General features: G+C 41.7%; 6 protein-coding genes across 10 annotated transcripts in view; 5 read left to right on the forward strand and 1 right to left on the reverse strand.

The window, feature by feature from the left end:
- Positions 1-3,837, forward strand: part of LOC148097962 (leukocyte elastase inhibitor-like) — a 4,055-nt gene extending 218 nt beyond the window's left edge. Inside the window, exons 1-7 of one of the 2 annotated variants that reach the window (XM_087831211.1) lie at positions 380-446; positions 899-1,082; positions 1,670-1,807; positions 1,891-2,008; positions 2,110-2,252; positions 2,384-2,542; positions 3,385-3,837. In XM_087831211.1, the coding sequence (XP_087687337.1) occupies positions 915-1,082; positions 1,670-1,807; positions 1,891-2,008; positions 2,110-2,252; positions 2,384-2,542; positions 3,385-3,795 (1,137 nt within the window). In that variant the 5' untranslated portion in view covers positions 380-446; positions 899-914 and the 3' untranslated portion in view covers positions 3,796-3,837. Of the gene's footprint in view, positions 1-379; positions 447-898; positions 1,083-1,669; positions 1,808-1,890; positions 2,009-2,109; positions 2,253-2,383; positions 2,543-3,384 lie in introns of those variants that run through there. The other variant, XM_087831210.1, reaches the window with a different exon arrangement.
- Positions 3,838-15,225: 11,388 nt separating this feature from the next.
- On the forward strand, positions 15,226-18,672 carry LOC118453384 (leukocyte elastase inhibitor-like). The gene is made up of 7 exons (XM_087831214.1): positions 15,226-15,318; positions 16,307-16,489; positions 17,176-17,313; positions 17,397-17,514; positions 17,616-17,758; positions 17,894-18,052; positions 18,224-18,672. The coding sequence occupies exons 2-7, from the start codon at positions 16,322-16,324 to the stop codon at positions 18,632-18,634; spliced, it is 1,137 nt and encodes a 378-aa protein (XP_087687340.1). The 5' UTR covers positions 15,226-15,318; positions 16,307-16,321; the 3' UTR covers positions 18,635-18,672.
- A 6,299-nt stretch (positions 18,673-24,971) lies between these two features.
- Positions 24,972-29,076, forward strand: gfus.1 (GDP-L-fucose synthase, tandem duplicate 1). Its single transcript, XM_087831217.1, has 10 exons — positions 24,972-25,107; positions 25,554-25,699; positions 25,777-25,891; positions 25,990-26,118; positions 26,193-26,266; positions 26,719-26,852; positions 26,990-27,121; positions 27,209-27,288; positions 27,502-27,601; positions 27,701-29,076. The coding sequence occupies exons 2-10, from the start codon at positions 25,560-25,562 to the stop codon at positions 27,754-27,756; spliced, it is 960 nt and encodes a 319-aa protein (XP_087687343.1). The 5' UTR covers positions 24,972-25,107; positions 25,554-25,559; the 3' UTR covers positions 27,757-29,076.
- A 745-nt stretch (positions 29,077-29,821) lies between these two features.
- On the reverse strand, positions 29,822-36,082 carry bmb (brambleberry). Its single transcript, XM_087830620.1, has 13 exons — positions 35,974-36,082; positions 33,936-34,198; positions 33,613-33,741; positions 33,345-33,530; positions 33,034-33,256; positions 32,547-32,663; positions 32,281-32,460; positions 31,892-32,098; positions 31,664-31,805; positions 30,933-30,994; positions 30,699-30,826; positions 30,499-30,620; positions 29,822-30,127 (listed from the first exon to the last, which is right to left on the reverse strand). The coding sequence occupies exons 2-13, from the start codon at positions 34,194-34,196 to the stop codon at positions 29,998-30,000; spliced, it is 1,887 nt and encodes a 628-aa protein (XP_087686746.1). The 5' UTR covers positions 34,197-34,198; positions 35,974-36,082; the 3' UTR covers positions 29,822-29,997.
- A 351-nt stretch (positions 36,083-36,433) lies between these two features.
- pycr3 (pyrroline-5-carboxylate reductase 3) lies at positions 36,434-45,092 on the forward strand. 2 transcript variants are annotated; one of them, XM_087830621.1, is made up of 7 exons: positions 36,458-37,219; positions 39,752-39,845; positions 39,926-39,990; positions 41,796-41,975; positions 42,964-43,176; positions 44,315-44,407; positions 44,511-45,092. In XM_087830621.1, the coding sequence occupies exons 1-7, from the start codon at positions 36,773-36,775 to the stop codon at positions 44,712-44,714; spliced, it is 1,296 nt and encodes a 431-aa protein (XP_087686747.1). In that variant the 5' UTR covers positions 36,458-36,772; the 3' UTR covers positions 44,715-45,092. The 2 variants fall into 2 exon arrangements, with proteins under 2 accessions (XP_087686748.1, XP_087686747.1); XM_087830622.1 differs by lacking the exon at positions 41,796-41,975 and having other exon boundaries at positions 36,434-37,219.
- A 1,290-nt stretch (positions 45,093-46,382) lies between these two features.
- LOC102790092 (uncharacterized) lies at positions 46,383-57,347 on the forward strand. 3 transcript variants are annotated; one of them, XM_035910776.2, is made up of 11 exons: positions 46,383-46,581; positions 48,882-48,939; positions 50,459-51,726; positions 52,197-52,314; positions 53,445-53,516; positions 54,267-54,329; positions 54,671-54,767; positions 55,867-55,985; positions 56,061-56,261; positions 56,344-56,538; positions 57,213-57,347. In XM_035910776.2, exons 3-11 carry the CDS (start codon positions 50,459-50,461, stop codon positions 57,249-57,251), a joined length of 2,172 nt encoding a protein of 723 aa, XP_035766669.2. In that variant the 5' UTR covers positions 46,383-46,581; positions 48,882-48,939; the 3' UTR covers positions 57,252-57,347. The 3 variants fall into 3 exon arrangements, with proteins under 3 accessions (XP_035766669.2, XP_087686577.1, XP_087686576.1); XM_087830451.1 differs by lacking the exon at positions 54,267-54,329 and having other exon boundaries at positions 46,385-46,581; XM_087830450.1 differs by lacking the exons at positions 46,383-46,581; positions 48,882-48,939 and having other exon boundaries at positions 48,956-51,726.
- Positions 57,348-64,978: the final 7,631 nt, after the last annotated feature.

A 64,978-nucleotide genomic window follows, 5' to 3' on the forward strand; every position in this document is an offset into this window, starting at 1 on the left:
TGTACTGATGTGTGTTTTGAATAGTATAATGGTTGAATAAAGAGAACAGTAGCTCAGAAGTGCATTTCCTGCGTTATTGTTGCGTGTCGTCAGTATCCCCATGTTTAACCTTCCGCGGCCGTTGGTTTGGAGGAGCCGTAATATATGTGGTTAATAATCAGATCGGAGAGGAGACACTGTGTTCTGTGAGTTCAACTTGCAGTCAGAGATTACAGCCAGACTATAAAATGTGCTTTTTAGAACAGGCTCCATGTCTCGTAGGAACTAAATGAATAACCAATGAGCTGCACTAGAGGAGCTTCATTCTCTGAAACATTCCCGTCAGCCGTTCCCGTCAGAGTCGATCGATCTGAGTTCCGGTTTACACACGAGATCTAGTCATGCTGTTCTCTGTAAAATAAGCCATCACCAGAAGAGGATTCCACTGCCACTGGAAACAGAAAAAAGTGGGGACGACTTTTCTTACAGAATTCTGAGATTAAAGTCCCCACTTTTTTTCTTCTTGTTTTTGCCCTGATCGTCTTCCGTAGGACTGCATTTCTTTATTCCACAAACCTTATTTACACGCTTTCCTCATTCCTGTGCTCATCCTCGTTTTCTGTCTACGAGTTTCACTTATTGTTCTCTTCTCATCTTGCTTTGAGTTTCTCGCACTCAGTGAGTAAAGCGTGCTTAAGTCACAGAAATCAGCTTTGTGAAAACAGCTCAGGTTGTTAAAATAAATGCACAGCTGGCAGATGATTGGGGTCATTTTCTATATTCTCCCAGCAGTGCTGGTGTTACTTCCTGAAGTGTGTTGTGTTTTGTTTTTCCCCATCATTGCGTTAATATAAAGTCTCCTGTTGTGTTTCCGGTATGTAATGTTGTTGCAGTTTAAACGGTTGTTTGCATGTTACAGAAAAACACCATCAGCCATGTCCGCCGTCAGCAGCTCAAACACAGCCTTTGCCTTGGAGCTGTTCCGCACTCTGAGCCAGGCAAACCCTGCTGGAAACATCTTTGTCTCTCCTCTGAGCATCAGCTCAGCCCTGGCCATGGTCTACCTGGGAGCCAAAGGAGACACTGCAGCTCAGATTGCTCAGGTCAGCTCACTGTCACTTGTTACCTGCACCAGACCATCAGTTAATCAGCCAGCATGCCTGTGCAACTTCAAGCCCTCATTGCATTTTAAAAGCAGTCCGTTTGACCTGTTTCCACTAAATGTCTTGTCAGATATGGCTGGCTGTTCTTGTTCCCTTTTCTTCTTTTTTTTTGTGTGTGTGTGTGTGTGTGTGTGTGTGTGTGTGTGAGATTTATTTCTTGGAAAGAATTCACACCTTCTTGTGACACCAGTGCTGTCTTATAAACTTTCTTTTCAGTAGGTTTATGAATGGACAGAATTCAACATTTGGGGTTTTGTTAAACGTGTTTGAAAAGCTTTGTTTATGTGCCCAAAACGCTGATGTTCCCAGTCTGACGTCAGCAATTTGAGTTTATAAATGGCATCAGAGTCCATAAAACCTACAAACAGTGTAGTGAGTGAGAGCATGATGTTCAGTGAGACTGACAGTATGTTAAAGGTTATGCTGAAAGAATAAAGTTGTCCAGTTTCTACCTTTGGACCATAAATTGTTACATTAGGGTCGCTCAGTGTCACATCCTTTCAGTCTTTGTCTTCAATGCCACACAGGCCCTCTCATTCAGCTCAGGTGAAGGCGTCCATGCACACTTCCAGAAACTCAACGCTGACATCAACTCACCGTCTGCATCCTACATCCTGAAACTAGCCAACCGTCTTTATGGAGAAAACACTGCCCACTTCCTCCCAGTGAGTGTCCACATCAATGATTCTCTTCATAAAGTTCTTCATTACAAAGACTGGATTAATAAACAGATGTCTGCTCTCTGCAGGACTTCATTGAAGACACACATAAGAACTACCAGGCAGACCTGAAGACTGTGGACTTCATCGGAGCTCCAGAGGCGTGCAGAGCAGAGATCAACAGCTGGGTTGAGCAGCAGACAGAAAGTGAGAATGTGCATCTTCCACAGCCTGAACAGCAGGGAATCATTTTAGCATCCTCTGTGGATTATAATGAAATATTGTTGTGTTTCTGTATTTCCGGTCAGATAAGATAAAAGACCTTCTGAAGCCAGGAACAGTGAACAAAGATACCAGACTGGCTCTGGTCAATGCTGTCTACTTCAAGGGCAACTGGAGGAACAGATTTGATGAGGCAAACACCAAAGAGATGCCCTTTGAAATCAGACAGGTAGAAATTTAACTGAAGGATACAAAATCTGAATCAAAAGTCTGAATACAGGAAACTAAAATGTTTAAGGTAAACACCATCAGAAGCTTTATGATAACGTGATCTGGTTTCCTGGATTTCCTGTGTGTCAGAATGAGACCGTACCAGTCCAGATGATGTACCAGAAGAATAAACTTCCCTACAACTACATTGCTGACCATGATTTGCAGATCCTGGAGCTGCCCTATGTGGGTGAGGAGCTCAGCATGTTCATTCTGCTGCCTAAAGAGTCCTCAGACCCTCTGCTGAAGGTACACAGCCTAGAAACAAGTTCCTGTAAGGAAAAGCCACGAAAACCTCTTCTTGTAGCATCCCTGATTGAATGATGGTCTCTTATACTGACGCTTCACAGAATTTTTATCAGAGGTGTGGTTCACTGAAACATTTGGTGAAGACACTGTCAAAAACCCAACATATTAATACCATAAAATTAAAATATTAAGGAAACACTCATTTCTCCTGCACACTAACTATAACATGAACTTCAAATTTACACTTTATATCATGAATCTTATGCATATTTTTCACCTCTCAATCCTACATAATCAAAGGGTGTTAAGTCCTTTCACTGGAAAGTAAAATTCTCTTATGACATTGCTTCAGTTCAACTGCTTTGCTCTTACTTTACTAGCTTACAAAAACGCTGAACAACATCTTGATTGCACATAACTTATTACATTAAAGGTAACATTAATAAAACTCGTGCCACTGTCAGTCGGGTATTAATTAATACAGACAAAATACATGACCCATCTTCGTAAGGCCATATTGTAAAACCCATGTTATTAACAAACCTTCATCTTGTGTTTTGCGTTAGTTTCCTGTTTCAAAATAAAACCAAAGTAGTTCCAAAACAATTCAATTCAATAAAACTTTATTGATCCTGAAGGTTGACCCCGAAGGAAATTGGCCTATATAAATATACATGTCAATATTACCAAATTATGTCTGGCCAAATAAGGTCATTTACACAAAAGCTTCACTTCAGTTTACTTAAATTTGATCATTTAACAGACTGCTTCTGATTTCCTGTATAAAATGAATTTAAATATGAGCAAAAGAAATATGACAAAATGTATTAACTGTGTTCCAGCTGGAGAAGGAGCTAACACAGGAGAGGCTGAATGAATGGACCGACAGGAAAAACATGGAAGTTCATTCAGAAGTTCTTGTTCACTTGCCAAAGTTCAAGCTGGAGGAAGACTACGAGCTGAATGATCCTCTGGCTAAACTGGGTATGAAGGACGTGTTCTGTGCCGGAAGGGCTGACCTGTCTGGCATGAATGGTGAAGCTGGGCTCTTCCTGTCTACGGTGGCCCACAAGGCCTTTGTCGAGGTGAACGAGGAGGGCACAGAGGCTGCTGCAGCCACAGGTGCTGTGATCAACCTGGAGAGTTTTATAGCGGACACACACTTCACAGCAGATCACCCCTTCCTCTTCTTCATCAGATATAATGAGACCAAGTCCATCCTGTTCTTTGGCAGATTCTCATTTCCTGAGTAGACAGAAGCAGCAGAGGAAGATGATGTTGCAATTTAAATTAAAATAAAATAAAAAAAATCTCTGAAATAAAGTAAATGGAGTGTTGTGATGTTTTGCTAATTATAAAACTTTATTTTTCATTTAAAAAATGGGGGTCGGGTGTTGGGGTTTTGTTTAGTTTGTTTGTTTTAAATAGATGGTATTTGTACAAGCACGAGCTCTAGCAGCTTTGTAGAACATGGATACTGTGCAGCTATTATGAGTAGCCAGATTCCAAGACCAGACAAATCTCGCAGCTGCTCTCATCACATGTTTACAGACTGTTGTTAAAAGAAGAGGGAATGCTACACAGTGGCAAACACAACTCTGTGCCAACTTTGAGACATGTTGCCATCATATTTAAAAGGGCCTTTTTGCTTAAAATTCAATTTTTCTAAGTTAACACATCTCGTATGTTTTTTGTTTTACATAGAATAAAATATGGTGACCTCAATGCAGTTGTTTACACTTAGTCGCTCAAGATTTATTTATTTTTTTTGAAATTGGCATTCTAAATTAACCACAGGTTGTAACACCATTTCTCCTGATCTGTGTTTCACAACAGAGCCCCACAGACTTTACTGATATCTTATTAACTCAACTGCTTATGCTGTTCAGTATCAACGTTTCTCAAATGATACTCAGGCCTGCATGGATGCAGGTATAAATGACATCAGTTACCTGTGATGGGACCTGATCGGTCCTTAAAGACACGCTCTGAAAGGCAATGATGCATTTTCAAATGCCATCATCAACTTATCTCCTTTGCCTCATATGCTTCTAAAATCTTACAGTTCACATAATGACACACTGTTTTCAAAAATGAAATGCTACCACTGACAAGTTTAATGTTGAAACTTTGTTGTAAATTGAATGTCATATGTATAATAATTCGCTACCATAATGATGGAGGGGTTTGTGTGTCCCAAGGACCCCAGGGGCTATGTTGTGGGGGGCTTTTGCTCATTGCAAATTTATCCTAGGTGACGGCCCAGACAAAGAGCATTTCAAAAGCCCCCATCAGTAGAGGATCCAGGGAACATTTCACCCTGCCTGGGATAGGGTTACTGGGGCCCTGCCCTGGAGCCAGGTCCAGGTGGGGTGTCCGAGGGCAAGCACCTCAAGGCCAGGCCTTAGTCCAAAAAAGGGACATGGGCCTACCTGTAGGGAAGTCCCTGTTGTCTGCGGCTATATACCAAATGATAGGTCAGAGTACTGGGCCTTCTTGGACTCTGTCATCTTACTGGGAGACTTCAACGCTCATGTGGGCACGGATAGTGATAACTGGAGTCGCGCGATTGGGAGGAACGGCCTGCCAGATCTGAACTGGAGTGATGTTCAAACATGGTTAGTTATGAACAAACTGTGGTTTACACAGAAGGGTGTCCATGAGTGCACGTGGCACCAGGACACCCCAGGCTGCAAGTCAGTTTTGTAATTGTATCATCAGATCTGCGGCCGCATGTTCTGGACACTTGTGCAAACTCAGGTGTTGAGCTGTCAACTTATCACCACCAGGCTTTGAGTTGAATCAGGTGGTGGGGGAGGATGCTGGACAAACCTGGAGTGCCTAAACGTAAAGTAAGGGTGTGCTGGGAATGCCTGGCAGAGACCCCCATCTGCAAGATCTTCTGCTCCCACCTCCGGCAGAGCTCTAACAGCATTCCAAGGGAGACTGGGGTCATTCTGTCTGAATGAACCATGTTCAGCATCTCCATTGCTGAAGCTGCTTCAACCCCTGAAGCAGATGGTGGACACCGGAGGTGAAGGGAACCATCGGGCTCTAGAAGAAGTCCTATTGAGCTTAGTCAGCCTGTGGTACTTCGACGGCAGCTGATGGGTACCTTCAGGCCAAGCGGAACACAGCTCGGACAGTGGCTGAAACAGAAACTCTAGTGTGGGAGCAGTTCGGAAAGGCCATGGAAGAAGACTTTCAGTTTGCCTCGAACAGATTCTGTCAAATCGTCAGGCAACTCGGGAGGTATTACCTGCCTTGTGTAGGCAGGTAATAGGTGGAGTGCTGCTCACTTCAGCTAAGGATATTGTTGAGCAGTAGAAGGAATACTTCTAGGACCTCCTTAATCCCACTGGCACGTCTTCTGTAGAGGAAGCAGAGTCTGGGGACGAGGAGGATGACTCGTCCATCACCAGGGGTGAGGTCATCTTAATAAACATCTCCTTGGTGGCAGGCCTCCTGGGGTGGATGAGGGTTGCCCAGAGTTCCTGAAGGCTCTGGATGTTGTAGGGCTGTCTTGGTTGACACGCCTCTACGATGCTGTGTGGAGATCAGGGGCAGTACCCCTAGACTGGCAGACCGAATAAGGGAGTGGGAGATTGACGAGACACCGACAGGGTCAGCAGATCTTCCTTGACCTCCAAGTACTCACTAACATGGATGTGTAAATAAAAGAGTTTAAAACTAATTGATTGTGTTTGCTAACAGCTGCATTACTCTCACATTTACTAAATACACAAACCAAATAAAGTGTTATCAAAAAAAAAAAATGGGGTGAGATTTCCCCTATGGAGGTGCGGGAAGATCTGATCGCCTGTTGGCGATTAGTTGAGTTTTATTTTTTTATTCTTTTATTTTGACCTGAGCACTTGTGGCCATTTCCCTTGATAAGTGCATCAAAACAGGGATTATACATCTGCATCCTCTCTATATGCTATCATGTGGGATGTTTAACAGGCCTTAACATACAATGGAAAGCAGAGGAGAAGCACATGTGTAACACTAGGAGATCATAAGGAGAATAATGGTCCAGTCGGCCGCTAGGACCGTGCACCTGAGCTCCAAATGGAGATAACTGAGCCATAATTTCCTAATACCTAACCAGCCTGTGCCAGGGGTCTCTTATCCTGGACCCCTCCTGATTTTGATCTGAAATAAAGTGTGAAATGAACTTTAATAGAGAATGTGTTTCGTTGACCTTTGACCTTGCCACATATATTATAGATACTGTGTATCTTATATGGTAACATTATTGAATGGACATGATTTACTATGTTAAACCCATTGAAGCAGGGTAATCAGGTCCTGAAAACCTGACCTGGGCATAAGGCCCTGACCTTAACCTTGAGAGGGCCGAGATATTAATCCTGACCCAGGATCAGTAGCCCTAAACATGACCCGTGAGGGTGGGAGCCCTAACCTTAACCATAAGAGGCATATGATATGCAACTTAAAATTAAGGCCTCTTTATTCTAAAGCTAATTTGTGGAGATAAAAGGCATGATAACCGAAATTGGATAATAAAGCCTTTAATCTTACCCTTAATAAGGACCCTTGATATAAAGTTGGCCTCAAACCTTTTTAATAGCCCCTGCAGGAAATAGTAAGTAGCCTGAAAGGCCGATTCCTGAGGGTGTGGGCATTCTGATGGGTTATGTTGAAATGTAAGGGATAATCATGTTAGCTCTTCACTGACTGCCAGGCAGGTCCTGAGGGTGGAGATCCTTCCCTCCTTCTTCTTTTCTTTTTTTAGGATGATTTTAATAAAAGTTTTTATTAGAGGATTGGTTGTTTTTAAATGGTTTTTATTTTTGAGAATTTACATCTGTCCTTTTCTTATGTGTTGTGAAATGTGTTTTGTAGCCTGTGGGGAAATAGAATGTACATGATTAAGAAGGTGATTGTGGAACACTGTCATGTGACCCGTGGTGACCTATCCTGAGGAGGGCCCACACAGGTGGGCCTCAGAGTATCACTTAACTACTGTCTTGTCTCTCCTGGCCTCACTTGCGCTGATCCCTCTGAAGAAGCGACAGCAGTCGCAAAACGTTAGGGATGCCTCTCAGACCAGCGTGAGCAAAGATTTTAACTCCCCCAGAACAAGGTAATTAGGATTCAAACAGTTTTTTTAGCCCTAGTTTTTAGTGGGAGTGAAACACACTTTTGTTCTCCATTGAGGGCTTAATTGGATAATTGAACAAGGGAGTAAGTAACTTAAGTCTCCCACTTTTTGTTTTAACTTTTTAAGTTTAACTCAGCGGAATAAGCAAATTAGCCCTCCCAATTCATGTTTTAAAGTTTTTTATTGATATTTTAAAGTGGGAGTAAGTAAACCTAGCCCTCCCGGTTTGAAGATTATCCTCTGGGGGAGAGGAAGAAATTGAGCCCTGACTTTAGGGAAACTTAATTCTTTTAACCCTTTTTCTGGATTTTAAGAGGGGAGCTCCAGTGTTTTGTTTTGTTTTAGCCTGTAATATCCTGTGTGGCTTAGAAAGATCACAGTGTGTGGACTAACTGTTGTCACCTAAAAAACTACAATAAAATACATTGTATAAAGGAGTAACATTAATGTAATGGGGAAGGCTTTAGGACCCAGGGGACCCAAGAGAGGGTATAAAAGAGGAAGTAGCAGCAGGTGCAGCAAGAGCCTGAGAAGTTTTAATTGTCTTCTACACAAATGGTTGTTTTAAACCTCTACAGCAGAGGTTCGAGGTAGAGGCTGTTTTTCTTTTAGTGCTTTTTTTTTTTTTTTTTTTTTTTTAAATTCGTTGAAATGTATTTGATGTTTATTGTATTATGTTTCTAGTAGTGATTTTAGAAGACAAGCCAGGTGTGCAGCAAACACAGTTGTCTGCTGGAGGTATGTTAACTTAATATTGACATTTTAAAAAAAGTATTTATGCACTACAATTTAATTTATATTGTATTGCCTCCTGCAGGACAGGCTGCACATGTGAATTTGTCACTGTTCTTTCCTCCTCCTCCTTTGTTGCGTTTTTGGTTTTAGTAGGGTCACCTTTTAAAACTGTTTTTTTTTTTATGCCGGGTTTGTTTTTATTTCTACTGGGCTGGTGCAATATTAGTCAGGCAATCCCTGAGCTGGGCTCTTACCTAAGGGGAATTAGGTCTTTTAGAGGTGCTCCGTGTGGATTTGCAGTGAATAAGTTTTATTAAGAGTGATTTTAGTGTCACCGATTTTTGCCTGAACTAAAACACTTGGTGCATGCGACCGCCGAGTGAGAGCAAGCCCTCAGGTGATAGTTGCATTGCTGGCAGGTTGCACCAATAAAACTATCTTGTGGTCGTTAGTGACCTTTTCCATTTTGATGTTTTAGGCCTTTTGCAAACCCTTTGTGTTCTTTTTAAATAATAAATTTTAACATATCTGACTGATATTGACCCTCTTGTCCCGTTTATTCTGGGCTCGTTCCTGTTAGAGCTTTGGGCCTGAAAGTTTGCACAAGTAGTATAGAGGCCCTTAGCGGTTACTCGGTGGCTTTTACTCGCTACATTAAGAAGGAGGGGACTTGGTTAAAGGACACTAAAAAGGTACAGCACACTGTACAGAAACCCAGGAGCGGCAAGTGAAGATGAAACGCATCATGGTGACCCGCTCTGGCTGTTATTGGTCATCACACATATTAGAGGACTGTTCTGATGTGATTCAGTGGAGCCAAGCCACATACGGAAAGGCAGGTGAGTTCCCCGGTAAGAATTTTAATCTTGAAGTCCAGATTAATGGGGGTTGGAAGAGAAGGCTCAAAAGCTGGTCTGAGAGGGAAAGCGGGGTGGGGCCGGGGGGGACAAGGACATATTGTTTGACATTCTCTTAGCGTTTTTAAGCCAAGATAGGCGCTTAACATGTAACACACAATACAAATATGGTCAGGTGTCATTTTATTGAATTTTTCTTTCTTTTTTTTTATGGTTTAGGGAGGCGGGAGGGAAGGAAAATAACGAGGGAGGGATTAGGTCACTTTTTAAGAAGAAAGCTTAGATGGAGTGGTTTTATTGGTCTTTTTAACTTTTTTTTTTTTTTTTTTTTTTTTAAATCTGGCCTGGCTCAACAGAGGCGTCTACTCCACATGGGAAGATATACGGCAAGATTAAAGATAATTACAGCCTAAACAAGCATTACATTGGGGAGATGAGAAATGTCCCGAATAGGGACAAGACTGTCCACATGGGAGTAATACTTAATGTGACTGCACAGATCCCCTTTATTCTAATATATCAATGATATAGAGATGAACTTACCAGACAAACCTAGCCGTGGCTGTGAAACCAGGTATCTCCTCATGCTATTGCTTTGGGAGTTGTCTCGTTGTTGCCCCTCTAGTGCACCTGTTGTTAATTTCATTAACACCAAAGCAGCTGAACTAAACTCATTAACATTGCTCTGTAATTTGCCTCAGCTGATAAGAATCTTTCCCTTCAAGTGTCTGTATGCAGTCGCCCGTCTTTGACTGTGTGTGTACGCTCTTAGTGTTGGTGCACATCAGGACAAACATTATCACCTCTGTATGTGATCCTGGAGCACTCAGCTACAATGTAACATTTATATTTGTTACTCCCCCTGACACTCGTGCTCTCTCTCCCCATCTCCCTCTCTCTGTCTCCCCATTTTTGCAGGCTGGACTGAAGAGATCATCCCTCAAAATTTTCCTCCCCAAACGGGTCCCCATCCAAAAGGTGATATAGCAATATCATATATGAATTTTTCATTTTTTTCACATCAGATCTTTTAAACAACTTCAGACCTAACCATAGGTATAAAGTTCATTATTTTTTTTTTAAATATTTTTTAGGTTTTTATGGCTTTATTGTCATAAAAAACCCTGGTGTTTTTTTTTGTTTGTTTTTTTTTGGGTGGGTGAAAACCCATAATATGCAATATTTTCCAAAATTAATTGGAAAGAAGGTTTTTTTTGTTTTGTTTTGGGGTTTTTTTGTTTGGTTTTTTTTTTTTTTGGCATGAGGTTATTACAGCCTTGGATGGTAAATAATTCATAACACCATTGATTTGGATGCATTATTATTTTTGGAACAATAACACTTTATTGCAAAAAACAAACTGAACTGACCTGAACAAACTCAACAACAAACTGAACAAAGATGTAATTTACGTTTTATAGCATGAACCACAAGATGGATAGATTTTGCAGACAGGACATAACTTGTATATATCTAACATATGCAGCAGTTACGATAATAATGTGCTGTTTGCACGATGAGCACTGCTTCCGCTTTTTGGAACGCTGCTCTTTCTCAGCAAAAGCCTCCCTTAAATTGACTGCGCGCTTCTGTTGTGCGTGCGCGTGTCTGTGCATTTCGTGGCGTTTGTGCAGAAATGACTAGTAAGACCAGGCTGCAAACTATTCTCACAGACTTCAAATGTGCAATTAAATCCAATAACATGGAAAAGGATCTCTCTCTTCCTCCGGCTCTGTTGACGTGCCACTGGGAGAGTAACGACTAGGGATGGGTATCGTTTAGGTTTTATCCGACACAGTACCAAACCAGTACTTTTGAAACTGTGCTCAAACCGGTGCTTAAAGAATGAAGAACACACACTTTGTCCAAAAACCTCTCATGTTTAGGTGTTTTCCACAGGGTGAAGAGAGTATCTGCCATCAAACAAGAAGGCAGCCACATGTAACTACGACAGTGTTTGCTAGTTCACCTTACATGCATTCATTTAATAACGTGGTTAGCCTACTCAACGTAAATTACACACGAACAACATTAAGCTACTCACGCAGAGAAGAACAGCTGCTGCTGCCATCATCATCCATCATTTCTGCTACATAGGCAGGGCTAGGGGCCAGGACTCTCCTCTTCGGGTTCTTGGGGGATGTTGCTAACTCCGGTTCCGATAACAGGCACCACACCCGCAGTAGATGTGCTCGATGTAAGGTCTCGCAGCAAGCTATCAAATACGGCGCATTTCTTGCTTTTAACAAAATGTTATATGTCGCCAGGTGTTTTATCAGATTCGAGGAGTTACCTCCTTTGCACAGTATCACCTTAAAGCACTTGTTGCAGGCTGCTGAGTTTGCATCTTTTGCTGTGAAGTACAGCCAGGCTTTGACCGCTTCGCCTTGGCATTTTTAATCTGTAGCTCTGCTCTAAAAGAACATACGTACCTGGACCCACCTACCGCCTACTCTCACACCCTCTTGGCAGGGGCTCTGCCTCTGCCTGCCACCTTGGCTTTAGGGGGCATCTAACACACACACAACCACGGTGGTCGTTAGTGCTGCTTCATCCTGATGGAAGCGGAGCTCCAAAATAAAACTAAGCTAAACATTGTTGTAAACACAAGAAATGGAAACTTGTACTTTTCGGGTCACATTAGAACCATGTTTTTATCTGTATCAAAGTTAGCTAACCACATCCCGAGTTCCCCATCACCTGCTAATGTGTGCAGCCTATACAAGACATTTCCCTAACACGAACCACCTGTTAGCATGTGGGTTCAAACCATCAGAAAGAGAAACAGTAAAGTGATGGCGTCGTGCGAATCCTGCACCTTGAGTTGTTCTTTCGAGGCTCGTTAGCTCTCATGCTAACTGCGTGACACAACAGGAGGAAGATGGCAGAGGTTAGTGTTCAACGGAGACGTAAACAGTTACGAACTTTGGGAGGCAAAGTTTCTCGACCACATGCGGATCATTGGTCCAAAGGACACTATATTATCAACCACTAACCCAGATGGAGAGAAGAATGCTGAATGCTACGCTGAACTGATTCAGTTTCTCGATGTTAAAAGCCTTTCACTGGTAATGAGAGATGCGACTGACGACGGAAGAAAAGCTTTAAAAATACTACGTGACCACTACGATAGTAAAGGCAAGCCCAGAATCATCGCACTGTACACAGAGCTGACATCTTTACAGAAGAAACCAGATGAGACAGTGACAGATTATATTATCCGAGCTGAAAAAGCAGTGACCTCCCTAAGAAATGCAAAAGAAGTCATCAGTGATGGACTTATTATCGCTATGATTCTAAAGGGGCTTCCTGAAGCTTACAAGCCATTTGCTATTCAAACAACAAAAGGACACGGATTGGTGATGCGGACGCTGTACTGTCTGTTGTGGTGAAGAGAGAGCTGAGTGTAAAAGCAAAGCTCTCAATTTACCGGTTGATCTAGGTCCCTACCGTCACCTATGGTCACAAGCTGTGGGTAGTGACCGAAAGAACGAGATCTCAGATACAAGCGGCAGAAATGAGCTTCCGCCGAAGGGTGACTGGCCTCTCCCTTAGAGATAGGGTGAGAAGTTTGGCCATCCGGGAGGGCCTCAGAGTAGAGTCGCTGTTCCTTCACATCAAAAGAAGCCAGTTGAGATGGACAAGGATGCCTCCTGGGCGCCTCCAGGGTGAGGTGTTCCAGGAGTGTCCTGGTGGGACATGCCTGGCATGTCACCCAGGTATGTCCCACCAGGAGGAGGCCCCGGGCAGACCCAAGACACGCTGGAGAGATTAGATTTAGATTAGATTAGATTAGATTTCCTGGCTGGCCTTGGTGTTCCCCCGGACAAGCGGGAGGAGGTGGCTGGGGAGAGGAAGGTCTGGGTTTCTCTGCTTGGGCTGCTGCCCCCGCAACCCAACGATGGATGGATGGATGCTTGCATGCTTGCTTTTTTGCCATTGAAAACAACGGACTCAAATTAATTACCTAACCTCAATCCAGGAATAAAATATTTACTCAAACTCAGACATGATAAAATATGGACATGGACACAGTGGTTTGAAACGAGAACCCGGTGCAGTGCAAGGTTCTTAAACCTGCATTCTTTATAATGGCCAGCAATCAGCATTTCCTATGGTTGCAAAGAGTTCCACTGCTACAGAAGTCTGTGGGGCCAAAAAGATTACGGTTCCACGGTTACAGTTCCCCTTCTACACTGTATGCAGCTGTGTGTGCCGCTGTTCTTTCATGGAAGGGGGAATGTTTGGTTGTTTTACAGTTATTATATGCTTCTAGTCATTTTTTTTTTTTTACATATGACATTTTCATCTCTTAATAATTAAAGTTGAAAGCTTTTTACCATCACTTCAACATGCTTCCCATTATAAATAAAGAAACAATATTTTGGTGTTGCTTTTTTTTTGTTTTTGTTTCTTTGTTTTTACATTTAACATATTCATTGCTTGAAAAATAAACTCACCCTGAAGATCAAGAATGTCCATCATGGAGAAGAAGAAAGGTGGATGCCAGAATCAGGGAAGCCTTGAAGGATGTTAGTTGGCTAACAGAGTTACAAATTTAATTTCAAAAGACTTGATAAAAGTGTGTTATTGTGCAAACTGTGCAAAAAGGAGCACCTCAACCTTAAGGTACCATCTAAATGCAAAAAATGTTGCAGCAAGCACAGAAACTGTGGGAACTGTTAGCGCTAGCAGTCCTAGTTGAGTACCAACAAAAGGTGTCGGCAGCTACTACAACAGCAACTACACCAGGAGCAAACAAGACTGGGGCAACAGAATTAGCCACCCATATAGGATGTTTCCACACGGTGGAATTCAACACTGGATATGGCTTCTCATCCACTAAAGAATCAAGAGGCTGTTTTTGCTGCTTTAGACAAAAAAAGCACAAGCTAGTCATTTTAACTCGATCAGAGCTGGGAAAACTCCAAAAGCTGGTGAATGTCCTTGAGCCATGCAGGTAAATAAAACAATTTTTAACTTATTGTTACTGTTTCTTCAAAACGTCTGTAGTTGACAGTTATTGTGTAGATTAATAACTGCTTTCTTGAACTGTCTACTACGGGTTTGTGGCCGAGCTTTTGGAGGTGAGAGACATGTCTCATGTTCAGTGGTTTTACCTGCTTTCTGCCACCTGCATCACACCATGGAGGTCTCCAATGATGACTCAAACTACATGGTAAAATTTAAGACTGCCTTTACGAAGGACCTATCCCAACATGTAGCTACACTCAACCGTCAGCGGCTCAAGATAGCTACTGTGCTTGACCCACGCTTTAAGAATTTAAAGTGCCTTGTAAGGGGAGAGTGAGAAGAGGTTTGGAGCAGCCTAGAGGCCCTGCTGCAGGAACAGTATAAAAATGCCACCACAAAGGAGCCAGCAAAGACAAAGAGCCTCCTCCTCTCTTCATTGTCTTCAGATTCTGATTCCGATGAGGAAGCCCTGTGTAACAGGGCCCTGAGTTTGTACAGAGCAGAATCCACCAACAGTGAGACAGACTGCCGGCTGCAGTGGTGGTTGAGCAGGGACACACCCACAGCTGTCTGTCCTGGCCCGCAAGTATCTGATTAGTCCTGCCATTTCTGTCTAGAGACTTTTCTCACTTGCAGGTCACATAGTAACAAAAAAGAGAGCTGTCTTGAGCTTTGAAAATGTAAACGGGCTCGTTTGTGTAAGTAACTGGCTGAAAGAGACAGACGGTAAATAAGCATGGAGGTATTGTGAGTCCAATGGGTTTGTTATTTTTTGCACTAACATGTTTGATGATCACACTGTTTTATCCTAATGTACAAATTAATTTTTGCTAAGGTTTTATTATTATTATTTAATGACAGCCAATGTGAAAACAGCTCCGGTTGTTAAAATAAATGCAAAGCTTTGATTTTCTTTATTCTTCCCGCAGTGGCGGTGTTACTTCCGGAAAGTCTCTGTTTTAAGTGCACTCATAGATCGATCATAGACTCACAGATCAATAGGCAGCATCAGTCTCGTTTAGGTTGCAGTGTCTCCACAGTGTACGCATCCGCCTATCATAGCGAAAGATCCCCGGCTCGAGGTAAGTCATATCCTCTTGGATTTGCGTCAAAAATGAAATTTACAAAATAATAATAATAATAATAATAATAATAATAATAATAATAATTCAAAGCTAAAATTTAAAAATAATACTAATAATCCTTTTTTAAAAATCTATCAAGTCGAACAAGCGAAGCTACCCGATGTGGCGATCACTTCTGAACAGTTCTTGTGAATAAAGTAGCTTGGAGTCTCGTAGAAGTGAGCAGAGTCACTGCTGACAAACGGGCAACACTGTGTGCGGAGTCTTAGCTTCAGTGGGTGGGGCAGCTCCGGCAGTGGCGTCCGTTTGTGTGCGTGATCCTAAAAAAAAAACACTTTTTCTAGATGCTTTAATATAAAGTCTCTTGTTGTGTTTCCGGTGTTGTGCCAAAAAGTGATTGTCTGCCAAAAAGTGATTTCCGGTATTTGCCAAAAAGTGATTGCTCGTATTTAAACTGCTATAAGTAACTTGTTGGGCTATAATATGTGAAACATATGTTAAATGCATCCCTCATGGATGACATAAAGTCATATTGAGCCACAAAAACCATTCGTGTAACAAGGTAGAAGCCGCAATCAGTTTTTGGCAGTGACTTTTATATAACCTTTATTTATGCAGTTAAAAAAATCTCATTAACATTAAAAATGTATTTTGTCAGAGTAAGCTGGCCAAGAGGACAGCAGAAATGGCAGCAAATATGACAATAGTCCTGTAAAAATATTTTAAACGAGGATAAAGGACCGGATTGGTTATAATGTAAGTACAATAACACAGAGCTGTAAAGATACTTGAAAAAACATAATTTTTTAATTCTATATATAACCCCTTTGTAAACGCTGTTCACCGAAGTCTATTTACCAACTTACATAAAGATATTACACATAAAAAATACACGGAAACATTGGAAATCAGTTTTTGGCAGGCAATCACTTTTTGGCACAACACTGGTATGTAATGTTGTAGCAGTTTAAACGGTTGTTTGCAGGTAACACCATCAGCCATGTCCGCCGTCAGCAACTCAAACACAGCCTTTGCCTTGGAGCTGTTCCGCACTCTGAGCCAGACAAACCCTGCTGGAAACATCTTTATCTCTCCTCTGAGCATCAGCTCAGCCCTGGCCATGGTCTACCTGGGAGCTAAAGGAGACACTGCAGCTCAGATGGCTCAGGTCAGCTCACTGTCACTTGTTACCTGCACCAGCTGTCAGTTGATCGGCGAGCATGATTGTGCAACTTCAAGCACTCGTTACAATTTAAAAGCAGTCAGATGTGGCTGTCTGTGTTTTTCTATACAGAAGAAATAATTTTGTTTTGTTGTTTTGATTTTGTCTTTATAAATAAATAAATAAATAAATATATATAAATAAATATACATATATATATATATATATATATATATATATATATATATATATATATATATATAAATCTGAACTTTTTTGCTACAAGAGTGCTGGCTGAATAGTAAACTAACTAATAAACTAATAATTCTTTTCCTCGGTAGATTTATAAATTAATAAATTTTGGGGTTTCATTTAACATCTTTGAAAAGCTTAATTTTCTATGTATCCAAAACACTGAACCCCAAGATGTTTCCAGTGGGACGTCAGAAATTTGTGTCTACCATATGAGGATGGAATGTGTTATATAAATGGCATCAAAGTCCATAAAACCCACAAGCAGTATAGTTACTGAGAGCATGATGTTCAGTGAGACAGACAGTATGTTAAATGTTATTATTAAATATGATGCTGAAAAAATAAAGTTGTCAACTTTCTGCCTTTGGACCATAAATTGTTACATTAGAGTCGCTCAGTGTCACATCCTTTCAGTCTTTGTCTTCAATGCCACACAGGCCCTCTCATTCAGCTCAGGTGAAGGCGTCCATGCAGACTTCCAGAAACTGAACGCTGACATCAACTCACCGTCTGCATCCTACATCCTGAAACTAGCCAACCGTCTTTATGGAGAAAACACTGCCCACTTCCTCCCAGTGAGTGTCCACATCAATGATTCTCTTCATAAAGTTCTTCATTACAAAGACTGGATTAATAAACAGATGTCTGCTCTCTGCAGGACTTCCTTGAAGCCACACAGAAGTACTACCAGGCAGACCTGAAGACTGTGGACTTCATCGGAGCTCCAGAGGCGTGCAGAGCAGAGATCAACAGCTGGGTCGAGCAGCAGACAGAAAGTGAGAATGTGCATCTTCCACAGCCTGAACAGCAGGGAATCATTTTAGCATCCTCTGTGGATTATAATGAAATATTGTTGTGTTTCTGTATTTCCTGTCAGATAAGATAAAAGACCTTCTGAAGCCAGGAACAGTCGACAAAGATACCAGACTGGCTCTGGTCAATGCTGTCTACTTCAAGGGCAACTGGAAGAACCCATTTAAAGAGGCAAACACCAAAGAGATGCCCTTTAAAATCAAACAGGTAGAAATTTAACTGAAGGTTACAAATTCTGGACTCAAAGTCTGAATACGGGAAATTGTGTAAAATGTTTAAGGTAAACACCATCAGAAGCTTTATGATAACATGATCTGATCGCCTGGATTTCCTGTGTGTCAGAATGAGACCGTACCAGTCCAGATGATGTACCAGAAGAAGAAGCTTCCCTACAACTACATTGCTGACCATGATTTGCAGATCCTGGAGCTGCCCTATGTGGGTGAGGAGCTCAGCATGTTCATTCTGCTGCCTAAGGAGTCCTCAGACCCTCTGCTGAAGGTACACAGCCTAGAAACAAGTTCCTGTAAAGAAAAGACACAAAAACTCTTCTGCTTCACTTTATTAAATTTGATCACTTAAGAATTTAACAGTCAGCTCCTGATTTTGTGTATAAAATGAATTTAAATATGAGCAAAAGAAATATGACAAAATGTATTAACTGTGTTCCAGCTGGAGAAGGAGCTAACACAGGAGAGGCTGAATGAATGGACCGATGGGAAAAACATGGAAGTTCATTCAGAAGTTCTTGTTCACTTGCCAAAGTTCAAGCTGGAGGAAGACTACGAACTGAATGATCCTCTGGCTAAACTGGGTATGAAGGACGTGTTCTGTGCAGGAAGCGCTGACCTGTCTGGCATGAACGGTGAAGCTGGGCTCTTCCTGTCTATGGTGGCCCACAAGGCCTTTGTGGAGGTTAATGAGGAGGGCACAGAGGCCGCTGCAGCCACAGGTATTGTGTCCAGGTCATTATGTTATAGACGGGCCAGACACTTCACAGCAGATCACCCCTTCCTCTTCTTCATCAGACACAACGAGACCAAGTCCATCCTGTTCTTTGGCAGATTCTCATCTCCTCAGTAGACAGAAGCAGCAGAGGAAGATGATGTTGCAATTCAAATAAATACATCTATGAAATAAAGTAAATGGAGTTTTGTGTTGTGATGTTTTGCTATTTATAAAACTGTATTTTTCTCTGGAACATTTTATTACTTAATCAGACACACACGTGTCTCTTTTATTAAAAACAAAATGTGCTTTTACAAAATAAATGGTACTTGTATAAAATCACAAGTTCCACCAGCTTTAGAGAACATAGATACTGTGTCCTCCACACTGAAGAGGATGTTGTGATGATGTTCAAAAAGGTTTTTTTTGTTACTTAAAATCGATTTGTTTTTTCAGTTTGTGCATCTGACATGATACATGATTTTCTGTGTTTGACTGAGAATAACACATGGAAAAATCATTGCAGTCTGTTTTTATATACATTTTACATAGTCTCTCAACATTTTTTGAAATTGGGCTTGTACATTAAACACAGAGCGTCACAGACTTTACTGATATCTGATTAATTGAACTGCTTCTGCTCTTCAGTATCAACATTTCTCAAATTATGCTGAGGCCTGTAGAGCTATAGCACACATCACAGATATTAATGACATCATTAGTAACCTGTTCAGTCCAGATGATGTACCAGAAGAAGAAGCAGCCCTACAACTACAATCCATGACCAAGGTATGAAGATCCTGGAGCTGTCCCATGTGGGTGACCAGCTCACCATGTTCATTCTACCCAGTATCCCCCAGCATCTAGATGCTGGTGGTTTTGAAGATGACGACTTCGGCTTTGAATAAAGCTCCCACTGAGGTGTCCAAGGTGAAGATGGTAAGGAGGTGGGTTTCACAAGAGTAAGTCTGAAAGGGAAAATGATGGAAAGCACAGATTTTAACCAAGCAACACGGAGGCTGATTTGCTCGAAAAAGGCAGGCAAGAAGATGACTGGTCTACAGTAACGTCAGTATTGAGATTGACAGTGTGGGAAAGCGGTAGTTGTGTAAAGAAGAGAAAAGTAGCTGAAGAGACAGAATGCATACACCTGGAAGAGATAAAAGTGAACCAGCAAGAAGCCTCTAGGGCAGGGCTGGACTGGGACAAAAAATCAGCCCGGGCATTTTGACTAGAGACCGGCCCACCAGGTATTATAGGAAAAACCATAAAGCCTTTGAATGAAAACAAACGTCGTTGTGACAGTGATGTACACTGTGTTGTTGGTATATATGCATCAGTCTAATAAACTTAAACCTACACCATCCTCCCTATTCTGGTATTCTAAACAGTACTTAGCCGAAACCCAAAGACTGCTTGGTTGAGTTAACGTCCTGAACTATCTACAACATATGGTGGAAACCTGAAATTAAGACAGAGAAGACTAGAGGTGAGACATGACCATTACTGAATATTAAAAATAATAATAGACAGATTTAGTGATATTTTCATAAACTATTTATTTACCACATCAATAAACAGCATGGCAGGGCAAAATATTTTTTCTAACATGGCAACCTTTTAAAAGTGAAAGGAGATAGAAAGACAGGTGAGAAAGAATAAAACTTAACTGACTTTTTGATGGCATTTTACACAAAGTAATAGTACAGTATCTAGAAAATGTGGGAAAATACTGCCATCATGTACAGTACTTTCTTCTGAAGAAATTATGTTGGGACCCTGAAAAAAACTTACTATGTACAATAATGGATTTCTATAAATTTGACATCAGATGAAAATTTTGGTTGTAAGATTCGGATAATTATTTGTTAAAAGCTAGAAATTTTAAATGAGAATAAGAAAGAAAAGTATTTCTTTGTGCCCCCCTTTCCCTGTTAATGCTCTACCTGGCCCCATGGCAAAACTTTGCTAGACCCGCCCCTGCACAGTTACCAGCTGTCAGCTACATAGAAAAGGATCCTGGTGTAAGTTGTCTCTCAGAAACAGTTCATAGCTTTCCTTCAACCCATTCATGTCACCTAAAAGGTAAACCTGTTTCTCCATCACCTGTTCAGCTCTGATGATTCAGTAAGGACATCTCCTGGTTTCATCTTCATGTTTCCCTCTCACCAGATAACCAAACCGATATCATGACCAGCAGCTTTTACAACCGTGGCTCCAACAAACATCAGCTGATACTAAAAAGTAATATTAAATAAATTCTAACAACAGCTTATCAAGTTTAAAGGCGCTTCTGCTGTTTAACGCAACCTCCACTAGTTTCCTCTTTCTGGTGCAAAGCGAGAGATAAACAAGCAAGAGAGACTGGACTTGTGGCAGAAACGCCGATCAGCTGATCATTGATCAGTTTCATGATTGAAGTAGCAGCAGGAGGGGGGGGGAGAATGAGAGAAGGAGAGGCAGCTGACAGCGTAAAGACACAGAATAACTCCAGCTTTTTGTCTTTTTTTTATTGTAGCTGAAGTACGGGACAAATCATGTGTATTTTCAGCTCAATATGAAATGCATAATATTAACTCTGAATACCAGAGGATTCCGTTTTTTACTGGACGGTAGGCAACTCCACTAACTAACCATATGAATAAAATAAAGTTCACCAGTAACATCATAGCACCCACCCAACTGTATAGAAACTCCGTCATGCTACCTAGTACACAGTACGAGTTATTGTAACTGACTGTAAAAAGTTACCACAACGAAAATAAACTACACCTAAACTTAGTTTATATCTGACCCAGATAGACTGCAGGTCATAACTTCTTACCTGAAGCTCATTTCACCTGACAGTCAGACCGGCAGCTGCCTTGGGTCTCTCCACCTCCGCCTCCCCTTTCCGCCTTTCCCCCATCCACCTGCTGGCCTCCACCACTTGCTAATTTTACTGAATCTGTGAAAGCTCCACCATAGCCACTACCAAACAATTAAGTTATTTTTACACATCTGCCAGCATCTGTCCAATCCGCCACCTTTCACTGTTTACACGGTTACGAAAAAAAGACAACAACAACAAAAACATCGGCCCATTTAAAATGAAAAATTACCATAGGCCCACAGGGCATTTGGCCAGTCCAGCTATTCTCTAGGGTCGCTGGAGGGAAGGATGTAGTGATGGGTCGTTCGCGAACGAAATGGCTCTTAGAGCCGACTCTTTGACGTGAACGACGCGAGCCGGCTCCTTATCGCGAGCCTTCACGTGGTTTTTTTTTCTTCTTTTTTTTCTTTCTCTCAGCCTCTCTCTCGCACTTTTTTTCTGCTTCTCTCAGCACGCAAGCCTTGTAGTGATGGGTCGTTCCCGAACGAAATGGCTCTTAGAGCCTACTCTTTGACTTGAACGACGGACTGGCTCCTTATCGCGACCGGTCACGTGGGGTTTTTTTTGTTTTTTCTTTCTCTCAGCCTCTCTCTCGCACTTTTTTTCTGCTTCACTCAGCATGCGAGCCTTGTGCTTTACGCTGGGCAGAGGGGGGAGGGGCGGTAGTTACACTCAGTAGCACAGGAACAGAGCCAGAGGGAGAGAAAGAAAGTCAGGGACAACAACGTCACATTAGAAAGGTATAGTAATCATCCACAACTATTTTCAGTTCCAGATGATAAAGGATTAAGAAAGCTTATTCATGCGGGCCCATATGACAGAGAATATGCATGTTCTTTTTGTTTTCATATTTTAATTTATATTTAATTGTGTTGTAGTTTGCAGTGTTTTGTGTTGTTTCACTTTAAATTTGTAAAAGGAAAAAGCTGAAAATTTAAATAGTTAAAAGTTGAAATGTGAATAGTTGATTTTTGTATTATATAATTTATTTATTACATTTTATGTGGAGTGAATAAATAAAAGTATATTTACGGTGGCCCCTAGAGACAAAGCACATACAAACTTCAAATCACGTACAAACCCTGAAGCACGTACAAACTCCAAAATACGTAAAAACACGTGCAAACTCCAAAACACGTGCAAACTCCAAAACACGTAAAAACACGTACAAACTCCGAAGCACGTAAAAACTCAAAACACGTACAAAACACAACAGAAGTGCTCCAGGATGCTAGGCGCAGTGTTGAGCTTTTGTTACCTAGTGGCTACACAAGCCAGCAAGTACCAACAACCGGATCTGGTGTGTGGTAGTAACAGGTAAATGAACATTGTTTTTAAATTATTTAAATATATATGAGTGCCTGTGTATAAATACACAAACAATACACACATGCTTTCAATTGTGTTATTTAAGTCAGGGGTGTCCAAACTCCGGCCCGCGGGCCAAGTGCGGCCCGCGATCCATTTTTAATTGGCCCGCAAGTAACTTTATAAATAGAATAGAATATGGCCCGCACTACAACTTTTGCTTGAGTGTATTGCACTTCTTAGTTTTAACACCAGGGGGAGCTACTGTCGATCGAGGCAGTTGCTCCACCAAAAAGGACAATCACAGAAGAAATTTAGCCCAAGTTAGTTACTAAACATGGCAGAACCAAAGAAGCGAAAGGTAGAAAGTGAATGCAGAAAATTTCAGACATGGTGGGAGAGTGAATATTTCTTCAAAGAATTCAAGGGGAAGTGTGTCTGTTTGATCTGCACTGAAATTATGGCAGTTGTGAAAGAGTATAATGTACGACGTCATTATGAAACCAAACATCAGGCCTATGCATCCTACACTGGTGCTGAGCCAGAGCAGAAATTAAAGCAAAGGGTAGCTCTCCTGCGGGGTCAGCAACAGTAATTTTTTCGTGCTCAAAAGGTCCAGGAAAAGGCTACAATAGCCAGCTATGAGGTCGCCCAACTCATCGCAAGACATGGCAAGCCTTTTTCAGATGGAGACCTCATAAAACACGGCCTTGTTAAAGTCACCGAAATAATGCGCCCGTCAACAACGTCAGCATGTCCAGAAATCCAGTTGTTGAAGACTTGTCAGCCAACATTAAACTGCAACTGTCTGATAAAGCAGTGCTTTTGATCTTTACTCCATCGCATGCGATGAGAGCACTGATGCCACAGACACCGCACAGCTGCTATTTTTTTGCGGGGAGTGGACGAGCACTTTAGGTGAGTAAAAAATATATTCCACAGTACCCGTGTGTTAATGTGCAGGTACACATGCTTCAAATATCAATAATGCGCATCAATTCTGTCACTACCCTGCTTTTGCACACCACTTTCTTATATGCGCTTTTCTTGTTAACACACAGAGTACACACCGCTGTGCACTGCCCACGTACGCAAAGTCAGCTGATCTCATCTGATGCAGATTTGCTCCTTGATCAAGTGACATTTGTCTGGATTTTTGGCACGAGTGGCGATCAGCACCGCGGCTGGATGTCCCGATTTACATACCCAGCGCAGCTGATACTCACCAGAATAATTTACTAAAATTATATACACTCCTGTTATTAAGTCCAGTTCAGTCTGTTAATGTTGATAACGGTTTCAAACGAACGTTAATAGGTGTGTTGCTAAGCCTAATAACTTAAATAACAAACTTGAAATGTGCCCGTCCCATTTTCCCCTTTATTGTTTTTTCTCTGTGCTGTAAATCTTCAGTCTAAGAAGAAATCTGAGGCTGCTTTTCTGAGAATGAGCTACCAAAGCTTTTTCTGAATAAATCAATAAAGATCCATTTATGGAAAGCTGTGATGAAGGCAGTTTTGTCTTTAATTATATTCAACAATATAATATATTCGACCACTTGTAAGTGATTTTTCTAACTTTAATACACTAAAGTTATGGTTATATACCTAATTTCTAGTAAGTGGCCCAGCCCCTCCTACATTTTTATGTATGTGGCCCTCAGTGAAAAAAGTTTGGACACCCCTGATTTAAGTGATCTAGTAGCTCTGCTTTGGAAGTTCAGTTCATGCTAGAAATGTGTTTTGGAATTTGTACGTGTTTTGTCTCTACGGGCCACCGCATATATTTATATATAAACATATATAAATAAAACCACTTTTTTTTACATTAGTAATTCCTTTTGTGCATAATTTTATATTATTGTTAATAACAAATTAATTAAAGCAACAAAACAACCTGAAGAGCCGGTTCAGAGCCGAAAGAGCCGGTCTTTTTAGTGAGTCGAACTGAAAGAGTTGGATCTCTAAAAAGAGCCGGCAATCCCATCACTAGAAGGATGGTGGATGGACAGCCTACGAAAAAGAATCTCCGTCCAGAAGGTGGCGGTAATATACCTGAAGTGGTTTGCCAACCGTCATAAAAAGATAGAAGAAGAAGACGCAGCAGCTCAGGTGGAGAGAAGACAACTGATCTAAAACCTGAGTAACATAAAAATGAAACTAGATGTTATTGGTATACTGCAAAAGGACTCTAGAAGTAAACGTTATCAGACCTTACTTCAGTTTTTAAAATAGAATTTATGGCTTAGGGGGAATTGAGGTTGTTTTTTTTTTCTTTTGAGCGACGTCCCAGTCACATTCCACACCAGTTGGTGGCGGTAATGCACCATTCAGTTCTTTGACAACCGCCAATTAAATTTAGAAGAAGAAGGAAGAGGAGACGAAGAGAAGAAACCGGCTTCTCTGTTCTGTTCTCAGCTTTCAAACAGGTAAAAGTTTTTTTTTTTAATGCTAGCTTATTTGTTTAACTCTGAGTTAACGAGGATTTCTAGCACTGATATGTCGCTTTTAGGAAGAAAAGTAAACTTACGAGGTAATCAGTTTTTTACTTTGTCGAGTTCCAAGGAACGATGACGGCGATTACCGCCACCTAACAGCTAATAAGGTTAGCTTGTCTGAATGGTCGTGTGCGGTGTACGTGGCACATGTACGTGGCACATATGCAACTATATATGTACAAAATCTGCTCGTTTTGTACGCGTCAGATCACCTCAGATAAAAATCAGGAAGCATCTAACAAATAGCACACGTTACTGCATGAAAACACAGATAAACCTAAACCAGATAAAAGTTTGACGATGTTTATAGCTTGTATCTAAATCAGAGTTTCCCTGTGATTCGTCCTGTGCTGAATTGTTCATGTTCCACTACCTAGATAAACATGAGCGATCCCATGAGGGTGTTGGTGACAGGTGCATCCGGGTTGGTGGGCAGGGCCATACAGCATGTGGTGAAAGAAGAAGGAGGAGCCAAGGAGGGGGAGGAATGGATATTCCTGTCCTCCAAAGATGCCAACCTCATGTGAGAGTTGCTCCGCTTCAAGATAAAATGCTGTCACATATTTTGATACTATTAACCTGCTGGTGGCCTCTCCTCAGGAATATGGACCAGACCCGGGCAGTTTTTGAGAAACACCGGCCTACGCACGTCATCCACCTGGCTGCTATGGTTGGAGGGCTTTTCAAGAACATGAAATATAACCTGGACTTCTGGGTATGAGGAACCTGTTCATCTAAGTAACTCATTTAATAGAAATGTTATGATCGTAGATTCATGTTTTTGATGCTCATCCTGCTTTATTTACTTTCCAGAGGAACAACATCTACATCAATGACAATGTGCTGCAGGCAGCGCATGAAGTGGGTGTGGTCAAGGTTGTTTCCTGCTTGTCCACCTGCATCTTTCCTGATAAGACGACCTATCCTATTGACGAGACCATGGTAAATATACCTCCCTTTCTGTGTATCAGCGCATTTGGAAAAGAGCAGCTCACATGCGCTTCCCTTTCCTACAGATCCACAACGGTCCACCTCATGAGTCCAACTTTGGCTACGCCTATGCAAAGAGGATGATTGATGTCCACAACAGGTACGTTATGTCTTCTATGTGTCATTTCTATATCCTCTACCGCATTGTGCTTTCTCTCAGCTCTCCCAGCTCTCAACTCCCTCCCTGGCAGACTGGTTTAGAACAGTTCTAGCCAAGATGACAGGAAGAGGACACTTTGGTTAACAGGAGCAATAAAATCACTTTATTTTCAAGAAGTCCAGCAAGGAAGTTGTTGTCATAAAAGATCAACAAATGCAGGGTGTTTCAAAGTGGTAAAACAATCATGATCTTGCGGCTGACCAACATAATCCCAACAGTTTTTAGTTATACTTCTGTTTAGCATGTGTATAGTTTCACAGGACATTCGCCATATTAGTGTTTGAGAATTCTCTGCTATGTGTCACCCTCGCATGATGTCTCTGCCTATTTTTCAGGAAATGCATTTAAAATTTTCAGCCTCATGACATTTTTTTCCTGTGTGTGCTTCACAGAGCGTATTTACAGCAGCATGGGCGTTGCTATACAGCTGTGATTCCCACTAATGTGTTTGGTCCTCATGACAACTTTAGCATCGAAGATGGTCATGTGCTACCAGGTCTTATACATAAAGCATACATTGCTCAAAGTAAGTTGTGAATTTTTAAGCCCCCCCCTCCCAAAAAAAAAAAAAAAACATAGTCATTCCAGCATTTCTCTTTAAGCATTTACAAGTTTTTGGTGGTGTGTAGACACGTGACTTCATCTACATGTTGTACTGTTCAGAGGAGGGGAAACCCTTGGTGGTCTGGGGCTCTGGCACACCTAGAAGGCAGTTCATCTACTCTTTGGACCTGGCTCGTCTTTTCCTCTGGGTCCTGAGGGAGTATCCAGAAGTTGAGCCAATCATTCTCTCTGGTGAGTCCTCATAGACTCTATGACTATGCAATGATGATGGCAGTTTAAGGAGAAGTGTTCTTATAATGCTACATCTGTTGCTTCCAGTTGGTGAGGAAGATGAAGTGTCCATCAAAGAAGCAGCAGAAGCTGTTGTTGGCGCATTGGGCTTTAAAGGAGAAGTTGTGGTATCCTTTCAGTAATGCAAGTTATTTGTTTTTGACAGTGGATTTGGAAGATTAATGTTAAATTCAGTTCAGTTTTATTTATATAGCGCTAAATCACAACAGCAGTCGCCTCAAAGCGCTTTATGTTGTAAGCTAAAGACTGTAGACTACTATAGAGCAAACCCCAACATTGCTTCTTGTTGTCTCGTTGTTTCCTTTACCCGTGACATTCAGTTTGACACCAGTAAAGCAGACGGACAGTTCAAAAAGACGGCCAGCAATGCAAAGCTGTGCCGGTATCTGCCAGACTTCACTTTCACCCCCTTCAACCAAGGTGCGGCTGATGTAAAGCTTGACATTTAGATGCTATCAGTGTAGAAATTTCAAAAGACTCCATCAGTTAACTGACTTGCCTGGTTCTTTTCACTTGCAGCTTTAAAGGAAACCTGTGATTGGTTTGTTGCCAACTATGACACAGCCAGGAAGTGAGAAGACTGCCAAACAAATCGGTGCTAAACAAAGTGCTTCACAGCACAAACACAAGGCAATTGGTGTTGAGTCTTACTGTTGTTGCCCTCTGCAGCACCATACTGTTTTGTGCTGAATGTTGTGTGCAGCACCTGGGACCCCTTTTCTGCACGTGGACTCTATTTAGCTGGATTAAATCGTGGATGATTTGTCAGAATACCAGTTTGAAAAGTATTGGACTGAAATGATGCCACCGAGCCATGGTGGCATTATTCTTGTGTGAGGAACTGGTTAGAATCCTTGTCTGTGTATAAAAGGTGGGTGTAGCTGCAGGGTCTAAATTGTGAGCTAATGCAGAAGTGCCTTAAACCTGCATTCTTTTTAATGACCAGCAGGGGGTGACTCCTGCAATTGTAAAAAGCAGTCCAGTCATGTAGAAATCTTTGCTCATCCACAATCTGTGACCTCAGTAAACACTTTCCTTATGAGCTTGAGCTCTGTAGCTAGATTCAAGTGTTAGTGATTATAAAGAGACGTTCAATGACAAGTCAGTACCTTACCTCGTCACATCTGGTTTCAAAACACCAAATTGATGATTGCAAAAATCGCAACAGCTTCACTAAACAAAGGGTAAAATCACAGTAGTGAAGTCCATCTATTGTATACTGGCTATGGTTGTGATTGTGGACTCAGTGTTAGAGAAGCATTTTCAAGAGACCACTGCAAAATCATGATCATTTAGCATACTTCTGTACTTGCATTTAGAGGTGCCCCTCAGTCAATAGGAAATAATACACATATGAGATTTACTACTAGTGTGTAGTAGGAGACAAAAATAATTTCCTTTCACGGCTCAACACAGCTATAAAATAAAATTGAGAAATTGTACTGCAAGGCCTTAAAGTCATCACTGCTGAATCCGTCCAGCTGCTGTGAGGAATCAGAATCCAGTATCAGTGTTACCAGCAGGAAGAGTTCAGTCACCTCAGATTTAATCCAACTGTTTTAATCTAAACTAGATCATCCAGCTGAGCGTGGAACGTTTTAGGAACGTACAGGTCGTGGGGTCCACTGTCCTTCAGTAAAAGAAAAATGATGTCATCGTCTATTCTACGACCCGTATGAAGAAGTTTCAGAGTTTTATTCACTGTGGTAGCGTTAATCATTTCAGCTGGGAAATGGGCTGCTTCCATCTTGTAATCCAGGTGCTGGCACAACATAACATTCAGAAATCAGAATTGTTTTGACTTCACGTTTGTTATTGAAGGGTTTGGGTATTGATTGATCCAGCTTATATAATTGAGCATTATGTGGGCTAGTGTTTTTTTTTTTTTCAAACGAATCAGCAAAATAAATATTTTATATTTGCAATGTGTCTCAAGTGTCCTACCCTTGATATGAAAGACATATGTCACAGATTGAGATTTTTATTTCTGTATATGTTCATATGCCGTCAAAACAAAACAAGGATTCAGTTCTGTTGGACAGCACTACTACTCATGCTTCACTTTATAACAGACACAGAACCCTGATGTATACAGAAGTGTAAAGATCAGGGTTGGGGAAACTTCAGGCCTCAAGGGCCGGTGTCCTGCAGGTTTTAGATGTGTCCTTGATCCAACACAGCTGATTTAAATGGCTAAATTACCTCCTCAACAAGTCTTGAAGTTCTCCAGAGGTAATGAACTAATTATTTGATTTGGGTTTGTTAACCCAGGGTGCTATCTAAATGATTTGTACAAACTCAGAATTAGGAAACACTCAGATCCATCACACCCAGGATACAACCTCTTCCAGTTCCTTCCCTTTGGTAGGTGCTACAGAGCAGCTTTTCACAGGCCATTTCTTACATGTTGTCTCTACTAAAACGTCCACCACAGCTTTTACTGAAACAAACCATGCAGTAAATACTTTGGTTAAACCTATATTACACACACACTCAAATTCACATAACTCTCTCCCTCCATCTATATATAGAACCAGTTACCACCATGAATAGGCTATACATGTTCATCTGTGTCACATTGCTACTGCCTGTTTCCATGTTCTCCTAGGTACATTGAAAGCAATAAAGAGCATGGGAGTTTTTTCATTTTTATTAAACACGAAAAGCTAAATAGACGTCTAAAAACATTTAAAATATCTACAGATGTAATTTTCATTCAGCAATCTTACTTACTGGGCAGTGCAGACAGAACTTAGTACAAACAATATTTCATTACAGTATACAGTTTTTACAGACAACAAAGACTGCTGAGCCTGTTAAAACTGGACATACGAGGAGTGCCCCCCTTCGTGGACTCTGCAGTACTCCTGTCCTGGCACGGCTCTCTTCTTACAGACTTTTCCTGTTTTTGTGATGCCATTGCACAGCTGACGGCCTGACACTGAGCTGAAGGCAGGAAAAACAGAAATGCCCTTTAACAATTCATATTTCCCTTTTACTCATTATAATGAGGTTATATTGGAGGGTAATTTATTAATTCCACAGTTTCAAATAATGAGGTCAGTATACATTGAAACAACTCCTATAGGCCAAAAGCTCTTGGAGACTCTTACTTCTATTTCTGTATGATTTCAGTGAAAACTGGTATCAGTAACACAGCAATGAACCGGCAGCTAGAATCCCTAACATGACATGCTCATTTCAAATGTCAGGGTTCCAGTTATATATACAACCCAAAGTACATTAAATCACAGTCCATATAAACAATTTAGCTCTTCAAACAGAAAAAATATGTGCATGTAACTGGAGTTACTGACCTGTTGCTGACTAACGATGGAGTGGGACTTGCACTTCGTGAATCATTCCCTAAATCATGCGAGTCAGTGACTGAATCAAAAACACCTCCCAGGTTCCTCAGGGGTATATCGTCACAAAGAGCCTAAAACAGATTAACAATATTTGTCTTGCTTGCCACTAGTGATGCACTGAGAATACAGCATTAACTCCGTTTGCTTACCGCTGAAGAAAGTGGCTTTGGTATAAACCTGGGAGTGGAGTGATTTGGTGTACCAATTACTGGCATAAGCCTCGACTCTGGCGTAAGCTTCCTCTGAGGTGGAGACACAGCTGATATGCCAAGTTCACCTGAACACAAACATGTTTGACAGCAAAACTGAGAAGCTGAATTTATACAAAGAGCACTGCTCTTGAACAGGATTCACTGTAAAAAGGTTCAGCATGTGTTTCCCACCTGATAAAAAGCTGTCTGGATTCAATAGGTCGTCTTTCTCAATGATGTCATCTTTTTCATCTCTGAGCACAAAAGGATAGAAAATAGGTCCAATAGATGCAAAAGGAATCATTGTTAATTTGGTGTAGACAATAATACACGTTCTACTGCCTGAAGCTCTTACTGACCATGTAGAGTTCAAAATTCATTTTTTACTCGACCAAACAAATCATCAGTTACCAGTTTGAGAACTGACCAGTGAACTCAAGAGTTTCTGATTGAGCTGGATTAAATCATTAGCTAAGTTTAACATCTACAACATGGTGCTCATTTAATAAATTACTGTCTCTATATCAGGGGTCCCTAATCCCAGTCCATGAGGGCCGGTGTCCCTGCAGCTTTTAGATGTGTCCTTGATCCATCACAGCTGATTTAAATGGATAAATTATCTTCTCAACATGTCTTGAAGTTCTTGGTAATGAACTAATCATGTGATTCAAGTGTGTTGACCCAGGGTGAGATCTAACACCTGCACGACACGAGCCCTCGAGGCCTGGGATTGGGGACCCCTGCTCTATATTATAATTGATAGCTGCTACCAGCGTCCATCAGCAAGCAGACGTCACCCCTCTTCCATGTCCAGTTTCAAAACACCAAGATGGTGATGGCCTTAACATTCAGTGAAGTCCGTTAAATTGAACATTTTCAAAAACCAATACGCAAGTTGCAGTTCTAGTGTGCAACATACTCACTTCTGTGGTGTAGATGATGGTGGATAAGAGTTGCAAAGCTGCTTCTGCGGTTCCACAATGGTGCACGAGCTGAGTGGCAGTGGACTGGTCAGCTTTTTCGTGATCTGGAAGCATGCCCACAGCTGATTCACAAACCAGTGACCTGCAGAAACAAAATTCACACTGTGACAAATGCTTCAGAAAACTGCAGCTAATGTATTTTCCTCATAAGTGACTTTATGTTTATACCCAGAGACAGAGTGAGCAGCAGCAGGCTGAGGCTGGTGAGATCCAGCGCTGGCTGCTGGTTGACTTCAGCCACTGCATTCAGAGGCACAGTGAGCAGCAGCATGGCTCGAGAGAAACCAGGACAGTGCAGGAATGTCAGCAGGACTGCACACAGTACAAAGTAGCCTGTGTGTGTGATGCACGTCCACATAGCTGTCAGACTTAAACCTGTTCGAGCAAAAAGCACAAGAAAAAGAATTCTTAAGTCATACAGAAACCTTTTTTTAGTCAAAGAGGATGTAAAGAATTAATTTCTAAATGTGTCCTGCTGACAGTCAATTATCCAACTTCTCTGTAGCAGGAAAAGACCCTATAAAAAGGGAGTGTGCCCTATGGCTGCCGAGTCTCACCTGCCCATCCGAGGTAGCCCTGGATCATGTGAAACCTGTCCTCTATGCGGCTCTGCATCTTATCGAGGTAGTGCAGCATGCCTCCCAGGGTGCTGTTCATGCGCTCCAACTTGTTCATCAGGTCAGTGTAGTACTGGGAGGTCTGATCCTGATACTGCAGAAACTCTATCATACTGTGGTCTACTCAGCCACATACAAAACGATATGTAAGCACATTGCTTGGGGGGGGATAGTTTTATAAACTACAAATGATTTCAGCCATTTACCAATTTTCTGATAGATGTCCTGAGCTTGGTGTCTTACATCTGCCAGGTCCTTGACAATCACCTTGTGGCTGTCCTGCACCTCAGAGCCCTGGATTTGGAGATGCTCGCTCACATTCTCTAAAAAAGGCGGACAGAAAGACATGCGGCAAGAATAAAATCCATGCTACGTGATGTGGCATCAGGTGTGTTTACAGAGTTTTCTTAAAGAGAATTGCAGTTCAATATTTTATCCTATTTAAAGGGGGAAAGTTAAAACTTCCAGAAGTCATTCAGCACATCAAACCATCTGTATAAGGTCATTTTCAAGTACTTTGTAATTTGACAAACAGTTTCTTTTATCCATGGTCAGTAGTAAACCCATTTACAAACTGCTGCAATTTGACTGTTAGCACATGAAAAGAGCCTTTATGTCGGATTATTTACAGTCGCGCCCAAAGTCAATTTTAACAGAATAGAATAAAAATACAGAAAATTTTAAAATTCTCACCCATTCTTTGTGTAATTCCCTGAATGAGCTGAGCTACCAGCTCCTGTCCAGAGGCGATGAGAGCTTTTTCCTGACCCAGACGCTCCAGGTTGTCCCTCAGTGAACTCTCCATCTGCTCCTGGCCCTCGTGCAGCTTCCCCTGTTGAGCCTGCAGAGCACTGTGGCCTTCAAGCAGCTTGTCCAGTGATGCTGCAGTCAGTTCTTTCAACTCTACCTGGCCCTCCTGTTTGAAAATGATCCATGAATCCCAAGAAACCACTGATTTGCAAAATAAAAAAAATTATTTTTTTATTTTTTAAACCCAGCCCTACCTTCAGGTCCTTCATTGCATCTAGCTGGCTGGTGGCTGTGGAGATGAGTGCATTGACTGTGTGCTCTGCTCTGCGCCGGAAAAGCTGCTGTCGAGTTGCGTAACAAACGGAGCGCGCTCGGTTGCTCACTATGTGGTAAGCATTCCATGTATCTGAATCCATGTCTGCTGTACACTCTTTGATGGTCTAACACATAAAATTGAGATTAGCACACAACATTATATTTTTAAAGCCATTTCTGACAAGTACTACAAGATCGTATTTTTACCATCTCTTCTGTGCATAGGTACGTCTGGCGCCCCTCAATCTCTGCCTGGCAGTTAAACAGTTCCACTCCGAGCTTTGCGAGCTTTTCTTCTGAGAGGCTGTCACAGCTCGACTTTAGCCGAGCGATCACCTACAGGAGGAGACAAACCAGAGAAACATGATTCCTCTGTTTAAACAATGTATTGAAAACTGTGCCATGAGAATTTTATATGAAAGACACTTAACAACACTGTTCCCCAGCCTTCTCCAAACTTAAACCTAATATTGTTCAAAAACATTTTATTTGTCCGTTGGATTAAATACACCTTTTCAAGGCACACATACCCTGTAATGACAGCTGTCCAATGGGCTGAGCTCCATCTGCTTTGCCTCAGCTAAAAACTTCTCATCTGCAGTTGCCATCTCAAACTGAGCGTCTTTGGCAAGATGTGCTGGAGCCACTGCAGCTGGTTGCGGAGGCGCTGCTGCTCGAGGTGCCTCTGTCAGCCTCAGCCACTCAAACAGCCCGTTGACCGCGAGACACTGACAGGCCAGCATGCTGACAGTCAGCAGGAGGTGCGGGTAGTGGAGGAGGAGGTGACCCATGTCTGGATCAGAACATGACAAAGTGCGCATGCAAATCATCAAACATGGGAAATACATTTCTCATAATCCCTGCAACCACACTATACTGCCAAAAGTAACTGCTCGTCTGCCTTCACATACATATGACCTTCTCATCCTACTCTTAATCCAAAGAGTTAAATATGATGTTGGCCCACCCTTTGCAGCTTCAACTCTTCTGAGTTTAGGTGTGTTTATGGGTTGTTGTTTTTTTTTTTAATCACTTTTGAGAGGCGGTTACTCAGAGGTGAGCAGTGCTGTAGAGGGTCCTTATCCCATCAGTGTCTGTTCTTTTGTGTAAGGAGTAAAAAGATAAACACTGCCACACCCTTATAAAAGGACCTCCAGCAGGACCCTGGTGTGAAGGTCTCTCACTAAACAATCACAGACTTCATGAGGGTGACCCGAGGACCCAACGTCCTCTAGTGGGCACTGTGCTCACTGCCCACACCATGGAGCCTGACTGGCATTTGCCAGAGAATACCAGAATTAGCAGGCCCACCACTGATGTTCTCTGCTGCACAACATTGCCTGGCCTCATGTAGCGAGAGTATGAAGGTAGTTCCTGGAGGAGGACAGAGTTGATATTACTGACTGGCCCCCATGCTTTCCTTACCTCCATCCAGTAGAACACTTGTAGAACATTATGTTTCAACTAATTGAAAACCAGCAGGTTGCATCTTAGACTATCCGGATCTGGGAGGAGATTCCCTCAGGATACCATCACCATCCCCGGACCTTGTCAGGCATGCTTACAAGCACATTGGGCGGGGGGCATGCAGGGGTCCATACAAACTACTAAGTACCATTATGACTAGCTGCAATTAAAATTTCCGCAAAGTGGACAAGCCTGCTCCATAATTTTTTTTACTTTGATTTTCTTTGATGTCTTTGAATTCAGCCCTCTGTAAGGTGATCATTTTCATATCAGTATAGATATGCAACATGATTTTTTTAACCCTCAGATCTGATGTGTGATGCTTTAATTTTCTTTTTTTGTTGTTGAGCAGTGTACAAAAAGCAACAGAGCAAATCAGCCAACGCATCGAAACCATTGACCAGTGGAGAGAAGAACTAAAAATGTTTAACCAACTTAAATCCTGTGGATGTTAGGTGGTCGTATCGTAACACCCCTTGATAACGTGCCTAAACCACAGGGCAAAACCTGCTCAGGGACAGCTTTAGCAAAGAGCCCAAGGCAATGACCCGAGCACCAAACTGCCCAAAGCTCATTCCACTCAGGCATTTATGGAAATGTCCGGACTGGTCAGAGCTGTTCTGATGGTAAGACCGTCAACTACAAAACATTAGGCAGGTGGTTTCAACATTGTTGATGATCTGTGCATATTTAAACGAATGTTGTGACGATGTTTAGCATATAGATATTTAGCATTCTGAATATGACTATAAAGTGTTTCTGCTGCATTGGATGCATTAGACAATGTGGAAATAACAACTACCATTTATTTCTCTAATTGAATGAAGATCCTACCGAGGCTTGCCCGGGCATGCCTACTGCTGCAGCGCTCTGCTGAATACTTGCAGTAACATTATTTAATTAACAAATAATCACTTTTGCATAACTTAAACGGGACGGAAACAAAACTAATTAGCTTACTGTAAGAAGCTGTTAATTTTAAAATAACTGCAGTCATTAAAAAACAACAAATTAGCTTATCATATTTTGCAATATGTATGAACAGTTGAAATAAAAACGCCCTATTAGATGCATAAAATAGATTAATTTGTAAACAAATACCTGTTGTTCAAGGAGGTCCTTGACAAGGTAACTCGCCCCCGTCTCCCTCACACAGCTGATTCAAATGACTGTCACTAACTTTCTTCAGCCCGTTTCAGCGTCTCGTCACGACGAGGCCACAACCAATGGAATGGCAGACGTTCTTTTAAAAGGTGCGTTTCATTTACTTCACGGTTGAAACGTCCTGGACGCGGCGAGAAAAAAACGGTATGCGCGGAATGTTTCGCAGAGGATGCTGAGCGGCGCCGCCCACCTGGAACAGCAGCGACAGTGAAGTGAAAACCAAACGAACCAACAGTGGGGGTAGAGTCAGCTGGTTGGCTCTGTGGGTGCTCTGGGTGCATCCACGGTTTAAATGTAACTTCTGTTTGCGGTTGCCAAAACGCCGGATATCAGCAAATCTGAAACACAAATCAGGTGAATAAATGTGCTACCACCAGCGTTACCCGGTTTTGTTCACGCTATCGTGTTTGTGTCACTCCGTGTTACTTTATGGTTGTCCAGTCAAAAAGAAACACGTGCATTGTGTTTCTAATCTAATCTCTCCTGGATTATTTTCAAGCTATTCCTAGTCAGATGCATGAGCGGGGCTTTTTTCATGTTTAGAGAGTTTAAAACGCAGAATTGTAATACTTTATTGATTCGGTTTTGAAGATTCCGTGCTAAATACTGCTAAAAGATTTTAAACTAGCAACATCACAACAGCTCCTGCTACAGCAGGCATGCTAGCACCTATTAGCAACCTAGCCGTGTGAACGTTAGTTCGTGTGGGTTTTCATGAGACTGCATTGCTAAAACAATGGACGATTCTGGCATCAAGAAGCAGAACTGGGACGTGAAGGAAACTGAGTTGTTTCTGGAAATTCTCAAGGAGCTGGACATGAAGAAGTGCTTAGACGGAAGGAAAGTGAGGAATAACAAACTGTTCAAAGTGGCACACAGGAGAATGACAGCGGCTGGTTATCACAGATCCGTGGACCAATTAAAGTTTCGCTGGAAACTTCTCAAAAGCGCATACTACAAGTGCAAGCGAGAGCCCGACTCCCCGGCCCCAACTAAAATACAGGGCTGGTGGCGCTATGAAAAGACGATGGTCGCTATTATGGAGTCCAGACACCCTCTGGTGGGACCCGAGGTTAACTCTGACAGAAACGACGAGGTGACAGAAGAGTCAGATGGCGAAGCATCAGTACTACACTGGCCGCAGCCCTGCACGGACAATACCACCCAGAACCTGGATTTAATTGTAGGGGTGATAACCGTGGAGGCGGTGTCGTATGTAATTTACGATGGCGTAGGAGGGCCATTGTAGGTATTAAAATAACTGAAATATGGCGCCTGGGAAGACGGAGATTAATTCCTTGGAAAGTCAAAATTTCGCAAAGTAAACGTGTCGGATATTCTAATTTAAAGATATAAACTTATGCAACTTTCAAAAGGGAAGACGTTCAAATATTCTGGCAGTATAAAGCCCTAAATTTAGAAGGAGAGAACCGGGATACAGTAATGTGCAAAAGTCTTGAGTCACTTCTCATTCAGTTATTTTGCTAGGAAAATGTGAAATGGGTGTGATGAATTATTGAGAAATCAAAGCATGCATGAAAATGCAGAATATAAGGCAAAAACAGTTTGTACAACTCTAACAAGCTTAAGTCTGCGTTCTCGTAACTCCTTTGTCTTCAAGAATAGATCTCCAGGCTTCTTGAAGGAAATGTTTGCTGCTTTTTGCCTCCGTTAAGATGATCCCACACTGCCTCAGTAATGTTGAAGTCCTGGGGAGATCAGTCCATGACTGATCACGCCCCATTGTCTTTTTTTTTTCCCATTATCCAGTTATGCTTTTACTGCATTGGCCATGTGTCTGGGCTTTTGACCTGTTGAAAAATGATGCCGTTGCCAGTCAGGTTTCTGGATAGTATTGCATGGTGGATCAAAATCTGATGGTATTATGGCTGTTTTGGCAAGATCAAAAACGCCACTGGCTGAAATGCAGCCCTAAACCATGACAGAACCTCCACCATGTTTTACAGATAGCTGTAGACACCAACTCTTGTACCTCTTTCTTGACCTCCTCTGGACATCATTTGAACCAAAAATTTCACATTTAGATTCATCAGTTCATAAGACCTGAGCCTCTGATTTTCAACCTAGTTCTTGTTTAATTTGCATACCTCAGCCTTTTATCCTGGTTTCCCTTCCTTAACAATGGCAAACAGTCTTCCACAGAGACGATTTCTGATGAAACCGAAGAGCCCAAAGCATCACACATGCAGGGTGAGTCTTTGGAAGCAAAAGATAAAGTATTGATGGGTGACTCAAGATGTTTGCACATTACTGTAGATTCAAATATTAAAGTGTCAAATTTAAAATGGGAAGAAAAAGATTTACAAAAAACAAAAAATCAAAAACAGATGCACTCCAATATTGAACTGGTATGTTTGTTATGAAAAATTCAGACTACAACTACATTTGCAAAAAAACACACCCTTTCTCTGGCTCCATAATTAAACTTAAAATGGCCTAAATATGCCATAATAGTCAGTAGGTCATGCTACATGCTGTCATTGTCTGCTTGTTTTTTAATTCATCTGGATTACAGTATACACTGATATTAGGTGTAGCTCACTTTTTTAAAATTTAAATACAGTATACATGTCTGGCAATCAGTTCTATATTATTAAGACTGTAATGTCAGTGACTCTCTCAGTTGCTGAAATAAGGTGTTTCTAATATTCTGTCAGATAATTAACAGTTTCTAATCATTTTCTAAACAAAACATAGGAAAAGCTTTCAGTATCAACATAGTCAAATTCCTATTTTTGCATATACAAAAATACACCGCTTCCTATTAAAGTGTTTCCATTACAAGGGTAATTCAGATTCCTGAATTAGTAGGTATGATGTTGTGTAGAAACATGTACAACACTAATGACACCACAAAACCTCCATCTAACAAATCACTATAATATCAATCAACAAAAACTCAACAATTTTAATTCTATATTAATCCAAGTGTACCCCAACAAACACTTAAATTATTGTCTCTGCAACATGTGTCCAAACACAACTGTTATTTTTTCCACTGCATCTTTAGTGGGGTTGATTCATATTTTCATGTGCACTTCTATTGACTGTCTTTGTTTAATTGGGAGACTGGCAGTTGAGTGTGAGTCACGTGTTTCTAGGTTCAGTCAAACCAACAATATTCAGTTGGTCATTGACCACATACAGTGATACAGGCTGCAGTCTAAACATGAGAGAAATCGGATGTGCACACCGACTGGTTTCTGTACTTAAGCCTTTTTTTGTCCTGCAAACCCAGAACTGGGTAAAGGATGCCGTTTCATAATGACATATGACAGGGAAACTAGGCTGTGGCAGCATTTACTGAAGGAGGGAGGGGAATCTGATTACTGACCACCTGTCAACTAGGATTTATCATATATATGTGTGAGTTTGGTTTTTTTGGGGGGTTTTTTTGCTTTAACCTGATTTCTCATAGTAATCGGGTTTCTCATATGCATGGACACAAAGATCTGAACACAAATTGATTGTCTTTGGAGTGGTGACGTTTTTAGTGTTGATTCTTGTCTGGATTCATTCCCTGAGTTTATTTATTTATTTTTGGTCTGTAAAATGTACACAGTTTAATATCTTCAAACAACAATGTGTGAAACCCTTGTTGCAGTGGAAAATGCGTTATCATGGTGATTTTTAATCACTGGCATCATGTTATCTCGATGTTCCTGCTGTAACCTGCTGCCTGCTTTGGTTTCAGATCAAAATGGACCCTGAGATGGACTCTCAGCTTAAGATTGGCTTTATCGGTGCAGGGAACATGGCGTTTGGCATCGCCAAAGGCATCTTATCTGGTGAGTGTAGAGAGAACTGAAGAAGTGAGGAGGACATGAATGAAGGACACATTAGTATTTAATAAATGTTCTCTTTGTAGGAAATGTCCTTCCTGCAAACGTCAAAGTTAGTGCACCATCCTCAAGGAATCTGGGACGCTTTCAGGTATTGTTTATTGTTCTATCATTTAAGTTCTCAGCGTGAATCATTTTGCATTGAAGTAAGCAGTTATGGTGAAGATCAGTTTACAGTTCAGTCTAAAACTGTAGTGAAGCAGCCAGTTATTTTTAAGCAGTGTAGTTATTTGTAACATTTTTACCTTTTCGTAGACATGGTCCCTATTCTGGGAATCAGGTTTACTAACAACTGAATTTTTTAACTCTGAGATGAGGAAAATTCTGGCTTTTCTGTTCCAAAAAGACGGTTAACTTAAACTTTGAGTCAGTCAATCGGTAAACTCTGTGAACGTAACCTGCTCTAAGTTTCTTTCTCTTCCCTCTTGCTGCACCTAAAACAACTGACTGACATCCACGTTCATTTCTTCATTCATAAAGTCATGAACAGAGCACATACTGGAGTAAATGAAATTGCAAAAGTTTGTTTTAAAAATGCTAAAATCCCAGTTAGATGATGTGGGTTTTTTGTAATTAACATGAGCACTTTTACGATCATTCATTCGTCTATGTTTAGGGATGGAAATGGCGATTACATCATTGATCTATGACCTGGTCAGAATATAAAATCTGTACTCCCCATCTTTCTAATGCTAATACTTTGTATAATAATGCAGGTGTCAGGCTGTCAGTTAGGTCCCTGTACTGCTAACATTTACTTCCCTTTATTGTAGCAATCTGTTTTAATCAAACGTTTATAAAACTGATCAATCATTTGTCCTCATTAAAAAAAAATGTCTGCCACAGCTGGGATGTTGGAGATGATGTGACCTATGAGCCTGACATGACTTTAAGGCGAAACTGCAGACAGTCTGTTTTCTAAACAGTTTATGTTAAAATGTGGTCACAGGTTGAAGTTCTGTCATTAAATGATGCCACCATGTTTTGAAAGGTACAATGTCTGAAATTCAGAATCTGAACTCGATGTATTTTCTACTGAAAATCACCTTAAATGGTCTCAATGGGTCAGCCTGAACCAGATCCGCATAAAGGTTTCTCGCCAAAGGTTATATTAAGGATCATTAAAGCACGTCCTGATCAGAGTCCATTTATCGGTCTCAGTGTTAATGAAGTCACAGATCATTTTTTAAGTCAGTTCCTAGAATAGGGCCATCGTCTTTCAGCTTGCATCAATAGATCAGTGCATCAAAGTTTAGTTTAGATTTTAAAAAACAAGGAAGCGTTGGATTTCTCAAGCCCGGTGTGAAACCACTGGGTTTTATAAAGGGGTATTACAATTTTTCACAAGCCCCAAATGTTTGGTTTTGTTTCTTTTCAGTTGTCACTAAAGCTGACATGGGAGATCTTCTGGTGACTGATGAGTGTTTTACACTTTTCTCACCCGAGGATGAAAAATAATTTTCTAAAACTTTCTTTTTGCAACTTTGTACTGTTGGTTGAGAGAAACAAAGTTGCTCAATAGATTATTGGATTATATCCAATAGATTTTTTTTATTTTTTTGTATTGACCCAGTAAATGATTAATTGACCATTTAAAGTTTACTCCTCTCCTCTAAACTCTTAAACAGTACTTTGCATGGCATTAAACACTGGCTTGCTAATATCACTGAAACAACACTGAGTCTATTATCATGGCAGAGTTTTAGAAAGCAACATGAACTGTAATCATGTCATAAGCAAATAATTGTAATACTGGAGGACATCTTCCAAGTCCTAGAAATGTAAATGCTTCTGCAAAAATTAACAATATAAAGGAATTGTGTACCATCAGCATGATTTGCTCTTGTGTCAGAGCTAGTGCTTCGGCTAAGTAATATTACACCGGCTTGCTTTTAGGAGCTGGGCATTGCTGTAACTCACTCCAACATAGAGGTGGTTTGTGGGTCCGATGTGGTCTTTGTCGCAGTCAAACCTCACCTGGTTCCGCTAGTTCTCAAGGAGGTCACACAACACGTCACTGACAGACACATGATTGTATCTGTTGCAGCAGGAGTAACACTAGCAACGTTAGAGGAGGTGAGTGCCACATAGTTTCTGGTGTCTTTTAAGGGACAGATTACCACTGAATCAGATTTGTGTTCTTCTTTTGGCCTGTAGTGTGTTTATGTCTGTACTGTCATGGTGTGAATGAGTTTTTGAGATGGCTGCAGAGATGTCTCTTCTCTTGTGTATAAGTTGCTCAAAGCTCCCCAAATTTGTATATTTTAAATAACTCTGTAGCAGTGTCTCTTTATAGAAATCACGAACCATTATTTCAAATACCAAAGATCTCTCTGAGCAGTTTCATGTTCAAGTTTTTCAAGTATTTTTTGTATACCACCTCCATCTACCAATAGAAGAGTGCAGCTAGCTAACATCAGAGTAGAGGGGAGTCGCCTGTCTTCATGGGCAGAGGCACAAATAAAGGTTCCAAATAAAGGTATAGTTATATGGAAAGAAAATAGTTCCTACCTGAAACTAATACTAAACACAAATTTTATATACAGTGCTTACATTTATCAGATCATCACCCAGTTACATCTTTATGCCACAGCTGAGCTGCCCTAAATTAGCAGTGTATGTAATTACAACATCATTTGGTTCTCTAATGGTTAATCCACCAGTGTGCACAAACTTATTAATAAAGGGGATATTTTTAATGCTAAAATATGATTCTTGTTCTTATGTTTTATGAAAAAGCATGAAAAGAGCACATTTTTCTTTATTAATATGCCAAATTATAATTGTTTACTTGCATTCCTGACCACTATTTTAGTGGAAAAATGTTACATTTTATTAATTGCTGACTTCTCAGAAGTTCAGCATGCTGACTCAAATTTGGGTAAAATAATATGAATTCAGTAAATCTTTGCAATAATATTCACAGGTTACTAATTTTTTTGTTGTTGTTGTTTTTATTCTTTTTATTTAATTGTACTTGTGTGCATGTACAAATTTCATTTTAGGGTGAGCTGTAACTTTCAATACTGATCTATCTATATTTGTCCTCTCTTTTAACTTCAAGCTCCTTCCTGAGAACTCTGTTGCCATCCGGCTGATGCCAAATCTACCGTGTTTAGTTCAGGAAGGTGCTCTCCTGTTTGCTCGAGGATCACACGCAAAGCAGGAGGACAGCGCACTACTTCGCTCCCTGTTGCATCGCTGTGGTTTGGTGGAGGAGGGACCTGAAGCCTGGATTGACATCCATACTGGGCTGAGTGGGAGCGGAGTAGCCTTTGTGAGTGTCCTAGATTTTATTTCTTTTGGTTGGTTTATTTGTTTTATCTGAAGTCTTTTGTTGCTTTTCCATTAGTACCTACTCGGATCGACTGGTTTTCCATTGCAGCAGAGTACAACCCAATGTGTGTGGTTGTTGTTATAGCAATGTGTCCGAGCATGACATGACGGAATTAGTATGCAGCGCGAACACTACAAAAAAGGTGGATGTTCAGGCAAGAATATACCTGCTGCTTGCTCTGTGGCTTTTCGTCAGACTTGGGGAACATGGCATTGCTTTTGGTAGCCATTTAACCCGTTGATGGGTTTCAAAAATGGCGGTTTTGATTTTCATGAACGAGATGCTCTCATAACACATCAAATGACACTCCTAACTGGCCAATCACTGGCATGCAGTCTGGTGACATCTTGGTGGCTGCTAGGATCGCTTGGAACCCTGGTACCAGGTACCAGGACCTAATTGAAAACCGTGGCGAAAATAGGTACTAATGGAAAAGCGGCTTTTGTAACTTCTTGTTTACAATTGTAATATGAATTTCTCAGACCATACACATTGGGGCAGGGATAGCTCAGTAGGTAGAGTGGTGGCCCCATGATCGGAAGGTCGGGGGTTCGACTCCACTGAACGGTTACCCTGAGGTACCCCTGAGCAAGGTACCGTCCCTACACACTGCTCCCCGGGCGCTGCATTGGTGGCTGCCCACTGCTTCACTGGGTGAATGGGTTAAATGCAGAGGAGCAATTTCCCTATGGGGACTAACACATACACATTATACATTGCTTTGAAGATGACGGTTGCTTATGTATTCCAGGTTCCAGTTGCCTAGGTATCCTTCTAATCTATTTACAACCAGGTCATGTGTCAATCAGTGGTATTCTTCACTGTCACTGGTAGTACCTGCCTGGAAGTTGAGCTTCCTGTGAACACAGATGAGCTCAGAGGTTTACATGAGCTCACCATGGTCATGAATGTCATGTCAATTTTGGGCTTTTTATGATTTCTTTTAACTGTTCTTTTTCCAGAGTCTTTAATGACTTAAAAGGAAAAAAAAACTTGCACAAATTTCAATTAATTTTGGCTTTTCTAATCTAACACAGAGTTCATGTTTTATTCTGATCAGTGAGATTCTTCTCTGCAGGTGTATCTTTTTGCTGAAGCTCTGGCAGAAGGAGCTGTTAAAATGGGCATGCCAAGCGCTCTAGCCCACAGCATTGCCTCTCAGACTGTTCTGGTCAGTTTAACACTTTGCTCACTTCTGTTTTACAACAGTTCATTTCAGAGCTCTGACTCCTGAGTGTCCAAATACAATATTTGAAAGCTGCTATTTGCTGCAGGGTGCTGGGAGGTTGTTGCGTGATTCTGGGAAGCATCCAGCTCAACTTCGCTCGGAAGTCTGCACGCCAGGTGGAACAACTATATATGGGCTTCACACACTGGAACAAGGCGGTGTGAGGGCGTCAACCATGAGTGCTGTGGAGTCCGCCACCGAGAGAGCCAGGGAACTCGGCCGAAAGTCAACAGCAGGGAGCAGAAAGTGATGGACAAATTTGCCTTTAAGAACTACTCATTAGACTTTTAACTTGATAAATACCCAACATGGAAACATGGAACTCCTCTTTTTCTTTTTTTTCTCCTCTTCTCATCACACTCAAAAACACAAACAAGTTGTCCCTTTTTCAATCACATTTTCTCATCTTCTTTCAGTCTCTGTAAGCTAAAAGTCAACATTGGCTTAATCTTAAAATTGATTCTGACAGTTTAATATTAGACCATGATTTCTGTTTTTACATGCACTCAAATAACCTTGTCTTTTTGGATTTGGATGCAAGTAAGGTACAACCCAAATTTGATTGTACCAGTATTTGTTGATATATTCTAATAACAAAATGCTGAATAAATCCAACTTGTCACATTTACTAACAGTCACATGAGACTTGAAGGCTGAAAGAGAGGCTAAGCGAGTAGAACAAAGCAGTCATGCAGACCATATTGTTCATCATTACTACAGAAGCCCCTGTTATGAACATCTTCATTGCTGTACTGCCTTACTGCTCTTGATTGGATTGTAATGTAGAGTCAGTGGATCATTTTAATCTTTTAAATTATTATTGTATTTAATATTTGTTTGGATAAAGCATACGTCTAAATTTTAGGATAAGAGTAATCACATTTGTGTGGCTCCAATACAATGATAGTGTCCCAAGTATAGCTACTGTATGGTTGTGTATAACATGGTGTATTGAAGAAAAAAAAAAAGGGTTCTAATTTAAAAATAAGTATCAATTTTCATAAAGTGTCATGTTAACAGGTCCTCTGTTCCTTATTTTTCTGTTTGTTTTGGAGTCTTGAAATCAGCTATTAGTTGACAGCTCAGACTTAATTTCTGACCTTCAAAACAAAAGATAACAAGCCACTGCAGCGATGAGTCAGTTAGCCTAATAAGAAACATTATTAGGCAGCCATATGGATAAATCATTTAAGATAAATTCGATAAATTCTTGTTTTAATTTGTTTTGGGAAATTATACACTGAATATTGTTAGATCTGAAGTCAGTGGTCAGCCAAGAATCTGACTGATAATGTATTACCCTTTGACTGCGGCCTGATCCACAAAGCATGTGCAGTTGGGAATTCCTCTGAAAAAGCTTGCGTTTAGGGAGGAAAGGTCTGGTCTCTTTATAGACTGCAGCCCAGACCTGTGTACACATTTAAAAAAGTGTGTGTGTGTGTGTGTGTGGATGGATGGATGGATGGACAAAGTCATGAGTTCACTGATAACAAAAGGCACCATAAAACTAATTGTAATCTTGAAAAATAAATTTCCAGACAAGTCCATTTAGTACCTTTTCTGGCCCCGAATAACATTACATAGTTCATCTGCCAGTGCGTCATATGAGTCAAAATTCAAGACTGTTCACTTGAACTGGCTGAACAATAGAAATAAAAAGTTCAGAGGTTTTGAAATCTAGATCGAAGAGAATGAAACATTGTTTTTGTTTTTTGCCACTGATTTGTCTATAACAGCAGATGTAAATGATTTAGAGACTTGCAATAATAACTGAGTGAAGGTATCATAAACAGTAAAGCCTGTCATACTAAGACAGCGGTTGGAAATTATGAGGTGTAGCTTTAAACTGAGTTGTGACCTAATTTGGTGAGATGCAAATACTCCAGTGTCACATTTATTCCAATTTTAATATATCAAAACGACATGACATTCAACACAGAGCATGAGGCAACATTAATGATTCATACCTTCCCTCCCCCACCCGCTAAGATCACACAATCACCGCTGTTCCTTGCTTCCTCTCCTCTTCCTCCTTCCCGCTGTCATTCACGACCGGAGAAACACGTTTTATCCGCTGGCCCGGCCTCACACCGACAAGACCAAAAAAACCCACAATAGTAAGTAAGCTCAACGCCGACCGACAGCCAGGTTTCAGTGTGGTTGTTAGTGGTGGGAATCTTTAAAAGACATTTTGGGTAAACTGATGGATATTCAGTGGTTAACAGAGCAGGCGCTTGGCTGGGATTAGCCGTGGCTAGCAAGCTGCTAGCTGAATGAGCAGCGTGCTAGTGCTAAAACTGTCGGAGCGACAGTCAAGCTTGCCGGATACCGGCTTCAGTGGCTGCTTGTGCTGGTTAGGTTTTTACGGCATTGTCAGTATTAAAAAGAAGCTCTTTGGGGCCACGTTTTAAAACAAGTAGACTTATTCCGGTGCAAATGAAATGGCTACTGCAGAATTCATTCTAGCTAGGACCGAATTCAAGAAGATGAAAGCTGGCTAAGGTTAGCAGGGCGCGCACCTTTGGAAGTTGACAGCGCTCCTGACGCTCTGTCTTTTGTTGTTTAGCATTTGGCATGACAGGGTTTTCTACATGACGTTACACAAGTATCTTTAAGTGGAAGTGCTGCCTTGAATCCTGGAACATGGTCACTGATGAGCTTCTATACAGATCAGGGCAGGACAAGTGAATTCTTGTTCTAAATCGCGTATATATTCTTTGTCAGCCACCCTCTTTAAATGTTATCAAGGAGGGACTGATGATTTAAATTATTTGTGAATGAAATTGCACAAACTATATACATGCAGGGATACTCGACATCAAAGGAGAACATTCTGTATAATGCCACAGGGTGTCTGGGGTGATTTCATTTTTCTCCAAATTATAAAGTCACAGGGATATCAACTGAATGTTGTGGGCCAGCCAAAACAGACAATCAAACTGTCTTAAGTATTCGTCAGCCTGGTATATCTAAACCAACCATTGCATAGAATTCTTCTTTTTTCTTTTCCAAAAACTGCTTGAAGCCATGACATGTTCCAAAATTGCCATGTAGTTTATTTTGAGCTGATCCAGCACCCAGTGCACCACCCTGCTGCCAGAAATACTCACTAGAGCTGCAGCTCGAAATAGCTCCCAACAAATTAAGTATTAACTTTTGTTAATAAAACTATGCTAAATTAAAAACGGCAGTTTCCTACTGTATGAAATATTTTTGGGGTGCCTTCAGAAGAGTATGTTTAGTTTTGTGTGTGTGTGTGTATATATATATATATATATATATATATATATATATATATATATATATATACCAACAGTGCTATCCTCTTAACTTCACTGACAGGCAACCATACTGGCTGCTAGTGGAGCTCCTCAATACAGGATACACTCTCCCTGAAAATGCACAGACATTGAAACTGATAAATGAACCTCCCCTCCTACCGCAGCTGAGCCTAGTCAGCAGTTCTTTAAGAAAATGGATAAAATCTGTTTTCCACATCGTATCTAATTTGTTTGATCTGGTAATTAGATTGAGTATTGAAAGGTGTGATGTGCTTTAACAGCAAATGTCTACTTTTGATGATGTAAAGGAAAATAAACTGTGCTCCCAACTGAAAGGGGGGTTGGGTCCAAGTTTTGCTTCATGTTCTAGGATTATATTGGATTTCAGTGAAAGCATTTTTCCCATTCAGCATCATCCAAGGCTAAAAGTGGAGCCATTTAAAGACTGCGGAAAGGTTGACTTTCATGTTGAATATCTGATCTAGATAAAAATTTTTAATGTATAGCTTGTCTTCTCCCATCTTGCCTTCAGAATTTCACATGTGAGTATTCCTTGTAACGCTGTCACATACCTTGCATTGAGCACAGACAGTACAAAAGATTGATGTAGCTTCCTAAACCGGTATTCAGTCTGAAAGCCTAAAGATGGCTATAAGTATGCGTTAAATGAGTGTTCCTGTCCTTTAGTCTATGAGGAAAAAAGCCTTTCTGTTTTGACCTCTGTAAACACTTTGCTACTGAGTTCTTTGTCTTAGTTACTCCTTTAAGATCATATTCAATAAAATCTTAAACCTACCACATGTCAAATAGGAGGCTTATCAGTGGTATTTTCTGCTTGTTCATTGGCTAATGGCTTGTCAATCACAAGTCGGGAGCCAATGACCAAGCAGTTTCACATTCAGACATACCCTTTCAAGTCACATCCAGTTTCTTGCAACCAAAATGGAAATGGTAGAAACATTTGGCTTCAAAACAGGAGTGCAGAAAACAATGGGTCACATCATGGTAGTTATGTCCGTCTTTTGTACTGTTTCCCCCCTCCTTAAATGTTGTATCCCTTGTATTGTCTGATTCATTTTGCAAGGTGGTGATTGATAAATTTCTTTTCAATGGCTTGCGGTTAACTGGATGAAAAGAACGTGTTGAGCATTTGACTTTGATACTAGGTTGAGCTCAACACCTTTACTGAAGAAGGTGAGTTAACAGATTGACTAAGATCTCCTCATAAACATCAAGCAGGAAATGACTTCCCAAACCAGTACCCAAAGTTGTTATAGCTTTGTATTAGTTTGGATCATTTTAACTAAGCTCTGTATGAACAATAGGAAATGCATTTGCTGTATGGTAGTATATTACTAAAACTTAAAGATGCATGATTTAGTGCATGTCTGAATTGTAATACCTACTGTATTATTGTTTTAATTTTATTTATTTATTATGCATGCGCATGCATTGCATTGGTCCATTAATGTTTTTCTTTTACTCAATGACCCCTTTTCTTCCTGTGATTGCTATCGTGTCATTGTGTATGTTCAGTGTTGCAAAGCTGTTTAAGGTTTGTAAAGTATATAATGGAAGCTGTAAACAAAGGAGTGCATTATAAGGTCAGTTTAATGTGTGCTAATAATATAAAAGCTATGGCATTTGCTGGATATCTTACTAGCTCTGATAATACAGTGTCTGCTGTGAAAGACATGATTGATAAATCCGATTCTAGACAACTCATAAACAATTAGATTCGATTGATCTGGGTTAGAACTGGGTGATATGTTAAAATTATTCAGTTTCTCAACATCAGTCAGACAAGCATGCATTGCCTGTGTATTAATGGGGTAAGGCACCTCTGTATGAACAGTATCTCATATCTTCTTGTGTATAATCTACTAATTCTATGAATTAATAGTTTATAATCATAACCACATGGAAAGGATTGGGGTTTTTTAATAGGAATTTTCACAATTATTTAAAGTCTTTGTGGATTAACTCGCTTTATTGGGGCAAAGCTTAATTTAGACTTCTGGATTGAGCATATGTAGAAGCTACAATGTATCTTGTCAGAAGTGAAGCTTATCCATTGTGATTGACAAGCCAGTAAGCATTCTGTTTCACAGTCTGAAAATATGGTGAAAAACTTAGCTCGAGACTCCATAACAGGACTTCACTAAACCAACAGGTGATGCCATAGAAACCAAGAGCATCTTTTATTGAGGTTTGGCCACTATGAGCGCTAACGTCTGAGTCACACAAGCCTACAGACCAGTCAGTCCTGGCAACCGCCAGATGCTAAGGAAAAATGTGTATTCCATAGCCAGTTGGCTAAAACCTTCTTGTAATTGCTTTGATCGTTAGCATTTTGAAATGATGGACTTGTCTCCAAATACTGTCCTGCTCCTTTCTCAGCTGTGGTGAAAGTGTGAAAAGTGCAATGCTGAATTCTCAAGGTGACAGACTTTGTCCAGTCACCTAACTTCAGTCTACACCATCTGCTTGCATGCTGCATGTTTTTCTCTGGTACCGATTTGTAGAATTTGTTTTGTAGTGTATTGCCATAAATGTGCATCTCTGTAACAAAGCAAAAGTTCAATAATTCATCAGCAGCACTGTGTAAAATAGATCGACCCCTTTGTGTCTTTAAACCTCCGTGCCTCTCTCTCACTAACCCAAAAGCCTGTGCCTGTTATTCTCTTTTCTTTGTCTCCGCAACGGCGCAAAGATGTCTAAGAAGAACACCCAGAGCTCTGTAGATGATCAGTCAGAGCATGGTCAGCCTCCCAGCCATTGTCAGGTGGATCAGTCCACAAAGACCATGCTGGGTTGTAGAAAGAAGGCCGAGCCAGGCCAGAGAAATGGAGAGACCGCGTCGTCGTCTCCGGAGAGCGGCAGCATAAACGGAGAAGGAAAGCGTAGTGGCAAAAGCCGTCGCCGCAGAAAACGTTTGTCTAATCCTGAGAGCCGCCCAGAAGAAAAAGTCGACAAGCACAAGAACGAGGAGAAAAACAAACAAAGCAGCCAGCCGTCTGATCACCTCTCTGGGTTGATTGGTTTGCAGTCTGAGTGCGCTAATGTGTGGTTTGAACGGAGCGTCTACGAGAGAGCAGAGAGCCTCTACCAGTGCTGGCTGGCAAGCTCTTCTAATGGGACCACCCAGTCGAACCGATCACCTCCATCCTCCGGGAAACAATTGAACTCTTCATCCACTGCAGCTCCACCTTCTGCTGGCCCATCATGCAACCATGGTGACCAAGTGGCCTGTCACCATGTTGTACAAACAGTGTGGGTAAACAAGACGACATTTGACCAAGCAGAACGCCGCTTTGTTGAGGGGTCGATGCAGCCATCAGTTCCAAACTCTCTGGACCTTCAAGCTCCATCCAGTCGCTCCACTGCATCCAGAACACCTGATGAAGGATATCAGTCTCTAGCCCCAACTCCTGCAACCCCTGTCATCCAAGCAGCCATCACACCTACCGTACGGCAATCAATTAACGGACTGCCCCGCATCCCAGTGGAGCTGCTCAGAGACGTGTGGCTGGACAAACCACTTTATGACCGTGCTGAGGCAGCCTTTTACCAAAACCTGTATGGTAACAATTCCACCAAACGGTCCAGCTGCACCGCTACTTCCAGATGTAGTGACCACCCTCAAAGCCTTGTAGAAGAAGAAGAGGAGGAGGAAAACGAAGAAACTGTAGCAGAGGAAACACGTGTGGTCCCACAGGGGAAAGCTGAGGTCTTCCATGCTCTGCACCCGATACAAGAGGAAGAGGAGCCGGCTGAGCTCCCGGAGAAGGAAGAAGCAGCAGCTGCAGGAGTTCACTATTTCCTCCATCCGAACAGTGAGCGGGTGTGGCTGGACAAGTGGCGGTATGATGCTGCTGAGAGCCATTTCCATGGTTGCAGTGGGAATAAAGCTGTGAAGAAGGAGCGCAGGCCAGAAGCAGAAGCCTCATCAGTTGCCTCGGCCGCCCCACTGAGGGACAAGTATGATCAAACCGGGAGAAGGGAACTGCTCCAGATGTTTCAGTTCATCTTTTGGTTTTTTTGGGTTTTTTGACCATCATATCACCTCCATTCTTTTCCCACATGAATTAGATTTTTCTTTTCTTTAAGCCATGCTTTGTCATTCTTCTGTGTTCAATCTTTTCCTTATGCTTTGTGTTTTGACTATCTGACCCATTGTTGTGTTTTACCATCCTCTTTTTTTCTTATGCATTTGTATAGTTGGATTGGGGTGGCTGTTGGTGGAGAATAGCTGTTTAAAAAGAAATTAAAATGAGTCTCTTACAGAATAAAAAGTCAGATTTTATATTGGTGTAAACAAACAACTGTATGCTGGGTGATTTTTAGTATAAGAATTAGTAATAATTTAGGCTTCATTTCCTTTTTTCCCTGACCTTCTGTGTCCTGTTCATACATCCCTGTCTTTTCCTTCCCTGCTTTCTACTTTGTAGAAAAATGAGTGCAGTGGACTTTCTGGCCAAGGAAAAGATCTGGTTTGACAAACCACGCTATGACGAAGCAGAGAGGCGCTTCTACGAGCACATGAATGGCTCACCACAACCTACAAAGGTAACCACGCCGCCTTACAAGTTAAATCTTGTGCTTTAAGCTTTTAATCCTCACATCTAATCTGAAACCATTGTACCATATTAATGTGGATTATTTACATCTTAAGTGTCTTTGCGTAGAGATTAGATTCTAACAGTGCATAGATTTTGTTTGTTCTGTGCTGCATTTGATCAAAACTGTATTATTCCACAGGCTGAATTTGAAGTTATATTTTATTTATTATAATTAAAAATAAATAAAGTAATACGTTAGAATATACCTTCTGTCTAAGGACGAATTTCAGCGTATCTTATTTGAGATTGTAATGTAAGTATATTTACATACAAATACTTACAGGTAGATACGGGACATTTTTACTGGAAACAGAAAATAATTGTACTTTAAATAATTTTAAGTACTACACACTTTCCTGGTAGTTTAGGGGGAAAACAAACAATTTTTCGCCATCTTATATCATTAGTATTTTGTACTTTTCAGGGCCTTTTGGTATTATAAAGTGGATTAATCTTGCCTTTTTACATTATTATTTTTGTACATTATTATTGAATATTCATTATGTTGATTATTTATTATTGAATTATTTTATTATTATTATTTTTTGATGTTTTTTTTTTTTTTTACTTGCGCTGTACTTAAAATTATTTATTATAATTATCTTTGTTTCCTGTAAAAACCTGACTTGTTAGCTCCTTATTCTAGTGTACCTATCCTTAAATATTTGTATGTAGATATAATTACATTGTAATTTAAATAAATTTCGGCCTTGGTCGCAGGCCATATTACAATGTAAACATCTAAGTAGATCGTCACTGTGACATCTTCTGCTGGTTTTGGATTTTGGATTCTGAAGCCTTAATTTTGGGATTTTGGACACAACCATGTGTTTTGAGCCAGAATAATTAGTTGACTAATTAAAATGATACAAAAGGCACCTGCAGCACAAATCCGCTAGAGGTCCGGTTTGACCAGAGCTGTGTAGTTGCAGTTTGTTTTTTTGTTTTTTTTTTTCTTTTTGTTTGTTTGGTTTTTTTGGGGGGGGTGTAAATCAATCTAATATTTTGGAATAAAATGTTCTAATTGTGGAGTCTGTCCTTGCGTCATAAAGTTGACAGCTGTTCATTTTCTTGAAGGATGCTGGCGCCAACACCATTCTTCAGGACATTGCCCGGGCCCGGGAGAACATCCAAAAGTCTCTAGCAGGGGTGAGTATCATCGAACACGCTGTATTTCATTTGATGGATAACATTGATGTGGTATTAAAAGTGCTTAAATTATCCAAGTACATGTATACATACTAACATAATTTCACCAATCACGACCATTTAGATCAGAGCATCCGGCCTTTTAGTTTTGGGGGTAATGTCTTTCTCTTTTAAGTAAATGGAGATGAAAAATTGAAATTGGCTTGGAAATAATTTCAAGTTATTCCAAAATGTAAGCTGTCTAATCTTAGCTTACATATTTGCATAATGCCCAGTTCAGACTACTATCAGGCACTGTGATCATCATCTTTTTAAAAAGAAATAATAGTGCAGTCTGACATCAGCATAGCTCAAAAACTAGTTTGAATTTAGAAATAACATAGCTATAGTGCTATCATTTTATGGTGACAGTCTAATACACATGGGACCAGTTGCCCTGCTTTTCTCTGACTTTTCCTAGCTTTCATTTCCTTGACGGAGATGGATTAAACTGACTGATAATGGAGATTTTGTTTGAGTTGAAGCTCTCTGTTGATCTGAAGGCTCTAAAGTGTAAATGTGGTTTAGTGTAAAAATGTGGTTGTAGTCTTTTATCTCTTCTGTGACCTCCGAGCTCTGTTTATTTCCTGTGGTTGCTCCAGTTGCTTTCTGTTCTGTGCTCCTCATTGCTCTCCTTTTGGCATGAACTTCAATAAATCCTGCTCCTTCCCTTCTCCTCATTTCCTTTCTTCCCTGAAATCTGGCCCCAAGCTGAAGACTACACTGTCTAACAGAGGGTCTGCTCAGCCTCCCATAAGCCAACATTCTCAGCTTGTAAGTGCCTCCAAAGCTTGTGTGTCACTGGAAGCACCTTTGTCAGTGGACTTTGTTGAAAACCACACTTTACTGATCTGAATACCTCAGCTTACAGATGCCTTTTCTGTGCAGTTTCCAATTCAGACACAGTCACCTGCATATTTCTACTGGGGTCTGTAAACTGCTGCATACTTGTGCTGTCACTTTCTGGCTCTAGAGCCTGGCTGTTGAGACTGCAACCTGCTGTTTTCTCACACATGGGTGTTCTGTTTGATGAAAAGACTAATATTCCACATCCTCCATCAGATGTTCTCATTAAACTGTATTGATCCCTCTCCGTTTCTGTCTTTGCGGTTCAGAGCACAGGCAGCAGCATCAGCAGCAATTCGGCTGATCACGGAGAACTCGTTTCCCGAATCAAGAGCCTGGAGCTGGAGAACCAGAGCTTACACAAAGGTGGGTTTGTTTTCAGCTTTGATCAGGTGTTAATGCATTTTCCTTCTTTACTTACAGCAGAGCTATTTTGGTGCCCTCAGCTGAAGTTAAGTATTATTAGAACTGCAGCTAATAATGATCAAATGACTTTGACAGGACTTTTTTTTTTTAAATACATGAAAATGGTGTCATCACACTTTTTTTTTTCTAATCAACAAGCTCTCTAACTGCAAATGCAGGCACCAGTCTAACAGACCTACAGAGCTGGAGACCTTTTGTAAAACAGAGACAAGTGAATGAACAGGATTAACTACTGATTTACATTTGATTGGTTGTAAAGTTAAAGGATTATTCAGTGCTGTTGTCTTAACTCTCACAGTGTTTGATCTGCTAGAATATTGGGGGTGGGGGAAAAATCGATACTGTGTAGTATCGTGATATTTTGTTTGCTAATAATGTATTGATACAGGGACAGCAGAAATCAATATTTTGTTACAAAAAAGGTTTTTGTGCTCTGACTTCAGAGCATGTTGATCCTTTTTCTGAGCAAGAATCCTGACATTCCTTCACTGTCCAAATGTGTTTAACTTTTTTTTTGGCAGCAATAAACATGACAGTTTACTTATTTTAATTTAAGACATGTTTTATTTTAATTAAGTTTAAAACTTTTTTATTTAATGTAAAATTATATTTTGTTTTAATCTACTTTCAAATTCTTCAGTTGCTGAAGGGGCTGCATAGTTTTCATAAATTGCATAGTTCAGAATAGCTATAATTGTACCAGATGGTTGCATTCAGTTAAGTTGGACTAGACTGTAATACAAACCGTTCAGTTTGTCAACAATAAAACTGACTGAAATGAGAGAAAGACTGAGTGTGAGACTTTGATATTAGATAAAATTAATATTGATAAAGTTTACCTTTATGTACAGAATCTGAATATCGCAAAATATTTTAAAAAATTGCAATAATATCGTATCGTGCGTTAAGTATTGTGATAATATCGTATCGTGGGATGTACGGTGATTCCCACCTCTATAGAATATGCATCACTTCTTTACTCAAATTCACATGTTCCTCATTCATGCTAAACTCACTCTTGTATCTCATGTCTCTTTAGTGGTGGAGAACTTGAGGGCAGCACTTTCCAAACTGGAATGTCGGGTTTCAGTTTTGGAGAAGTCTCCTGCAGCCGTCAGCCCAGCTTCTGCTCCTGCTCCTTCAGTCCCTTACACAAACGTGAGTTTTTAAACATTCAACCAGCTTTCACCTTTCAGAATCCAGAGATGTTTCCACTCTTTTAATTTTCTTCAGGGCACTGCTGTCCAGCAGAAGACCAGCACCCCAGCTAAAGAGGAGGAGGAGGAGGATGACGATGATATTGATCTGTTTGGTAGTGATGAAGATGAAGAGGCAGACAAACTCAAAGAACAGAGATTGAAAGAGTATGCAGAGAAAAAGGCCAAGAAGCCTGCCATCATCGCCAAGTCCTCCATCTTATTGGATGTCAAACCTGTAAGTCTGTGCTCTGTCTGAGGTCAATTATTTAAAAAAGAAAAAAAAAAAGCTCACTGTCTGTTTTTTCTGCTTCTTTTAGTGGGATGACGAAACAGACATGGCGAAGCTTGAGGAGTGTGTGCGCTCGGTACAGGCCGACGGTCTGTTATGGGGGACGTCCAAACTGGTTCCTGTTGGATACGGCATCAAAAAGCTCCAGATTGCGTGTGTGGTGGAGGACGACAAAGTGGGAACAGACATGTTAGAGGAGGAAATCACCAAGTTTGAGGATTATGTAAGTCTTGTTCAGTATTTCTGTTAAGCTCTCATACAATAACAGACTAACTGGGCATCCAGAATTCCCATCACAGTGGGAAATGTTGGTTGATTGATTTAATAATCACAATAGCAATCACCCCACAAAAACCCCCAAAATCAGATGATGCTCTAGTGACAGTAGGAAGGAAGAACAGCCATCTGCTGCTGAAATCCAAATCGCATTAACTTGCAATAGTAAAACGGCTAATAGACAAAGCCACCGTTTCCCCTCTACTCCTCCTTACTCTTTTAATGCTAATTTTAATTACATATATGCATTTTTTATCATTAAAATGTAGGTAAACATACTCAAACATAGAAATTAAAATAGATTAAAAGCATCAGAGAAGCTGAAGTGAACAGATTAGGTTCAGTGAGGATGGCTCACCTAGGAAAATAAGAGCAATGTGACAGAATCATCACATTATCAGCCACAGCCAGCACACTGCTGCCACCTTGAGGCAGAAAGGGACAAAGTGAAGCTGAAAGACTCCATAACACGAGCAGTTGTACAAGAACAGTTTGAGTCATTTTTTTCTTCAGGGTGACATCAGGAACAGTATCCGGTGTAAAACGCGCTCAAATCAAAACATGCAGTTACTCGCTGTCGTGAATAATCTGGTACACTTACATTTTTTTGCTTTATTTTAGGTCCAGAGTGTCGACGTAGCAGCATTCAACAAGATCTGACCCCGTCCTCTTCATGTCTTCATGTCATGCCTTGATTCTCTGCTGATTGTGTCAATGGTTAAAAATAATAATAATAAAATAACTTCTTGCACTGAACCTAATTTCTCTGTTTCTCGTATTTTGACGGAGGTCTCAGAGCAGATGGATTAAAAATTTTCTGCATGGCTGAATGTGGTATTCAGCCATTCCAAGAGGAATGTGAAAAAAGATGTCTGAGGGGAGGGGTGTACCACAAAGCAAGCTTATTGAACAGCACTTTTCTTTTTTATCTTTTTAGCTAGGTGTCTGTGTTTTTTAACCTGGCTGGAAGATCATAGTGATGCATAGTAAAATAATAAAGCGGGTTATGTTGTCGCAGTTGCAGATACACAATTACAGATAAAAAATTATAAATTAGAAACTGTTAGCCTCTCTGTGGGCTGTTGATTCACATTCACTTGCAATTTCACTTAAAAAACAAAAACAAAAAAACAATTTGATTGGAGGATTTTAGGACCACTCCCACAGTCTATCGCCATTTGTCTTCATTTTGTGCACAAGAGAGTCAAATCATGCATTAAAAGCCACACAGACACTAAAGCAGAAAGCCTGGTTTCATCAAACAGTTAATATAAAGAAGACTGGCTGTGTTACAATACAAAAGGTGATAGTAGAGCTACACAGCAGGATAGAGAGGCTTGTTGACGTTTTCCTCCACCCTGTGCAGGACATCGTGTAGTAGTGCTCATTCCGTGTCAGACAGGTGCAAGTCACACTCCAGGAGATCATTTCTGTCAAAAGTGGGAAACATGGCAGAATTAGATGCTTTTTTTTTTTGCTTTGTAAGTAAACTGGTTAAACACGAGGAATGTGTTTCCATGGCTAAACAGCTGCTCCCAAGCCACCACCAAGCACAAGTGTCAGATGTAGTGGTGTAATGTATGCTGCCACTGGTCTCTGGAGCAGTGAAGATGTGTTCTCTGGGGTGAGGAATCAGGCTTCCATCTTCATCTTCATCCGCTTTATCCGGGGCCGGGTCGCGGGGGCAGCAGCCTAAGCAAAGAGGCCCAGGCCTCCCTCTCCCCAGCCACCTCCTCCAGCTCATCCGGGGGAACACCAAGGCGTTCCCAGGCCAGCCGAGAGATATAATCTCTCCAGCGTGTCCTGGGTCTGCCCCGGGGCCTCCTCCCGGTGGGACATGCCTGGAACACCTCACCCAGGAGGCGCCCAGGGGGCATCCTTACCAGATGCCCAAACCACCTCAGCTGGCTCCTTTCGATGTGGAGAAGCAGCGGCTCTACTCTGAGCCCCTCCCGGATGGCCGAACTTCTCACCCTATCTCTAAGGGAGATGCCAGCCACCCTTCGGAGGAAGCTCATTTCCGCCGCTTGTATCCGCGATCTCGTCCTTTCGGTCACTACCCACAGCTCGTGGCCATAGGTGAGGGTAGGGACGTAGATCGACCGGTAAATTGAGAGCTTCGCTTTTACACTCAGCTCCCTCTTCACCACGACGGACCGGTGCAGCGTCTGCATTACTGCAGCTGCAGCCCCAATCCGTCTGTCGATCTCCGACTCCCTTCTCCCATCACTCGCGAACAAGACCCCGAGATACTTGAACTCCTCCACTTGGGGCAGGACCTCATCCCCGACCCGGAGTGGGCACTCCACCCTTTTCCGGCTGAGAACCATGGCCTCAGATTTGGAGGTGCTGATCCACATTCCCGCTGCTTCACACTCGGCTGCGAACCGCTCCAGTGCGAGCTGGAGGCCCTCAATCGATGAAGCCAACAGAACCACATCATCCGCAAAGATCAGAGATGAGATCCTGAGGCCACCAAAGCGAAAGCCCTCCGCCACTTGGCTGCGCCTAGAAATCCTGTCCATAAAAATTATGAACAGAACCGGTGACAAAGGGCAGCCCTGGCGGAGCCCATCACCCACCGGGAACGAGTCCGACTTATTGCCGGCAATGCGAACCAAGCTCTTGCAACGGTTGTATAGGGATCGAATGGCCCGTAGCAATGGGCCAGACACCCCATACTCCCGCAACACCTCCCACAGGACACCCCGAGGGACACGGTCGAATGCCTTCTCCAAGTCCACAAAACACATGTAGACTGGTTGGGCAAACTCCCATGCACCCTCAAGTATCCTCGAGAGGATGAAGAGCTGGTCCAGTGTTCCGCGACCAGGACAAAAACCGCATTGTTCCTCCTGCATCAGAGGTTCGACTAGCGGACGAACTCTCCTTTCCAGCACCCTGGCATAGACTTTCCCGGGGAGGCTGAGGAGTGTGATCCCCCTGTAGTTGGAACACACCCTCCGGTCCCCCTTCTTAAAGATGGGGACCACCACCCTGGTCTGCTAATCCACGGGTACTGCCCCTGATCTCCACGCAACATTGCAGAGGCGTGTCAGCCAGGACAGCCCTACAACGTCCAGAGCCTTCAGGAACTCGGGGCGGACCTCATCAACACCAGGGGCTCTGCCACCAAGGAGTTGTTTAACTGCCTCAGTGACCTCGCCCCCAGAAATTGGCGGGTCATTCCCCTCATCCCCAGACTCTGCTTCCTCCTTGGAAGACGCGTCAGTGGGATTAAGGAGGTCCTCGAAGTATTCCTTCCACCACCTGACAATTTTCTCAGTCGACGTCAGCAGCGCTCCGCCAGCACTATACACAGTGCAGGTAGAGCACCGCTTTCCCCTCCTGAGACGCCTGATGGTTTGCCAGAACCTCTTCGAGGCAGTCCGAAAGTCTTTTTCCATGGCCTCTCCGAACTCCTCCCACACCCGAGTTTTTGCTTCAGCCACTGCCCGAGCCGCATTCCGCTTGGCCTGTCGATACCTGTCGGCTGCCTCCGGAGTCCCACAGGCTAACCAAGCCCGATAGGACTCCTTCTTCAGCCTGGTGGCTCCCTTCACCTCTGGTGTCCACCATTTGGTTCGGGGATTACCACCACGGCAGGCACCAACCACCTTGCGGCCGCAGCTCAATGCAGCAGCTTCGGCAATGGAGGCGCTGAACATGGTCCATTCGGACTCAATGTCCCCCGCCTCCCTCGGAATGCTGTTGAAGCTCTGCCGGAGGTGTGCGTTGAAGATCTCGCGGACTGGGGCCTCTGCTAGTCGTTCCCAGCACACCCTCACTACGCGTTTAGGTGCACCAGGTCTGTCCAGCGTCCTCCCCCGCCACCTGATCCAACTCACCACCAGGTGGTGATCAGTTGACAGCTCAGCCCCTCTCTTTACCCGAGTGTCCAGAACATATGGTCGCAGGTCTGGTGATACGATTACAAAATCGATCATCGACCTACGGCCTAGAGCGTCCTGGTGCCACGTGCACTTATGGACACTCTTATGTTCGAACAAGGTGTTCGTTATGGCCAAACTGTGATTAGCACAGAAGTCCAACAACAAAGCACCACTCGGGTTCAGATCAGGGAGGCCGTTCCTCCCAATCACGCCCCTCCAGGTCTCGCTGTTGTTACCCACGTGAACATTGAAGTCTCCCAGCAGGACAACAGAGTCTCCAGGTGGAGCACCTTCCAGCACCCCCCCCAGGGACTCTAAGAAGGCTGGGTACTCCGAACTGCCACTCGGCGCATAAGCGCAGATGACAGTCAGGACCCGTTCCCCGACCCTAAGGCGCAGGGAACAAACCCTCTCGTCCACCGGGAAAAACCCCAACGTACCGGCAGCAAGCCGAGGGGATATTAGAATACCCACCCCAGCCCGCCGCCTCTCACCAGGGGCAACTCCAGACTGAGACAGAGTCCAGCCCCTCTCCAGGAGACTGGTTCCAGAGCCCAAGCTGTGCGTAGAGGTGAGCCCGACTATATCTAGCCGGTACCTCTCAACCTCACGCACTAACTCAGGCTCCTTCCCCACCAGAGAGGTGACATTCCATGTCCCTATTGCCAGTCTTGGCAGCCGGGGGTCAGTCCGCCAGGGCCTCCGCTCCTGGCCGCCACCCGGCACACAATGCACCCGACCCCTATGGCGCCTCCTGCGGGTGGTGGGCCTGCGGGAGGATGGGCCCATGTCTCCTCTTCGGGCTGTGCCCGGCCGGGCCCCATGGACTAAGGCCCGGCCACCAGACGCTCGCCCTCGGGCACCCTCCCCGGGCCTGGCTCCAGGGCGGGGCCCCGGTAACCCTATCCCGGGCAGGGTAAACTGTTCCCTCTGTGTTTTTTTCATAGGGGTCTTCTGAATCGCTCTTTGTCTGGTCCCTCACCCAGGACCAATTTGCCATGGGAGACCCTACCAGGGGGCAAAAGCCCCCAGACAACATAGCCCCTGGGATCCCTGGGACACACAAACCCCTCCACCACGATAAGGTTGCGATTCACGGAGGAGAGGAATCAGGCTTCTGTCTGGCAATCCAATGGGCGAGTTTGGGTTTGGTGGTTGCAGGACAATGGTAGTTGTCTGACTGCATTGCGCAAAGTGTAAAGTTTCAAAGGTGGTGTGGGATTGTTGTTCAGGAGTTCAGGCTTGGCCCCTTAGTTCCAGTGAAAGGAACTCTTAATTTTTCAGCACATCAAGACATTTTGGACAATGTTTAGGGATGGTCCCTTCCTGTTTCAACATGACTGCACACCAGTGCACAAAGCAGGTCCATAAAGACATGGACGAGTGTGTTTGGTGTAGAACAACTCGACTGGCCTGCACAGAGTCCTGACCCCGATAGAACACCTTTGGGATGGATTAGCGCGGACACTGTGAGCTAGGGATGCACCGATTCCACTTTTTTGGAAACGAGTACGAGTACTTGAATTTCAGTACTCGCCGATACCGAGTACTTAATAAAAACATGATTTAAATTTAAACAGGTAACAGCTTTAGTCATATAATTTAACAAAAAAAACCAAAAAAAAAACCAAGGGACTGGTTTGGAATTAAGAACATTTATTTAAAATGAAAAGCATGTTGTATGCAACATATTACTGAATAAATAATTATGAAAAAAAAATTTAAACAGTGACAGTGCAACTCAAGTATTGTTTTCAGTTTATTGTAAACTCTTTGGACAACACAAGGGGCATTAATAAACATCTTTGCCATTTAGTGCACAATATTTGAATAAACTAACAACATCCACCAACATAGAACTGTGGCAGTCAGTGCAACTGAGGTAGGTATTAACATCAAGTCTAAGATGACTCACTTAATGGAGAGAAAAAGTGAGTGGCAGGGTTTTTGTTTTTTTAAGAAAAGTAGCTTTTCTGCATTATCAGCAGTCAGACTGTTTCTGTTTTCATCTATAATGTGTGACACTGAGCTAAAAAGCCTTTCACTTTCCACACTGCTACATGGGGCTGAGAGGTATTTACTCGTCTGTTTCTCTGTTTGGACGTCTCACAAGCACAGTCACAGCTGGGATGACATCAGAGGCTAGTGCGTCGTAGCTGCTCACTTTTTTAGTTAGTTCCTCAAAGGGGGCGAGGATGGCAACAGTCGTCTCCATAAGAGCCCATTGGTGAGCGGTGAGATAGTCAGGGAGTTCGTGCTCGGACACATACACGCCCAGCACTCGCTTTTGCTCAGTGAGGGACTGGAGCATGTAACACGTCTGTACGTCCTGCTGCAGTCTCTTTATTGGATGGTTGAGCTGTCCCTGAATGTCCTCGAGACGGGAGTAGGCTAAGGCGGAATGTTTAAAATGCCCAACTATTTTCCGTCCCACTGCTATAGCATCAGCTATGCTCCTCTGTGCTAATAAGCATGGGTAAATAAGCTTGGGTAAACTCTTTGTACTCGTTGTCGTGTTGGGATTTTGGTGCTTGATTAAATTACTTGTGTTAAATGCGCTACCTTTTGAGCCTCCTCTGGACAATTTCGCTGAGCACAATTTGCAGTCCGCCTTTGTTTTCACGTCTTGTTCACTTTGAAATAGTTCCACACGGCTGACTTGTCTCGCCTACCCTTCTCTCAGCTCTGAGCTGCAGCCGGGGCCTGGGGGCGGGCAATCGGCGCCTGTGATTAACCCCTTACATACCGACAGGTCTCAGACCGTGGTATCGGTCCCTGGTATCGGGGGACTTTTAATGAGTACGAGTACTTTAGAAAATGTGGTATCGAGGCCGATACCAGTATCAGTGCATCCCTACTGTGAGCCAGGACTTCTCATCCAACATCAGATTAACAACAAAGCTGGGATAGTTTATTTTATGTTTTATTTTTTGTTCACTCATATAGAAGATCTGTCTCTCTCTTCCACTTCTGATCACATACATACGAATGATTCAAATGCATGTACACACAGTAATGTAAACTGTAAGAGCAGCTCTTATTTGGTGATGTTTACAGCGACGTTTTCATTTAATCGCAGGATTTTCACCCCCGTGTCTTGCTTTAACCAAAGGTACCTCTGATTTCATTAGAGCTTCAAAATTTTATGATGATTCACTTTCGCTAAGTTAGATCTTTTTATATATTTTTCAGGTTTTAAACCTTTTAAAACCCAAAGAGGAGAAGGGGTGAGAGGAAAGTTAGGGTGAAGTCAGCTTATCCCCCTGAGTGATGTGACTCCCAGAGCTTATTAGAGAAACGGTAGAGAAATGATAAATAATAATGAAGCATTATCATCACTGTGATGGGTTTCTGAATTTCAAGGAGTCAAAAACACGAGAGTTTCAAAGTTTGAAACTCCACATGTGCTCATATTTTAGACAACGTTGTGGAAGTTTTCAGAGGCTTGATGTTCTGTTCAGTTCATAGTAACATTTATTTGACTTACTAGTGAAATATGCTTATTACTGGTTTAATACAATTTTATTATTTATTATTTATTTAAAGAAAGCGATTCTGGGCCACTTGGTAACCTTTTGAGGATGCAATGATTTCACTTGTCCACTAGATAGAACTATTTAGCCTTGTATTATATAGGCTGGGTAGGAAGGTCACCCAGAGAGACAGACTAAGGTGAACTTGCCAGGTAAGATAACATGTAAAACAGATACATTTTATTCATCCCAAAGTTGGGAAATTCCTTTCTTACAAGATGGGTTAAAAACATCAAATATAAAAACAAATATTTTAACATATGTACCTCAATAACAATAAAATCTAATAAAGCATTTTTAAAAATGAGGTAATAATTAACCTGAAATAAACTAAAAATACAATAAATAAAACCAACATTAAATATAATTACAATCTAATTATAATGGCTTAAGCTAGGACAGTTAAAATGCAGAGAACATTACCCTTGAGTTCCTAGTTGGAACTTGATAGCTGGGCAGCGCAGCCTGACAGACAGTTATCTATCTCTCTGTGTTAGCCTGTAAGAAAAACAATAACAGCTGATGACAGGGTGTGCCAGCAGAGCCAAACCAACGGCAAAGAAGTCTTCATGCACCAATGAATGTCTTTAACTTAGAGGTAAAATGTGATCCCTTGACCTGTGCAGCAACATTTGTCATTGGATCATTGGTGCAAAATGTAACACATCTATAACTGAAATTAAATAGTTTTTGAAACAAAAAACTTCTTGTTTGAAACAAACAAGCTAGAAGTATATAAATCAAGGAAAAAAAACTTCTAAATTGATCCAGTGGTTGAAATTCTTTCATAAAATAATTGTTATCCAAATGGGAACAATTATCAAACTAGAACATTTTGAAATTTTTTAAATTCAAGTTGCCAATAAATTAATGGTGCCAGGGAGACATGTTTTTAAATTTTGATGCTTTTATCTACTTTTGAAAGATTGTTTTAGGTCTTAACAAATTTTGAGATGTATGC

This window comes from Neolamprologus brichardi, chromosome 17, assembly GCF_056152115.1.
Source record: "Neolamprologus brichardi isolate AB-2024 chromosome 17, ASM5615211v1, whole genome shotgun sequence".
In the NCBI taxonomy this organism is placed as follows: domain Eukaryota; kingdom Metazoa; phylum Chordata; class Actinopteri; order Cichliformes; family Cichlidae; genus Neolamprologus; species Neolamprologus brichardi.

Coding starts and splice junctions, on each gene's coding strand:
- bmb (XM_087830620.1), bottom strand. CDS start 34,196: ATGGGTCACCTCCTCCTCCACTACCCGCACCTCCTGCTGACTGTCAGC. Junction 32,664..33,033: donor GGGAATTACACAAAGAATGG/GTGAGAATTTTA, acceptor CGCCTTTTTTAG/AGAATGTGAGCGAGCATCTC. Junction 30,827..30,932: donor TCCAGACAGCTTTTTATCAG/GTGGGAAACACA, acceptor GTTTGTGTTCAG/GTGAACTTGGCATATCAGCT.
- gfus.1 (XM_087831217.1), top strand. CDS start 25,560: ATGAGCGATCCCATGAGGGTGTTGGTGACAGGTGCATCCGGGTTGGTG. Junction 27,289..27,501: donor GCTTTAAAGGAGAAGTTGTG/GTATCCTTTCAG, acceptor CGTGACATTCAG/TTTGACACCAGTAAAGCAGA. Junction 27,602..27,700: donor TTTCACCCCCTTCAACCAAG/GTGCGGCTGATG, acceptor TTTCACTTGCAG/CTTTAAAGGAAACCTGTGAT.
- pycr3 (XM_087830621.1), top strand. CDS start 36,773: ATGGACGATTCTGGCATCAAGAAGCAGAACTGGGACGTGAAGGAAACT. Junction 37,220..39,751: donor CCCAGAACCTGGATTTAATT/GTAGGGGTGATA, acceptor CTTTGGTTTCAG/ATCAAAATGGACCCTGAGAT. Junction 44,408..44,510: donor TTGCCTCTCAGACTGTTCTG/GTCAGTTTAACA, acceptor TATTTGCTGCAG/GGTGCTGGGAGGTTGTTGCG.
- LOC102790092 (XM_035910776.2), top strand. CDS start 50,459: ATGTCTAAGAAGAACACCCAGAGCTCTGTAGATGATCAGTCAGAGCAT. Junction 51,727..52,196: donor GCCGCCCCACTGAGGGACAA/GTATGATCAAAC, acceptor TCTACTTTGTAG/AAAAATGAGTGCAGTGGACT. Junction 56,539..57,212: donor TCACCAAGTTTGAGGATTAT/GTAAGTCTTGTT, acceptor GCTTTATTTTAG/GTCCAGAGTGTCGACGTAGC.
- LOC118453384 (XM_087831214.1), top strand. CDS start 16,322: ATGTCCGCCGTCAGCAACTCAAACACAGCCTTTGCCTTGGAGCTGTTC. Junction 17,515..17,615: donor GGTCGAGCAGCAGACAGAAA/GTGAGAATGTGC, acceptor ATTTCCTGTCAG/ATAAGATAAAAGACCTTCTG. Junction 18,053..18,223: donor CCTCAGACCCTCTGCTGAAG/GTACACAGCCTA, acceptor ACTGTGTTCCAG/CTGGAGAAGGAGCTAACACA.